The sequence below is a fragment of the Aethalodelphis obliquidens genome, unplaced genomic scaffold (genome assembly GCF_003676395.1).
Source record: "Aethalodelphis obliquidens isolate GAN/ISIS:26980383/991018 unplaced genomic scaffold, ASM367639v1 scaffold12, whole genome shotgun sequence".
In the NCBI taxonomy this organism is placed as follows: domain Eukaryota; kingdom Metazoa; phylum Chordata; class Mammalia; order Artiodactyla; family Delphinidae; genus Aethalodelphis; species Aethalodelphis obliquidens.
In genome coordinates, this window is record NW_020837956.1 from 13,336,870 (window position 1) to 13,408,958 (window position 72,089).

The following is a 72,089-nucleotide window of genomic DNA, read 5'->3' on the forward strand; positions in this document are numbered from 1 at the left end:
CCTCTCCCGTTGCGGAGCACAGGCTCCGGACGCGCAGGCTCAGCGGCCATGGCTTACGGGCCCAGCCGCTCTGCGGCATGTGGGATACTCCCAGACCGGGGCACGAACCCGTGTCCCCTGTATCGGCAGGCAGACTCTCAAACACTGCGCCACCAGGGAAGCCCCCAATGTAATTTTTATCTTTGATCTTCTACAGATCAGGTTTCTTTTTTTCTTAAAAAATTTTTTTCTCTTTGGCTTTCTGTAGTTTGATATAGATTTTTTGGGTATTTATTCTCCTTGGTATTCTCTGAGCTTCTCTGGATCTGTGGTTTGGTCTCTGTCATTAATTTTGAGACTTTTTCAGCCATTACTACTTCAAATATGTCTTCTGCTCCTTTCTCTCTTTCTTCTTCTTCTAGCATTTCCACTTCACATTTGTTCTACCTTTTGTACTTGTTCCACAGTTCCTTGGTATTCTGTTCCATTTAAAAAAATCATTCTTTCTCTTTGCCTTTCTTTTTAGAGATGACATATCTTCAAGCTCACTGATTCCTTTTAGTTTCCATTGCTCTGTTTACATTACCCATCTGTTCTTGCATGTTGTCTCATTTTCCTGAGAGCCCTTAACATATTAATCATAGTTGTTTTAAATTCCCTATCTCATAATTCCAAAAACTATGTTATGCCTGAGTCTCTTATGCTTCTTTTGTCTCTTCAGACTATGTTTTCTAGAATGTCATCTCCTTTTTTTGCTGAAAGCTGGACATGATATATTGGGTAAAGAAACTGAGATAATTAGGCTTTTAGCATGAGCTGTGCTATGTTTAATGTCTTCTGCCACTGTAGGTGCCAGAGGCTCCATTTTCTTCTGGTTTCCTTGTTGTTTTTCCTTCTCGTGTTGTCTTTATGTCTCCCTAAGCACTTCTTAAATAGAATCTGTGTCTTGCAGCTCTTGGTTGTATGCCACTGTAATTGTAGTGGAGCCCTGCTGGTGTAGTGATTGGATGTGGGTGGGGGAAGGTGTTTTATAATTTTATGATTAAATGTCAGGTTTTTAGTGGGCCTGAGTCCCTGGGCTGTGGTCTTCAGAAATGTTCCTTAGCCTTTTCCCTCCCCTTATATGAGACAAGAAGACTAGAGGGGGTTAGAGGTGGCTAATTTCCCTTTTCTTAGGTTGATTTCTTTTTTTTTTAATTAATTTTTTATTTTTATTTATTTTTGGCTGCATTGGGTCTTCATTACTGCGTGTGGGCTTTCTCTAGTTGTGGTGACTGGGGCTACTCTTTGTTGCAGTGCGTGGGCTTCTCATTGCGGTGGCTTCTCTTGTTGCGGAGCAAGGGCTCTAGGCATGTGGGCTTCAGTAGTTGTGGCACATGGGCTCAGTAGTTGCGGCTCACGGGCTCTAGAGTGCAGGCTCAGTAGTTGTGGTGCACGGGCTTAGTTGCTCCACGGCATGTGGGTCTTCACGGACCAGGGCTTGAACCCGTGTCCCCTGCATTGGCAGGCAGATTCTTAACTACTGCGTCATGAGGGAAGCCCTCTTAGGTCAATTTCTGTTAGAGTACAGGTCTTACTTATGGAGAATGCTCTGGACTTACGTCACAAGGGTTACTTTTCCCCTGGTATAATTAAAAATTGTTACTTCCCTCCTCCCTCTGCTGGGAACAGGAGGGAATTGTCCTCCAATCTTCACTGTGAGAACCTGGTAGGAATCTTTGAGGTAAAAACCATGAAAAGGTACCCTAACCTCCTTCCCCCAAAATCTGCCCCCAACCCCCACCAGGCTTTCTAAATCTCAAATTGTCCACACTCAGCCTCCATTAATTCCTCAAAATGACCATTAAAGTGTTCCTACTGGTCACTGCTTCTAGTGGCTTCTGCTTCAGGTAAGCTGATCTCAGCTTTCATTTTCCATATGCACCTGTCTCTCCAGATTTCAAGACGGTAGTTTGTCCTGTGATTTAAATTCTCTGATGTTCCTAAGAAAAGTTGTTGGTTTTCAATTTGCTTAGTTTTTTTTCTTGTTGTGAGTACAGGACTGATGACTTTCAAGCTCTTTAAATGTCAGAGTTTGAACCAGAAGGTCCTCTAGATTTTCACTTGATTCACTTAATGGTCATTTATTGAGCACTACCTGTTGCTAGGACATTATACTTAATCTAGTGTGGGACACAGGCATAGCCAGTCCGAGCCTCTATCCTCAGGGACCATCTGAGGTTATTTTCTTTCTTTTTTTATAAATTTATTTATTTATTATTTTATTTTATTGGCTGCATTGGATCTTCGTTGCCACGCGTGGTCTTTCTCTAGTTGCGGCGAGCGGGAGCTACTCTTCGTTGCGGTGCATGGGCTTCTCATTGCAGTGGCTCCTCTTGTTGCGGAGCACGGGCTCTAGGCACGTGGGCTTCAGTATTTGTGGCTTGTGGGCTCTAGAGCGCAGGCTCAGTAGTTGTGGTGCAGGGGCTTAGCTGCTCCTCGGCACGTGGGATCTTCCCAGACCAGGGGTCGAACCTGCGTCCCCTGCACTGGCAGACAGATTCTTAATCACTGCGCCACCAGAGAAGTCCCTGAGGTTATTTTCATGGTGTATACTTTGTCTCTCAAACTGGGCCAGGGTTCCCCATTCCTGGTCTGTGTGTTTATATTCTGGCTTCCTCAGGCAAGTTTTTCTCAAACAAGTCCATAGATCTACATTCTCAAGAGCTCAACAGTTCTCCAAGAACACTTTAAAATTTCATGTTACCATTTTAATTATAACATAAAATTTAGGATAGTTTAAGGATATTCTAGAACAGGGGTTGGCAAATTATGGCCCATGGACCATGGACCAATCTGGCCCTCTACCTGTTTATTTGTATAACAAGTTTTATTTTTATTTATTTTAAAAAATATTTACTTATTTGGTTGTACCAGGTCTTAGTTGCAACATGTGGGCTCCTTAGTTGCAGCAGGCGGGTTGTGGCATGTGGGTTTCTTAGTTGTGGCATGCGAAATATTAGTTGAGGCACACATGTGGGATCTAGTTTCCTGACCAGGGATCGAACCCAGGCCCCCTGCATTGGGAGCGCAGAGTCTTATCCACTGCGCCACCAGGGAAGTCCCTGTATAGCAAGTTTTATTGAAGCACAGCTATGCTCATTTGTTTATGTAATGTTTATGGCTGTTTTCATGCTACAATGGTGGAGCTGAAAATAGTGGAGAAAGTGTATGGCTCACGATGCCTAAAATATTTACCATCTGGTACTTTACAGAAAGAGTTCACTACCTTTGCTCTAGAAGATCTTTAGTTGATCATGATCACATGATATCAGCATCAGTGCTTGTGTCTATGCTCATGAGGTCAAATGAAGATTTCAAATTAGGTTTTTTTGGAATTTGAAAGTAAAAAATTGAAGAGTGAATTGGATAAGCACATGAGAAATTTGAGAACAAATCATGCAACGTGCAAAAGAACCTGCCCTGAAGTAGACAGAACCGGATTCATGTTGGGGGCCCATGTGTGTGTCTGTGTATGTGCTGACTTGCTGCAGCTCAATAACGACGGCTGTAGTGGTCATGGCAATGACCACATTAAAAACCCTTTTAATTCCATTTCTAATTTCTGTCCCAGAAATAATGAAGTTGATATCCATTTCATGCTGCTTCCAGTAATATCACAATGCTAATTTGTCTTCAATGGAAGACAATCATCTTTACATAATTAGCAGGTAACACCTTATTAAAATCAGCACTGGAGAATTGCCTGCTGACAGAGTTTTCCTTAAGTGTGAGATCTCAGTACCCTAAACCAGCAATACCATGTCCTAATCCAGTTACACCATTTTGTACAATATACTTATGTGTATCCTGGGCAGGAATTCCAGACTCTCCCTCTCAAGGAATTTCAGACTCTCCCTCTACCTTATAGGCCCATGACCCTGGGTGTTATCATTCTGCCTGCTCCTGTCTTGGGGCCGTCAGGGATACCTGGATGGGCTCTACAAGCACCCCTACCCCTACCCTAACCAAGAGCCTGCCCTTGAGGCAGTCTCTGTTCTAGACTCTCCTTCCTTCTTGCTGAGATTCTTTTTGGTGTCCTTTCTTGACTCCTCTCTTAACAGACAACCTCTGTTAAAACCCATTGTGTTACACAGGTCTAATATCATTGATCTTCTCGAGGGAACAGGTGTTAAGTCTTGGTCAGTTTCCTCCTTAGAAGCATCTTGGGTCCATTAACATTTCCCATCTCCTTCCCCCAGAGCTCTGTACCAAGCAGTGTGCTTTGGGAACAGCAGTCCTTGTGACGCCACAAAAATACCCTGTTACATTTTTCACCCAAGACAACAGGGACTCTCAGGAGTCCACTGCGTGTGAAGGATAAACCCTGAGGAAGACTCTGGGTAGTGAAGTCAGAGTAGTGCAGACATTCTTCTCACCCCTTTTACAGGTACAGAAGCCAGGAGAAGTCAGTTGTGCGCTTCTGTCCTTCTGTGGGATGTGAGGGTCCTAATGTACAATTTAGCTAGATGCGATTTGAAGACATTTTTTAAAAAGAGCATAAAGCGCTCTAAGGCAATGTTCATTTCTGGCTTTTTTTGTTACAGCTTTATTGAGATATAACTCACAGACTCGATTAAAGTGTACAATTCGATGGTTTTAGTATATGCACAGAGTTGTGCATCACCACAATCAATTTTTGAGCATTTCATCAACTCAAAACTAAATTCCATATCCGCTAGCTGTCACACTTCAGTTTCTCCATTCCTCTTGCTAAGCTAAGTGTGACACTAAGCTAATTTACTTTTGTCTCTCTATATTTATTTATTCTGGACAATTCATACAAATGGAATATTATAATATGTGTTTTGTTATGTGTGACTTCTCCCTTTCACTTAGCGTATTGTTTTCAAGGTTCGTCTATGTTATAGTATGTATCAGTACTTCATTCTTCTGTATGGCCAAAGAAAATTCCATTGTACGGATATAACTCATTTTGTTTATCCATTCATCACTTGGTGGACATTTGGGTTGTTTCCACCTTTTATTGTAAATAATGCCACTATAAACATTTATGTACAAGTTTTTGTGTAGATACATGGGTTTAATTCTGGATTCTCAATTGTATTTCATTCGTCTATATAGCTGTCCTTCTGCCAGTAACACACTGTATTGATTACTGTTGATCATGAATTTAAAAATCAGGATGTGTAAGTCCTCCAAATTTGTTCTCTTTTAAGTTTGTCTTGGCTGTTCTGGTTTCCTTTGTTTCCATGTGAATTTTTAGCATTCAGCTGGGTTTCTGATAGAGATTGCATTGAATCTGTAGATCATTTTGGGGGCTATTGCTGTCTAAACCATATTAAGTCTTCCAGTCCATAAACATGGATGTTTTCTCATTGATTTAGATCTTATAAATTCTCTCAACGATGTCTTATAGTTTGCAGAATATAAGTTCCCCTGCTGAGAGCTCAACATGCATGAGACACATCAACGGTATAATTCCTCAACCACATGGCCTTTCCTCCCACGTGGTCTAGCGAGTACAGACCATAACTTAATTCCAGTTTTCTTCTCTACTTTGCACAGAGGAAGTGCTCAATATGGATTTGTTGAAAAAATAACTAAGGAACGAATAAATTCCTCACTTTGCTTCCTGTGCCCTGGAAGTAAGAGCAGCAGGATCCTTTTCAGTTCGTGAACAATCACATCGCACAAAGCAGATGCTGGCTCGTAGCAGATGTGCTTCCAATACAGATGTACTGATGTGCTGCTTCTGGAGTCCTTCATTTTGAGTCCTTGTTTATATCCACAGTCTTTCCCTGGGAGGAGCCACCTCTACAAGGGTCTCCAGATAAGGAGGGGAGGTTGCCCCTGAACCCCAGGCTTTTACAATTCCATGCAGTTTTGCGTGCACAGTCCTGTCTGCTGAGCAGGGCTGGGACAGCACAGAGAAGGTCCCAGGATGCTGTGGCATGCAGACCCACAGATGTGCGATCGTCTCAAACCACGAAGCCTCTCAGAAAATGGGTGTGGGGTTTGCAGGCTTGGTCAGATGCACAACCAGAGCTTTTGTCTTCAGTCTCCTACCAAACCTTTGCCTTCCTCTGGCCAGTCCACCCCATCTTTGGCCCCCAGGCAGCCATCCCTGATCTCCGGACCTCAGCCCCCTTTCTAACCCTACCCGAGCTCTCCTCCCTGAGAAAGGGCCCCAGAGAGGGTTTGCTCCACCTCCTTCTAAACGTTCAAAATCAGTTAAACAAATGGAACAGATATTAGTAAATAACTGAGTGTTTTTGTAATAAAGGATAAAGGGAAAAAATGTGTTCTTCCACCCACCCCACAACATGGTTCCTGGTTCCTCAGCACCAAACCAGCAGTCGCTGAGTTGAGCCCTGTGGAGTACTGGGAACTAGATCTTAAAGAAGACAGGGAGAATCTTTGTGGGGACAGTGCAGGAAGCACCCACTCTGGATGCCAACCCCAGCCCAGTGCCTGTGGGACCTTAGGCAAGTTAAGGTGAGTTAATCAAGTCAATTAACTCCCATGCCAACCGTTCCTTATCCTTAGAGGAAGGAACACCTGCCTCACCTAGTCTTCTGTTAGGATTATATGAACTAACATATGGACAGTACTGGCACGTGGTGAACTCAATCACTGTTATTTTCTTTTCCTTTCATGGAGGTACTGAGGATGGCAAAGAGACCGTAACTCAGAGTCAGACACAGGCAGAAACTGGACAAATATTTATGAAATTCCCAGCAAGTACAGGAGCCCAGGGTCTGGTGGAGGATGCAGACGAGCACACAGGCAATTGGAGACAGGGTAATAGTGACCGTACTATGAGAAAGATTGGGTGCTTGTGAGGTCATGGAAGGGGCACCTACTCTTGGTGGTACAGGGAAGGTACCTATAAACCTAGGTCAGAGGATTAACACGAATTACTTGGGCAAAGTGTATGGGACAGTATATTGGACAGAAGAAACCATAAGTGTAAGTAAGTACCTGGAAGTGAGAAATCCTTATGCATTAATGGACTGTTGGTAATAAAAATAACAATAATAGCAACATTTGTTGTGGACCTACTGTGTCCTAAGCATGCTGCAAAATTCTGTATATACACTGTGTTATTAATTCGCACAGCTCTTTGAGCAATGTATTATTAGGTGTACAGATAAAGAAATTGAGATTCAGAATGATGAAGGAATCTCTGTAAGATCGCAGAGCTGACAGGTGGTGGTAGATGCTTTCATCGACTCGTTGGGTACCAGAGCCAGTGCTCTCTCCTAACCTCTGTACAGAGCTGCCTTTAGTAACTGGCTGTGGCTGAGAAAGAGCTTTCTGAGGATGCTGGGGTGGCCATTGCTCCAAGCAAGGCTGTGAAATCAACAGTTAGATGAACAAAACAGATCTCACTCCGCCTTTCACCCGACTTGGCCATTTTGCAGATGCCCCTTAGGTCAGTGCAAATCACTCCCATGTTTGACTAAAGAGCAACTCTCAAGGACATTTCCTGTTAGAGGTGTGTTGGGAAAGGCTGCCTCACAAGGTGGGCACTGCCCAGCTCCAGGGGGCTCCAGGCACATTGTGAATGGCACTCTAGGGCTTTGCAGAGTGTCAGCCTTGTGAAATTCAAGTCACCTGGCATGCTAGGATTTATTGAGAAAGTGAATTATTGGCACGATTTTGGAGTTCATCTGATTTTCAGAGTTTTGTAGAAATACGTGTTTTGCAATAGAGTTTGGCTCAGTTCAGGGCCTAGTAATGAAGTTAGGTGAATTGTGGGGAGCGCTGGGGGAGATAGTTCCCATAACTTAAGTAAAAATATTTTCAGTCTTCAAATGAGAAGTACACTTGACAGACATAGAAAACAATTGATGCTTACAGAGTTTCATCTATCTTGACATCTTACACTATTAAATTTCCTGCCACTATCTTAAAAAATAAAGACTCATTGTGAGCACATGAAAAGATGTTCAACATTACTAGCCATCAGGGGAGGGCAAATCAAAATCACAATGAGGTACTACTTTGTATCCACTAGGACGGCTATGATCAAAAGGACAAATAATAACAAGTGTTGGCAAAAATGTGGAGAGATTGGAACCTTCATATCCTGCTGGTGGGAATGTGAAATGGTGTAGCTGTTTTGAAAGTCTGGCAGCTCCTCAAAATGTTAAATATAGAGTTACCATAGGTTAAACATAGAACTACTCCCAGGTACATATCCAGAAGAAATGAAAATACAGGTCCACAAAAAAACCAAAAAACTTGTACATGTTTTTAATGTTCAATTATGTTCGGAGCAGCATTATTCAAAATAGCTGAAACATGGACACAATCTAAGTGTCCTTCAACTGATGAATGGCTAAACAAAACATGGTATATCTATACAACGGAATATTATCCTTCAATAAAAAGAAATGAACTAATGATGAACCCTGAAAACATGCTAAGTGGAAAAAGCTAGTCGCAAAGGATTCTCTATTATGTGATTCCATTTATATGAAATGTCCAGAATAGGTAAATCTGTGCAGACAGAAATTAGATTGGAGGTTGCCTGAGGCTGCATGTGAGGGGGGGAGAAATGGGGAGTGACTGCTAATGAGAGCAGGGTTTCTTTTGGGGATGATGAAAATGTTTTATTTTTTTAATTTATTTATTTTTTCCTTTAAAAATATTTTCTTTTTTTTAACATCTTTATTGGAGTATAATTGGTTTACAATGTTGTGTTAGTTTCTGCTGTATAACACAGTGAATCAGCTATATGTATACATATATCCCCATATCCCCTGCCTCTTGTATCTCCCTCCCACCCTCCCTATCCCACCCCTCTAGGTGGTCACAAAGCACCGAACTGATATCCCTGTGCTATGCGGCTGCTTCCCACTAGCTATCTATTTTACATTTGGTAGTGTATATATGTCAATGCTACTCTCTCACTTCTTCCCAGTTTACCCTTCCCCCTCCTCGTGTCCTCAAGTCCATTCTCTATGTCTGCGTCTTTATTCCTGTCCTGCCCCTAGGTTCTTCAGAACCGTTTATTTTTTTTAGATTCCAAGGAGGCAAGAATATACAATGGAGAAAAGACAGCCTCTTCAATAAGTGGTGCTGGGAAAACTGGACAGCTACACGTAAAAGAATGAAATTAGAACACTCCCTAACACCATACACAAAAATAAACTCAAAATGGATTAAAGACCTAAATGTAAGGCCAGACACTATAAATCTCTTAGGGGAGAACATAGGCAGAACACTCTATGACATAAATCACAGCAAGATCCTTTTTGACCCACCTCCTAGAGAAATGGAAATAAAACCAAAAATAACAAATGAGACCTAATGAAACTTAAAAGCTTTTGCACAGCAAAGATGAAAATGTTTTAATATTGACTGGTGATAGTTGTAAACCTCTGTGAATATATTAAAACCATTGAGTTGTATTCTTTCAATGGGTGACTTATATAAAGTTATTTTAAGAAACAACCATTAAGGGACTTCCCTGGTGGTCCAGTGGTTGGGACTCTGTGCTTTCACTGCAGGGGGCATGGGTTCGAGCGCTGTGGCCAAAAAAAGAAAATAAAGAAACAACCCTTATGGGCAGTGGTGGGGTGTCATGGGCTTATGGGCAGATTTTCCTCTCTACTCCAAATCCATTCCAGCCCCAATGGGCAGGTGCAATAAGGAATCCATATTTACCAGATGAGAAAGCCAGACACAGTGAGACCATGGAGCTTCTCCGAGCTCACACAGCTTTGCAGAAGGTCTGTTAGGCATCAAGGTCTTCAAGCGACCAGTGCAGGCACATTTGACAGACCTGTGGTTTTCAAGCCATACTCTACAGAGCCTCTTTGGGGGACCCCATTGGTGGGACAGTGGGTTCGGGTGGACATGAGGAGCAGGGTTCTGATCAGGTGAACTCTAGTCTCCTACTTGGTTTGAATCAAAGCACTTCTGGGTTTAAATTGACATACTGGGCTTGCACATATGCCTTCTTTGAAAAAAAAGCAAAGTTTCTCTGCCAAAATCCATTGCCCTTAACTCCGTGGTTCTCAGATTGCAAAGACAGTAAACTGAACACTTTCCTCGACCTCAGCACCCAAAGTGCTGATTTATCTTTAGAAAAATGTCCATAATTCAAACAAAAAGTGATAACTCAGGCTGCCAAGCTCTTGTTGCTCTGGTGTTGTTTCTCTGCTGAGGAATGCACCCAAAAGGTATCTGTTTCAACAATAATTGCCAATGAACGAGTGAGAAATATTGCTCTTGGCCAAAATATAGTCTGTTGCTAGAAAACAATACAGCTAAAGCGTTTATGAAATTATCAAAAAACACTGTCACTTAAGAATAATATTGTACAGGATGTCCTCGTCCCCAGAAACACTCCCATCGTCATCCAAGACTGCCTTTAGAAGCAAACGTTGTTTCCCAACAAAATCTAGGTTTGTTCGCGATTTGTCTTAACAAGGAATGACGTAAGTTTACCAGACAAAAGAGTTCCATTTCTCGTTCCCTATGTTTAATCTGCACGGACAGAAAGCTGTAAATATCATAAGTGGTTGTTACCGGCTGGCTTCGGAGGGGCCCCGTTCGTTAAAGACCATGGTTCGCTGGTTTCTTGTGTGTCTTCCAAGGACCAAGATGCTTGCTCGTCATCACTATGAGGTCTGGCAAACAAAAGCCGGATTCCCAGGAGTCTGTGTGGAAGGATGATGTGACCTTTGACCTCCACTAGCAAGGCCCGGAGGGAAAGAGGCAAAGTCAGGCTCCGGTAACGTTTAATGACAGATCTTGTTAGGGTTAAAAAAACAGCTCTGGCGTCCAGCTGGGACTTCAGCTGGGGAGGTGCTCAGAGGGCCTTCAGAAACAGCCATGGGGCCCCATGAACAGCTGCCCCGGGTGCCCGCTAAGCAGTCTTCCTGAGCCTGCTCCTGCTGAGAACCCCACCCCCAGTCAGTGTGAGTCAGGGGGGAGAACCATTCAGTTTTTTCCCTATTGCCACCAGCAAGTATCACCCCTCTGGATGCTATGGTGAGGTTCTGACAGCAGCAAGGCACAGATCCTGGTTTTTCTCGTATAAAAATAAATATCTAGAAAGCGGGCTGAGATTAGTGCCCTTATAAAAGAGACCCCAGAGAGTTCTCTAGCCTCTTCTACCATGTGAAGCTACAGTGAGAAGACAGCTGTTTATAACCCAGGAAATGGGCTCTCACTGGAACCAAACCATGCTGGCACTGTGATCTTGGAATTCCAGTCTCTAGAACTGTGAGAAATAAATTTCTCTTGTGGATAAGATGGCAAGTCTATGGTATTTTTGTTCTAGCAGCCCGAGCTGACTAAGACAACACCTTACATAAATGTTTTCAGCGGGGTGTGATTAACGTTTAACTTGCAGGTTGAATGGTGTGAGATGAAGGTCTAGGATGTAGCACTACCTTGAAATATTCAAACTTCAGGTTGAGAGAATCATGCCATAAACAGAAGGCCTTCATTATCTTCACTTTTGAATAATTGCTCTCTGCCATCATATGTGTTTTTGGCACTTCTGAATAGATATTAATGACCCCTCTTTTTCATGCAGAAAAGAGAAAGTGGCGTGGCTTGCCCTAGACATCTCCAGATTTGGCACCATGGTCCTCACTAATGCTTGCAGCAATTCGGAATTTTCTGCCAAGATTTGAGCATCCCAAGACCTGGCATCTGCTGCCCCCTGAAGCAGATCCATGGCTCTTGATTCATCCTTGGGTGCAGTGACTCTGGGAAATAAGGACGGCTCTGTGGAAATAAACCTAAAGAGAAGGGTAAAACTCCAGCAAAAGTTGAAAATGTAGTGAGGTGAACTGAAGATGTTCCAGCGGACCTGTGATTCCAGAGGAAGTGTGACATGGGAGCAGGCCTGCAGGTGCACATCCATCTTCTGATATTTGGGGATTCTTGAAGGTTTGGATATGTTATCCTCAGTATCAAGTGTTTGTTACAAAAAAGAGTGTGACATAAGAAATGCTTTTTAAGACAATTATTGATTCACATGCACTTGTAAGAAATAATACTGAGAGATCCCATGTGCCCTTTCCTCAGTTTCTCCCAAAGGTAACATCTTGAAAACTATAATGCAATCCTATTACCAGGACACTGACAGTGACACAGTCAAGATGCAGAACATTTCCATCACCACGAGGATCCCTCATGTTGCCCCTTTATAGCCACACACACTTCCCTCTCACCCTCACCCCCTCCTTAGTCCCAGGCAACCACTAATTTGTTCACCGTTTCTATAATTTTGTAGTTTCAGAATGGTGTATAAATGGAATCACACAGTATGTAACTTTTAGGGATTGGCTTTTTCCACTCAACATGATTCTCTGGAGATTCATCCAGGTTGTTGTGGGTATCAGTAGTGTATTCTGTTTTTATTTCTGAGTAGTATTCCATCATATGGATGTACCACAGTTGTTGTTTTTTAAAGCAGTCATCCATTGAAGGATATCTGAGTTGTTTCCAGTTTGGGGCTATTATGAATAAAGCTCCTATAAACACTTGTATACAGGCCTTTGTGTGAACATAAGCCTTCATTTCTTTGGGATAAACGCCCAAGAGTGCGATTGCTGAGGTTTATGATAGATTAGTTTTTACAAGAAAACTAAGTGTTTAGTTTCTTAGAAACCGTCCAGTTGTCTTCCAGAGTGGCTGTACCATTTTACGTTCCCACGAGCGTGAGTCATCTAGCTTCTCCACGTGCTTGCCAGCGTTTGGTGTCATTGCTGTTTTTTATGTTAGCTATTCTGATAGGCATGTAGTGACACCCCATGTGTGACTTACTTTCAACCTGTCTATAGGATGTTTGAAGTGAGTTTCTTGTAGACAGATTACAGTTGGGTCATGTTTTTTAATCTACTCTGCCAATCTCTTTTAATCGGTGTATTTAAACCATTTACATTTCATGGAATTATTGATGTTTTAGGGCTTAAATGTGCCATTTTGTTTTCTGCTTATTCTCTCTGTTTTTCATGTCTTTGTTTTCATTTTCTTGCATTTTGAGATGCTTGAATATTCTAAAGAATTCTATATTGATTTATATATAGTATTTTTTTTGTTGTTTTTGTTTTTGTTTCTTGTGGTACACGGGCCTCTCACTGTTGTGGCCTCTCCCGTTGCGGAGCACAGGCTCCGGATGCGCAGGCCCAGCGGCCATGGCTCACGGGCCCAGCCGCCCCGCGGCATGTGGGATCCTCCCGGACCGGGGCACGAACCCACGTCCCCTGCATCGGCAGGCGGACCCTCAACCACTGCGCCACCAGGGAAGCCCTATATGTAGTATTTTAAAGTATCTCTCTTTTAAAGTGGCTTGTTCTAGGTGTTCCATTATGTATATATAACGCATCACAGGCTACTAGTGTCATCTTACCAGTTTGAGTGAAGTATTGAAACTTTACTTCCATTTATGTCCCTTTACCTTCTTATAATATAATTGCCTTAAATATTTTCTGTATGTACATCTAGAACTTCATCAGACAGTGTTATAATTTTTCTCCAAATATCAAACAATTTAGAAAACTCAAAAGAAGGAAAATCTATTATATTTACCCACATTTTTACTTACTGAGTTCTTCCTGCCTTCCTGATGTTCCAAGTTTCCTTTTTTTCCCCATCTCCCTTTTGTTAAGAAGACTTCCTTTATCTATCCATTAGTATAGGTCTTTGAGCAACAAATTCTGTTTTCCTTCATCTGAGAGTGTCTTATTTTTCCCTTCATTCCTGAAAGACATCTTCATTGGATATAGGATTCTGTGTTGACAATTCTTTTCTTTCTACACTTGAAATATATTGTAACACTTTCTTTTGGCCTCCATGATTTTTGAAGAGAGAAATGTGTGCTGTCATCCTAATTATTTCCTCCCTATAGATAAAATGTCAGTTTTCTCTGGCTGCTTTTAAGGTTGTTTTTTTTGTCTTTATTTTTCAGAAGTGGGTTTGTGTCTTTTGCCAAATCATATGCATTGTATCCCTTGGGCAGCCAATCAGTGGCCCACTGGAAAAGAAACTTGAGATGGAACCGCTGAGTTGGTGTTTTGTGGACAATCGTCTAGGGCTCTTCTCTCCTTCCTGGGTGGGTTTTGTTGGGGAGGCTTCTTAAACTGAGAAACAGGAACTCTTCCCAAGCATCATTTCTGTAGGATAGTTATGGCTGCTTTCAAACTTCTAGGCAACTGAGAAAACCAATGATTCTTTCTGGGCCACATGCCTGGAGGTCTCTGCCTAATGGGAAACCTGGCCAACCTCTGGCCTCCACCCTCCTGGCTGGAATGTGAGTGAATGGACACTTGGGAACTGGAGAGGTTGACAGTAGTGTTGCGCTAGAAAGCTGGAGGATCCACTTGTGGCCTTTTGGGCACTGGTTGCTCATCACTGGTTCACTCTTTCTGAAATCTATTTTCTCACCATACTTTGGAATCTTCTGCCCTCCCCCTGCCATTACTCTGCTAACATCTCAAGTCCTAACTACTAAATCAAACAGCCTTTTCTCACACTTTTCTCATCCTCCTGGAGCTCTCCGGATCACTGGCCGTTAGCCACTGTTCAGATGCATTAACCCAATGAGGTAATGTCCATTTGTAGCCCCATTTTTACAGACAAGGAAATGGAGGATTTGAACCCAGAAACTCTGACTCCAAAGCCCATGCTCTTAACCACTGTGCTGCATTTTTAAAAAATTTTTATTTTATTAAAAAAATTTTTTTTGGCCGTACCACGTGGCTTGTGGGATCTTAGTTCCCTGACCAGGGATCGAACCTGGGCCCACAGCAGTGAAAGCACCAAGTCCTAACCCCTGGACCGCCAGGGAATTCTCTGTCCTGCATCTGCAGTTGCTGATCAGCTGCCCCTCTTCTCTCTATGAAGCATTCTTCTGGGTTGGCTTAAGTGCATTCATTTCTTTATCCTTTTCTATCTGTTTTCTTCTCTATTTTTCTTTTTCCAACACCTATGGGTAAACATTCCCCAAGATTCTTTCTTTAGTTTTCTCTCTCCTTTCTCTTTATCATTATCTATGACTATTGTAATGAGTGACAAATGCATTTATCTCCAGTAACATCCTGTCAACTCCTAACATAGATCCACATTTCCTCCTTGTTTAATATCTGTATTTCCACAAAAGTTATCATTTCTAATTCTGACTGCATCATCTAACCCCCAAACTTGCTTTTTGTAGGAATACATTTTTTATTAATGTATAACAGAAGTTTATTCACACTCAAGGAATTTTCACAGAGGGAACACACCATTGTAACCAGCACCAAGATCAGGAAACAGAACATTACCAGCACCCCCAGATATGCCCCTCCTGCCCGCTTCTAGTCACTACCCCAAATAAACACCCCCAAATAACGACTATCCTGATTTTTAACACAATAGATTCGTTTTTTCTGTTTTTGAACTTAAATGGAATCATATTTATATATTTTGTGACTGTCTTTTTTCATTCAGCATCATCTTTATAATATCATTCCAAGTTGTTACATGTAGAGATAGTTTATTCATTCTCATTAATAAATAATATTCCATTATGCAAATATACCGTATTTCTTAAAATCCATTCTGTTGTTAAAAGGCATTTGGGTAGTTTCCAGTTTCAGGCTGTTATATGAATAATGCTGCTTTAAACATTCTTGTAAGTTTTTTTGGTGGACATATGCTTTTCTCTTCTGTTCTGCTTAGGAATGGAATTGCTGGGACTCTGGATACGTGTTCATTTTTAGTAGATATTGCTGAACAGTTTTCCAAAGTGGCTATACCAATACCAACTGACCTTTCTACCAGCAATGTATGAAAATCCAATTGGTCCACACTTTTGCCAATATTTGGTATTGGCTGGTTTTTTTTTTAATTTTAGTTATTTCTGGTAGGTGTGCAATGTTATCTCATTAAGGCTTTAATTTATATCTCCCCAGTGACTAATGAAATTAAGCAACTTTTCATATGTTTACTGCCCATTTGCAAAGCATCCTGTGAAGTACCTATTCATGTCTTTCTGTCCATTTTTCTATTGGGTTGTTTGTTTTTTTCATATTGATTTGTACCAGTTCTTTATATATCCTGGAGATGATTCCTTTGTTAGATATTTCAACCACTCTGTGGTTTGCTTTCCATTCTCTTAATGGTGTTTTTTGGATGAACAGAACTGTTAATTTTTTTTTTTTTTTTTCTGTACGCGGGCCTCTCACTGTTGTGGCCTCTCCCGTTGCGGAGCACAGGCTCCGGACGCGCAGGCTCAGTGGCCATGGCTCACGGGCCCAGCCGCTCCGCGGCATGTGGGATCTTCCTGGACCGGGGCACGAACCCGTGTCCCCTGCATCGGCAGGCAGACCCTCAACCGCTGCGCCACCAGGGAAGCCCAGAACTGTTAATTTTAATGTAATCCAAATATTCACTTTCCCCCTTTCTTGTTATCACGCCTTTTATCCTGTTCACATGTCCTTTTATTCTTGACTTCTGTATTTCTAATAATGGTCTTTCCATTTTTCCAGTCCAGCAAGTTTGCCATTTTGGAGTCCCTTTGATTTGTTTCTCTCCTCTAGTCCAATTTAATTAGTCACTATATTAATTTGATGCTACCTTAAAATCAATTCTTACAGACCTGTCATTCTTTCAGCCACCATCTCTGTTCAGGCCCCACTTAGCTCATCACAAAAGCTTCTAAGTCACTCTTCCCACCTCTCAGCTCTCCTTTGGCCATATCGCTGCCATAGTAATCCTGCTTACACACAACACGATATCACTCCTTGGCTCAAGACACACCAAAGTACCCTAATGTATTCAGAATGAAGTCCAAACTCCTTGCCTACTATCCAAGACCTTCCAGGATCTGACCTTCCTTGCTCACACATGCTTTCACACAACCTGTGCTCCACTAATGATGCACTATTTGCTGTTGTTCTCAACGCTCCTGCTTTCTTTCTCTGTGCTATTATATCCAGAGCTTCTTTATCTCCAGCAGCTTTTCCTGGTGAGATGCCACCATCCTTCTAGGCTCAGCTTAAGCACTATTTTCTCTATGAGATTTTTCCACGACCCTCTCTTATAATACCATATTTGCTTCTAGTTATTGCTATCTTGTGCTATAGTTATCTGTGTATGTTTTGTTTCCAATTCTAGATTATAAGATTCTGGAGGATAGGGACTCTGTCTTATTCATCTTTTTATCTCTCTACAGGGCATTCCACTGGGTCTTTCACATAATGAATGAAAAAAGGCAGTCACAAAATACATAAATATGATTCCATTTACGTTCAAAAACAGAAAAAACTAATCTATTGTGTTAACATATATCAACATATATTGATTCATTTATTTATTATTAATAAGAAATTAGTAAGAAAGTAATAATAATGACTACAATTTATTGCATATAATGGTAAGTACTAAACGTGCATTATCTCAAATATGATGGAGTTTAGAGGATTAAATGAGATATTGAAAGTAAAGACCTTGAAACGTAGTAAGAACTCAGTAAGTGGTAGCAGTTATTATTATTCTTATTCCTATTTAATGGGTGAGAAAATTAAGCAGGTAGGTATTAAGTCACTTGCTCAATGTTGCATAGCCAAGTGGAGTTGGGACTTGAGCCCAGGTGTCTGTTTTTGCCTAGTTTCTTTTATTCAGCATAGTGATTTTGAGATCCAGCCATGTTGTTGTATGTATTGCTAATTCATCCCTTTAATTGATGAGTAGTACTCCACTGTATGGATAGACTATAATTTACTAACCCGTTAACCTGTTGATATTTGGATTGTTTCCAATTTTTCGCTTTTACAAATAAACCTGCTAAGAACATTCAGGCATAATCTTTGTGTAAATATATGTTTTTATTTCTTTTGGTTAAATACCTAGGAGTGAAATGGCTTTGTCACATGATAGGTGTATATTCAACTTTTAAGAAGATGCCAAATTGTTTTGGCAGTGCTCATATCATTTTATATTCCTATCATCAGGGTATAAGGGTTTCAATTCCTTAACATATTCACTCATTTCATATTCATTCATTTGGTGATACGTTCAGTCTTTTTAATCTTAGTCAAACTAATGGGTGTGTAGTGGTATCACACTGTGGTTTTAATTTGCATTGTTATACATATGTCACAACTGATGACTAACGATATTGAACATCTTTTCATGTATTTATTGGCTATTTACATCTATTCTTTGGTGAGGAGTCAGTTCATATCATTTTTTTAAAAATAAATTTATTTATTTTTGGCTGTGTTGGGTCTTCGTTGCTGCGAGCAGTCTTTGTCTAGTTGCGGCGAGCGGGGGCTACTCTTCGTTGCGGTGCCCGGGCTTCTCATTGCGGTGGCTTCCCTTGTTGCGGAACACGGGCTCTAGGCGCGCAGGCTCAGTAGTTGTGGCTCACGGGATCTAGAGCTCAGGCTCAGTAGTTGTGGTGCACGGGCTTAGTTGCTCTGTGGCATGTGGGATCTTCCCGGACCAGGGCTTGAACCCTTGTTCCCTGCATTAGAAGGCAGCTTCTCAACCACTGCGCTACCAGGGAAGCCCCAGGCTGGTATACTTTTAATATTTTAAATATCGAGGCAAGATAGTACCCAAAGATTCTTGCCTCCCGAGAGTCTTACCCATAGGTAGTCCCCTCCCACATCGAATTGGGCTGACCTGTGTAATCACTAGGATATTGTGGATATGATGGTACATGACTTCTGAGGCTACAACATGGAAGTTCCATCTTTCTCTCTCTTGGATTATTGCTCTGGGGGAAGCTAGCTGCCATGTCCTGAAGACACTCACTCAGCTCTACGGAGAGGCTGAGCGGCAAGGAACTGTGGCCTCTGTAATACAGCAGGCACTAATTTGCCAGACATGTGAGTGAGCCAGCTTGAAAATGAATCCTCCAGCCCCAGACAAGCCTCCACATGATATCACAGCCCTGGTCGTCATCTTGACTGCAACCTCATGAGGCTGCCCACAGAGACTATGTGGGATAATAAAAGTTAACTGTTGTTTGAGCCACTGTGCTTTGTGATAATTTGTTATGAGGCAATTGATAACTAGTACAACTAGTTAGGAAAGCTTGAGAAAGTTTTTCCTAAATGTTATTATAAAAACCCTTGTACAGGGCTTCCCTGGTGGCGCAGTGGTTGAGAGTCCGCCTGCCGATGCAGGGGACACGAGTTCGTGCCCCGGTCCGGGAGGATCCCACATGCCGCAGAGCGGCTGGGCCCGTGAGCCATGGCTGCTAAGCCCGCGTGTCCGGAGCCTGTGCTCCGCAATGGGAGAGGCCACAACAGTGAGAGGCCCGCGTACAGCAAAAAAAAAAAAAACCCAAAACAAAAAAAAACCCTTGTATAATCTTATTTAACGCAGTGATAAGTTCTTTTTATGAGATGATGTGACTATTTTTGCAAGACATGAGTGATTCTTATCATTTTAAATGAGGTGGCAAATGAGCAGGTATTACTTCTGGTTTTGCTGGAGAAAGAGTTGAGATGAACAGTCTGAGATGCGTCCTCATCCTCACCTCTATTAGGAGATAGGGGCAGGGCATCCATAAAAGTGGTCTCTTTTCAAAGTCCCAGGCACTAAATGAAGACCCAGAGAACTTCAGGGTTTCTTCTGTGAAATGTCTCTGTCTCAGAAAATGTTGGACAAAGCAAACAAAAATCTGATTCCATTTCTCCATTGTGCCATGGAAGCGTTCTGATGTGGCAAAAAAATCCTTCCTTTGTGCCACATATCAGCATTGAGGATGATTAAGATGTAGACCCTTGTGGGACTTTCATTTAATTACACATGAAGCTCCACAGACTCTCACCCACAGAACAGTGGGGCTGTTTTGTCGAGTGTTCAAGACCTAAATTTGCCGTTGGCTCACCCCCAGCGCAGTCATGCGATTAGTCACGCAAGGAGTCACAAAACCCCTTGGCCATAAAGAAATCCTAGCTGACGGCCCCACCAGTGCTCTTTTCCCAAAACATGTCTCTGGAAACTAAACTCAAACATGCGTGTCAATTTGGACTTATTTTTCGTGTTTGTTTCCCCCAAAGCGTGGACCATGTCGGAGAAGATGGAGACACCTTCACGGCCTGTTAGTCACATCTCACCAAAGCTTCTCAATGGGCTGTCAGACAAGAAAGGAGCCTCATGTAGCCACCTTAATCAGCATCCCCCATCTGTGAGGTCACTGGGATATTTCAAACAATTTTCGGCTCTCATTAGTTGAGCGTGTTCCACAGGCAAGTCCTTATCTTTTGTAACTTTTGCTGCCACATCCTGAGAAAGCCTCTCTGCTGAATGACACGTTCCCCCTGGGTCAACCCCCAGTAATGAGTCACCAGTTGATGTGCCCTTTGCACTCACTAGCAGTATATGTTGATATTAACCTTTTGTGTTGTGAGATGTCGCTTTTACCTTTGGCTTCTGCCATGTAAGTCTCATTATTTCTAATAGGCTGTGGCAATTAGGGTCTTGGGGCTGTTGATCGCAGCCATTCGGAGCAGGGAAGGGGCGCTAGGGGAGAACAGTTGCTTTTTCTTTACGGGAACAATGTGATCATAGCTCAGCCCAAATCTGCACACAGCGAGGCAGTGGTGGACCTGCGACCATGGATGGGAAACTCCTCGTCGAGTCCCTTCACATGTTCTCTCCTCGAACTAGCTTCTGGCTATTTTCAAACCCCTTTTGTGCAGGATGACACGCGTGGCAGAAATTTCAGCGCATTGGATTTGGCCTAATAGGGAATTCATTAAACAGAATTATTTGGGAAAGAAATGGGTGCGTTCAAAGAGGCCTTTTTTTTTTTTTTCCTTTCTTTCAAAGATAGTTGGCTGGAAAAGGAAAAGGGTGACACTGACAACCAGCCATCTTGGGTGGTTCATGGGGGCCTCTGAGGAGGCAGCATGGAGCCCAAGTTACCCAGGAAGGCCCCTCGGACTTGTGATTGGGAAATCTTGACTCCTGATGGAATTCCATGGTAGTGAGAATCTGGTGGGCCTCTCATGGCTGTAGGTAGGTTAAGAAGCTGCTCCTTCAAGGTCAGAATGATACCCAGGGGGTAAGGGGATGAATGGGGAAAAAGTCCACCGTAGAGTAGGGACAGAAGGAAAACAAAAATAACTAAAAGCATAATATAGAGTCAGCATTCACATTCTCTCCAGTTCTTTGACCTGAAGTGCTTTCTACATTTTAAGGAAAACAAAACAAAATTAAGCCTGCATTTTATGCTTCAGACAAGATGAGACTGAAGTCTCAGGGGCAACAACTCAGAAGAAAGATTTTAGCTTCTTTGTAGGCAGTGGAGCTTGAATGTTTTACATCAGGATAAGATTTTTCCAAATGAATGCAAGAAAAAGCCCCTATATTAATCTGACTGTTTACGAAAATAACACTTGGGAAAGCCCCTCCAATAAATTAAGGACATGCAATGTCAGAGACCCTAGGGCCTGCTGCTGAAATAATCACTCTTGGTGATGCAGCAGTACGGTCTGTTTCTGAGAGCCCCTTGCTGATTTATTCTTTGCTCTGAAAAATGACACATTTAAAATGTAAGTTTGTTTCAGTTGGATTGGTCCACAGTATAAACGTATGGCAGTTGTGAGGTGAAGAGTTCAAAATGTATGACCAATAATAACTGAAACTTAATCCTTCCTTGAATAAGTATAATAAGTCGTCTCCAGAAGAAAGCTAGAAGAAGTTCTCTTCCTCTTTTTTTCCTTTCTTCCTTCTTTCCTTCCACAAACATTTAACCTGCTTGTTCTATGAGTAGGTGTTGGGCTGGGAGCTGTTGACAATCACTAGTGAATGAAGCCTAGCCTTATTCCCAGAGGACTTCAAATGGCAAAAATGGACTGAGGGTGCCAACTTCAGGCAACACAGAAAGAATGATACAAAGAATGGACAGGACAATAAGATACCAGAAGAGAGGTAAGAGTACGAGTTAGTGCCAGGCTCTGAGGTCCTATACCTTATTATCATACTCTTTTTTGCGATATGCGGGCCTCTCCCTGTTGCGGCCTCTCCCGTTGCGGAGCACAGGCTCCGGACGCGCAGGCTCAGCGGCCATGACTCACGGGCCCAGCCGCTCCGCGGCATGTGGGATCCTCCTGGACCGGGGCATGAACCCGCGTCCCCTGCATCGGCAGGCGGACTCTCAACCACTTGGCCACCAGGGAAGCCCTATGCCTTCTTATTTGCATTCATAAAGTGCTTTTTCCAGACTACTTTCTCTGTTCCCCATCCCCCCATCACAACTCCATTGTTGGGAAATTGGCGTGTGACCCACATCCAGGGACAGGATACAATTGAGATTTTAGGGGAGTTTAAAGGCGCTTATATATTTATGTTGTTGACTCTTTGGTCTTTCTTTCTTGCATCGTTTTCCTCCCACTTGGAGTCCTACTCCCCAGGCCTCTGGAGCAGTACAAAGGGCACGGAGCTGCCTCACATAGGGGAGCATCTTGTTCTGGGAAGGCCAGGCAGGAATAGGATAGGGCATAGGGAATGATGATTTGGAGCAGCTGCTGTCAGCCTCAGGGAGAAGAGCTCTCTTTCCTCTCGTTTCCTGGGTTCATCGTTCCTTCCTTTTCCAAGTTGTTAAGACCATAGCGCGCTGCCCCACCCCCGCCAAGGTGAGAGTGTGAACCATAGGGAAGAGGCCAAGTTGGCTACTATGCTGCTGTTGATCTGGGCTGTTCAAGCCTTCTGGGCAACAGCAGTCCTCCCTGTTTACATGTCTGGCCCACATCAGCACGGCTAGGGCTCAGGCCCTAGGTCCAGTTGGCAGCAAGGAATTTACATCATTTTGGAGCCATCTGTCTTCATAATTCCCCCACGCGCCTTTGGAAGCAGTTGATGGATTAAAAAAAATGTGGATTTGGAGTTCTCCTCTGACTCTCTAGCTCTTTACATTTTGAAAATGCAACCCAAGTCTTTGTAATTTATCGCACATCCACACAGAGACTATTGACTCTGTCAGAACAGCATTACAAGAAGGGATGCTCCTTACTTGGGTTTGCTCACTTTGAACACCAGAGTCTTAATTACGATTGTTCTATCTGGTCCAGATTATCTATCTATCTATCTATCTATGTATCTACCTACTTACCTATCTATCTGTCATCTATCATCATCATCAATCTATCCTAGTTTGCTAGGGCTGCCATAGCAAATTACCATAGACCAAGTGGCCTAAACAACAGAAACTTATTTTCTCACAGTTCTGTAGGCCAGAAGTCTGAGATCAAGGTTGATTTCTTCTCAGGACTCTCCTTGGCTTGTAAGTGGCCGCCTTCTCTCTGTGTGTATCTGTGTCTCAACCTCTTATTCTTATAAGGACACTAGTCATTTTAGATTAGGGCTCGCCCGAAGGACCTCATTGTAAGCTAATTACCTCTTTAAAGATCCTATCTCCAAATGCAGTCATATTCTAAGGTACTGGGGTTAAGACTCCAACATATGAATTTTGAGGGGACACAATTCAGCTCATAATGCTTTCTATCCCTCCATCTACCTTCCCATCTCTTCCACCCATTATCTATCTATCTATCTATACAGTCATCTCTCTCTCTATCACAATAGCTGAAGGGGACTTGAGAAGATAACAAAAATGATTGCAAATGACTGAACCTATGAACAATTAACAGATGAGAAAACTGAAGCTCAAAGAAGGCAAGTGACTTTCCCAGGGTAACACACCCAGTATCTGGTGGAAGCTGCACTCAATCCTATATTTTTAGTCTTTAAATCCAGCATTTGTTCCCTACAATGTTGTAAGTCTTGGAATAGCTATTGAAATTTTCCCCTCTTATATCTCCCATTAGGATCACATAAGTGACACTTATTAAGAAAAAATTTCTAAGTTCAAGAAGAGAGGACATGTGGGAGTGGGTGAATTACGGAGCTGGAGCTGGAAAGAATTCAGTGGCGTGACTGTGCTACTCATACTGTTGTCAGCTGTAATTCAACAAGAGCTCTTATAGAGAAATTTCTTAATTTATGACACAGAGAATTTAAAGTTACCCCCCAGGTACTATGTCCATAAATGGCCAAATTATATGGGACCTTTTTCTTTGGTATGTTTATAGTTAGCTTGGGGCAATATACAAGGTTGAAGTATTTTTTCAGAAAATAAAATTATGTATGTTATGGTAAACTACTATTTGGAAATAAACTCGGTGGTGAACGAGCTCTTCACAGCCACACGGGGACGATGGATGGCAGCAAAGAGGTGATCAGCCCTCTGACCTTGGAAGAACTCTAAGGAAGAATGCTGGCACCTTACAGGAGGACATCATTTTCTCTGTAGCTCTTCCCACAATTAACATCTGTTCTTTAGAGACCATAAGACGTTTTTCAGTTTAATTTCAAACTACTTCTGACAACTGAGAGAATTTCACAGTTTTACAACCTGATCAGCAGTCTAGGCTTTCAATTATTTGATGACTTGAGTATTTCATGAAGAAGTATTTTATTTTATTTTATTTTTTTTAAACCTACCCACTTAAAAATTATTTATTTATTTGGCTGCATTGGGTCTTTGTTGCTGCGCATGGCTTTTCTCTAGTTGCGGTGAGCGGGGGCTACTCTTCGTTGCGGTGAGCAGGCTTCTCATTGCGGTGGCTTCTCTTGTTACAGAGCACGGGCTCTAAGTGCCCAGGCTTCAGTAGTTGTGGCACACGGGCTCAGTAGTTGTGGCTCGCGGGCTCTAGAGCACAGGCTCAGTAGTTGTGGCGCATGGGCTTAGATGCTCCGTGGCATGTGGGATCTTCCCGGATGAGGGCTCAAACCCCTGTTTCCTATACTGGCAGGCGGATTCTTAACCACTGCACCACCAGGGAAGCCCTGAAGAAGTATTTTAGATAGAACGTTCACATTCACTTGTATTTCAACCAGATGGTTGCACGGGCAAAATTCAGTGGTGCAGCATCTCGCAGTGAACAGATTCAACCTGACAGTGGGTAAACATTTGATCCCTGGGTTTCAAGTTTTAAAGTTTCAAAGTGAAAAATAAGTCTTGTATTGAAATGACTGATTGTGGAATCTAAAGGGCCTGTGAGCATGCAAAGGTGAGAGAAAGTAGGGTGTTTGGGGCAAGGAGGGAGGTTGTTTGGGGGTAAAGAAGATAACTTCTAAGGGACGGGCAGAGGAATGCAGGACACTAAGGCGTCTGGGCTAGATTTCATTCTGAGTCAGCACTTGTTGGCTTCATCTGAGTCCTGGGGCCGAGGTGCAGCTCACAGAACTGAATTTGTGGTTATGCAAAATCTCTGAGACTTTGGGAGGACCTAAGCCCTGCTTAGGATTATTGATTCAGAGAATGATCTAGGTGTTTGTGTGTGTGTAGAAGGTGTATGCTCTCTGTCTGCAGAGGTAGGTCAGTGACATATGGTTTGGGTTCCCTGTGACTCCAGGCAGCCAACAGCAGGAAACAAGTACTGGAGTGAGGGTGGCAGTAGTGGGGACCCCAAAGAAAGCATATTCTTCTGACTCTCCTCACTTGATTGTGTGGGACAATCCAAATGTTTCCCCAGTTGTTTCTGGGAGTCCCAAAGAGGTATCTCCTGAGTCTTCTCAAATTATCTCAGTCCTACCTGGACCCACCTTCTGCCCTTTCCTCTACCTCTGAATCCATTTGGTAATGTTGTCCAAGAAGCCACATGATGACTGCATTCCAGTGGGTGGTGGCTGAGAGGACTTGTGTAAGAACACACCTAAGTTCCAGGGGAGACTCCCAGGGGGACTGGGGCAGGCTTTAGGGTCAGAGCCAGCAGAGAAGCATGCTGTGCATCTATTTGTGTAACACAGGCAATCTGTCACTTATTTCACATATCGTCACTTATTCTATATATCATTCAAGGCCCTGGAAGGATAAATCGGAAAACGACACTAACAACAAAACTAAAATAAAGAGACAAACAAAACAAAAACTTTGATTTTGTAATAACCTATAAGGGAAAAGAATCTGAAAAAGAATATATATATATATATATATATATATACACACACACACGTATATATGACTGAATCACTGTGCTGTACATCTGAAGCTAACATGACATTGTAAATCAACTATATTTCAATAAAATAAAACAAACAAACAAACCAGAGACTTCCCTCATGGTGCAGTGGTTAAGAATCTGCCTGCCAATGCAGGGGACACGGCTTTGAGCCCTGGTCCAGGAAGATCCCACATGCTGTGGAGCAACTAAGCCCGTGCACCACAACTACTGAGCCTGCGCTCTAGAGCCCGTGTGCCACGACTACTGAGCCCGAGTGCCACAACTACTGAGCCCGAGTGCCACAACTACTGAAGCCTGCGCACCTAGAGCCTGTGTCCTGCAACAAGAGAAGCCACCGCAATGAGAAGCCCGTGCACCACAACAAAGAGTAACCCCCGCTCGCCGCAACTAGAGAAAGCCCACGCACAGCAACAAAGATCCAATGCAGCCAAAAACAATAAATAAATAAATTTAAAAAGCGAAACAAAACAAAAACCAACAACTTTGAAACATGGCTCCTGTTCTCCAGGAGCACACAATCCCAATGGGGGCACACACACACACACACACACACACACACCAGGGCAACATGAGTATGTGTGCAAATAATGGTGCTAGAGTCTCTCTGACATTACGTCCTGTGGGGCCATGTCAGGAACGACTCCATAGAGGTGAGATTTTTGTGATGGGAACCATACTTTGAAGGATGAGTAAAATGTGGACAAGTTCAATTGCGAGGAGGAGAAGCTCCCTAGCAGAGAAATGGATGTGACAGAGACATGCATGAGGAAAAGTGAAAGCCAAGTTTGGGGGCAGTAGAAAGATCAGTTTGCCAGGAGTGGACGGTCAGTGTAGACAGTCCACAAAGCTAAGGCTGGCAGGTAGATGAGAGTCACGTCATGGAGGGTTTAAAGGAAGATAGAAGGATTGGGGATTTTATTCTGCAGGCGCTGGGGAGCCACCAAATGTTTCCAAAAAGGCAAGAGATATATCCACTGGAGATTGTAATAAAGTTAATCTAATAGAGGAGTTTAATATGCTCCTATGTGGGAAGAAGTTGGGCGGGTGATGAGTTAGAAGCCTTTAGCAATAGTCCAGGTGTGGGCTAATAAAGATATGCTAAGGTGATGGTGGAATATAAGGGAACATATTTAGGAAGAATTGTCAAAGTAAGACCATTCAGCAAATATTTTCTGAACATCTGTTACATGCTAAGCATAGACTAAAAACTAGAGAGTCCTAGGAGCAAGGCGGATAAACCCTGCTGTTGAGGAGCCTACACCCCAACGTGTGGAACACAGAAACACACAAAGAAATGAAATAGATAATATCCCATAACTATAGATACCAAGGAATCACTTAGGATGATTTCAAGTTACAAAATATCCAACTACAAGTGGCCTAAAGGATAATCACTCACACACACACACACACACACACACGTTCCCAAACAAGAAACAACCCAGAGAGGGCCATTCCAGAGATGGTTAATCCATAGACCCAACAGTGTAACTGAAGACCTAGCTCTTCCATCCACTGCACGGCCACCCTTAGGATGTTGGCTTCCTCCTTGGGGTTATCTCTCATGAACCAGTTTGGTTCCTGTAGCTCCAAGTACCACCTCTTCACATAGTTATGTCCAAAACAGGAATGGTTGCTTCTCCTCATTGCATCTCTTATGACCATTGCTATGGATTGAATTATGCCCTCACCAAATTCGTATGTTGATGCCCTAACCCTAATGGGGGTGGTATTTGGAGACGGGAACTTTGGGAGGTACTTAGGGTTAGATGAGGTCATGAGGCTGCGGCCCTCAGGATGGGATTAGTGCCCTTATAAGAATAAACACCAGAGAGCTTGCTTTCTCTCTGTCTCCCTTCATGTGTACAGAGAAGAGGTCAAGTGAGCACACAGTGAGATGGTGGTTGAGAAGCCTCACTGGGAACCAAACCAGCTGGCACCTTGATCTTGGAATTCTCAGCTGTTAGAATCTTGAGAAAATAAATTTCTATTATGTAAGCCACCTGATCCATGGTATTTTGTTATGGCAGCCCCAGCAGACTAAGACAATCAGAGGCCTCACCACAGACTTCCTCTTACTGCTTGTCCAGGGGTTTATTTTACGCCCATGTTGAAATCAATCATGGGTCAGAGGAGTGAAATGACTATACTGGATTTAGACTAGTCATTCTTCTGCCCCCAGGTCAGGGTTGGGTTCATTTTCTCTAAACACACAGGATGGATAAACACCCCAAACAAGCAGGAGTCTCTATGAAGAAGAAAGAGATGGAAGACGGGAACAGCTGTGAAGAAACCACGAGTGGTTAAGGGCTGTGGAGAAGATAATGTGGGTGGTAGAATGATGGTGTATTAGTTTCCTAGGGCTGCTGTAATAAATTTTCACAAGCTTGGTGGCTTGAAACAATAGGATGTTCTCTCATATTTCAGGAGGCCAGAAGTCTGAAATCAAGATGTCGACAGGGCCACACTCTATCAAAAAGCTCTAGGAGAGACTCTCTCCTTGCCCCTTCTAGCTCCTGGTGGCTCCTGGTGTTCCTTGGTCTGTGGCAGCATCACTCCAGTCTCTGCCTCCATCTTTACATGACCTTCTCTCTGTGTCTCTGTGTGTACTTTTCTGTCTCCTACAAGGATGCACTCATTGGATTTAAGGCTCATCTTAGTATGATCTTATCTCAATAGTTACCTTAATTACATCTGTTCCAAACAAGGTCACATTCTGAGATTCTGGTTAGACATGAATTCTGGGGGGACACTTTCAACCTACTACAGATGCTGCGTGACTGGGGCTGAGCACAGAACTGCTTTTTTTAAAATTTATTTATTTATTTATTTATTTTGGGCTGTGTTGGGTCTTCGTTTCTGTGCGATGGCTTTCTCTAGTTGTGGCAAGCGGGGGCCACTCTTCATCGTGGTGTGCAGGCCTCTCACTATCGCGGCCTCTCTTGTTGCGGAGCAAAGGCTCAGACACGCAGGCTCAGTAGTTGTGGCTCATGGGCCCAGCTGTTCCGCGGCATGTGGGATCTTCCCAGACCCGGGCTCGAACCCGTGTTCCCTGCATTGGCAGGCAGATTCTCAACCACTGCACCACCAGGGAAGACCCAGAACTGCTTTAATTGAGGCAACAAGAGAAGGCTTATTGGAGAAAGAGTATTAGAGTTGAGACCCAAAGATGAGGAGGAAGCTATCTGAAGCTCTGGGATAAACAAGCAGAAGGGACAGCAAGAGCGAAGACCCTAAGATGAGAATACGTGCAGTGTTTAGAAAGAATGGCAGCTTCTGTCTCTCTGTGATGTGAATTTCCTCACTAGAAATGGTGGTAAAGCAATTTCCTTTCATTTATGCCTAAAGAAACCAAAGAGGAGATAACTGTGTAACTGAATCCACTTAATTTGCCTGATGTGTTTGCTAAGGTCAAGGCTGTACTGTTGATTAGCAAGAATTCAGCTGAAATTATTTGAATCTTACTGAAGCCCCATGTAATAGACCAAATGATTTCACAATTCTCTTCCTTTGGTAAAATGTGTTCTTCAGAGATTAGAAGTCCAGTATTCAAACTCTCTTTGGTTCCTTTATCGGAATTCTCTGACAGACGAGACACACATTTGGAGCAGCAGGAGGGCAGTGGGATTTATTTAGTGGAAAGAGTCAAGAAATTTGGATTCTAAATTCCAGCTTTAACAGTGTCCAGCTATGTCCTTTGGGTAAGTCTCTTGACCTCTCTAGGCTTCAGTTTACTCATCTGTAAGGGGAGGTTGGACCAGGTTATCCCAGGGGTGGGAGAGGGTGGGGCTCTTCCAACTCAAGCTATCTGTGCTTCATACAAGGCCCCAGGAGCTGTCCTCTGGCCCTCTTGGGAGCTGCTCAGAGTTAATTAACACACTCAGCTCTTGGGCAGGCCAAGGCTCTGAGTGCAGTGTTGTTTGTAAGACCAATATTCATGAGAGTACAGTGGAATATACCTTCACTTAAACTCTTGACCACTGACATGGGGCCCAATTTCAGAGTATGGACTTACAAAGGCTTTACTCTCTACACCTTTCCCCCCTTGAGAATCTGCTCTGTCCCACTGGTTTTTCACACCTACCTTCTATAGGGCCCTCTGAGATTGGGAAGGAAAACCAGGCTCTGCAGCCCAAAGACCAGGGCTTTTTGAATAAGAAGATTGTTCACAGCTGTGTGTTTACCAGCTTAACCAGCTCAGCTTCTTCCAGTTTTTCATGTAATTATTTTGGCTGTATGTGCTGAGGAATACTGCAGCCTGACTCTTAAATTCACATGAATATTGCCTTACATGGAAATCCTAAACATGTTTTTATTCCATCCTTTAAGATTCTACTGAGCAGAGTTCGAAGCATCTTTTTCTCACTCTGTACAGAAGTGATAAGGTCCTTTGCCCAGGCGATGGGAAGACCAACTCATCCTGGTTGGCCCCGGACTATCCTGGTTTGAAAACGGAAAGTCCTGCCTCCTGGAAACCCTCTCAGTCTTCAGCAAACCGGGCAGTTGGCACCGTATAGTGGTGCAGTGGGGCTGCTTGGAGTCAAAGAAAGAACTTGGAGGAGTAAAGAAGCAAATTGGAGATGAAGCGTTAATTCTGATAAAAAGAAACGAAGTTCTGGGAAGGAACCAGGTGGCCAGGCGCTGCCATCAAGGAAGCTGTGAGCCCCACGGCTCTCCTCTCCTGAGGACAAAGCTGTGTAACCTTGTCCTGAGGAGCCAGTGTCTCTGGGGGCCTCTGCCTCACTGCCCGGCTGGGAAACGACCTACCTTTAGGCTTTCTGGGAATATTCACTCTATTTTTCTAGAACAAGGAATAGCAACATAACACATTGTATCAGGAAAATCAGTATGAATTCCTACCCTAAAAAACATCTTCTTTGCCTCTGTCACAGAACAGGCCCCAAGCAGCAATGGCCAAGGGCCTAGCACTTCTCCCCTCTACAACGCACCAGCGAGAAGCTTGGATTGTCATTTCTAATACTATTCTTTTATGAATGCTCAAAGCAATCAGAATTTCTTGGAAGTTAGTTGATTCCAGTTTTGGGACAGGAAAAACAGTCAGGCTTGAAACATCTCATTGCTGTGCTCTAAAAACAAGGATCTTTCAAGACTATCAGAGCAATGCTTGAGGAATTTCTATTAGCCTAGATGTGCAGATGTGAACATCAACTAATAAAACCAGTTATGGCAAATTGGTACAGGGTGAGTGTGTGAAAGGCTATGAGTTCATAATAATACTCCAAAATAATACATGCATAAAAATATAGTTATAAAAGAAAGGTGAATAGAAGAGTATATTACAATATGTAGGTATTATTTTTAAAAATATTAAATACATGTCTGTTTTAAAGTATTGACTTGTATTTGTTCCTCTCTGCCCAAGCAGGAGAGAATAAACACAGGGACCTGGGGGTCAGCAAGGTGTCCCTGAAAAAGTAGAACCTGTTCCAAGAACAGAAAGGACTCCTCAGCCTCTGTGATCACGTTTAATGATGAGGTAGGAAGGGGTTAGTGAACAGGAGGGCTCCAGGATGTGTTCCACACTGATGAATTATCCAATATCCTAGAGAGGGGAGGTAATCTTTCATTTTTTCAGAGATGGAATGTCAAGATGCGCCCACCAATGAGAATAAACTACTAATAAAGAAGACAGTCATTTTTAATAAAGCTAACAGACAAGGGAGATATATCAAAGTCATAGAGGGACCCACTAATATATCCAGTCGTGTAAATTTAATGACCACCTTATTCCTGAGAAAAAAGTCACACAAAAATGAAAATCTATCTGAAAGTGAGGGACATAGCAGTGCCCTGCTGTGATAAGAGGAGTATGTTAGTTATCTACAGGCACACCTCATTTTATTGCACTTTGCAAATGATGCATTTTTTAATGAATAGAAAGTTTCTGGCAACCGGCGTTGAGCAAGTCTATGGGCGCCATTTTTCCAACAGCATTTGCTCACTTTGTGTCTCTGTGTCACATTTTGGTAATTCTTGTAATATGTCAAACCCTTCACCAGCAAAAGGATTATGACTCATTGAAGGCTCAGACAGTGGTCATCATTTTTTAGCAATAAATTAAGGCATGTACAATGTTGTTTTAGACATCATGCTATTGCATACTTAATAGACTACAGTATAAAGTAAACGTAACTTTTCTATGCACTGGGAAACCAAAAACCCCGTGAGATTCATTTGATTGTGACTGTCTGGAACCAAACCCACAATATCTCTGAGGTATGCTTCCATTGCTGCGTAACAAACTTCCCCAAAGCTTAGTGGAAAGGGAAGAACGAGAGGAGCCAGAGGGAGAAAACCACATGTCTGGTGTGGCAGCAGAAATATTACCTACCAAGAAATAAGGAGGTCCAACGCTTCAGATATTTAAAGGTGGGACAGGAGAGTGGCTCCCAGACACAAGTAATTTTAAAGCTCCCCAGGTGATTGCATTGTGCACCAGGGCTTGAGAAGCACTGTTGTAGAGTGTGACTTGCCAATCTGAATCTACTTTAGTCACAGTAAATGTGGTTAGTGGTGGCGGGGGAGTGTTATTAACATTTATTGAGCCCCAGTTATGAATCAGTTTCCAAGTGAGGAATTTCACATGTAATTTCTCTTACTCCTCACAACAGCTCCAGGAAGCAGACAGTGAGTCAGTATTATCACTATTTCACAGAGGAGAAAATAAAAGAAGATTCGGTAAATCAGACTGTCATAAACAAGGCTTGACTCGTATACCGTATCAAGCAGTATTAACAAAGGCCCCGAAGAGAAAAGGATCTTAACAATAAAGCAGATAAAAGATAAAAGAAGAGCTGGTTTGGTAGATTTAAATCTAAGCTTGAAGTGGATTGAAACAGATGAAGCACTACTCTTGATATTTCTAACTGTGTAGAGTCTGTGTCGTGAAATTTGGCCAAGAGGAGAAATGGCACGTGCTGGACTACAGCGAGCCGGCCAGCAAGGGTTGGTGCGAGGCAGGGGAGGGGGGAAGGTCTGGTTCCCAAGGCTGGGGATGTAAACGTGGAGCCCCTTCCCCTTCTTTGCCGCGTAGTGGCAGTGCAGAGGGGCCCATACGCACAAAGAGAACATGGCGGGAACAGCCACTATTGGGCGTTGAGTAACTTTGCATGACAGGAGCAGAGAGTCTGGGAAGACGAAGCTGGGAAGGAAGGCTCAGGACATGCAGATTTCAGAGACCGGGGAGGCCAGGCCAGTGAGGACAGAAATGAGCCTACGGAACACCTCAGCCCCTGCTCCAGGAGGCAAACAGGCCATTTCCAAGTGGGCAGAAACAGGGGGTCTGGTTTTCTGGGATTGCTGTTGTCAGCAGTTAACAGAAAATATTTTAATTTAATATTAATAATTTATTTTAATTTTAAAATAATTTAATATTAATAATTTAAATATTTAATATTTTAAAGCAAATAAACTTATGGTTAACAAAGGGGAAGGTGGGGGAGGGATAAATTAGGAGTTTGGAATTAGCAGATACCAACTACTATATATAAAATAGATAAACAACAAGGTCCTACTGTACAGCACAGGGAGCTACATTAAATATCCTGTAATAAACCATAATGGAAAAGAATACTATATATTATTTTAGATACTCAATATATGTGTATATATCTATATATCTGAATCACTTTGCTGTACACCAGAAACTAACACAGCATTGCAAATCAACTACACTTCAATAAAAAAAAAATTAAGCAAATATGCATGTGCCCACACATCCATGCACACACGTTCATTCCTAAATACACACTGAACTTCTTTCCTGCAAAAGTGAACTTCATTCACTCAGAGAGTAACATGGTAGCATTCCCTTCTTGCAACAGCTGCATGTTCACCTTGGAATACAAAGCAGTTGATCATGCTAGACCCATGCTAGCTTTCCCTCTTCTGAACATATGGCCTCATTCACACCTCATTTACAGGGAATCATGTGGCTGTGTCTCTCCTCATGGGGCTTCAAGATCATGTCCCTTGGGGCCATTTCTTCTTTCTGCTAATTCACAAGGCAGTTTGAGCCATACTGGGAAACGACATGAGAAAGACTTCAGAAACCACTGGTGCCCAAAGAATTGGTTGGAGTCAGGAGCCAAGACAAACATGGAATGATGGCTGTGGTGCCAGGTACCAGATGAAAACAAATGAAAGCAAACCAACCATAAAATCAACCTCCCATTCTTGAATGGTGCCTCAGAGGCCACGGAATAGTGGCTCTGGCTTCCCGAAAAAGAAACCCTTCAGCAAGTAAGAACTGCCCGTGTCAGAAGCTGCAAGATGCTCTCCCCCACGTGGGGTCATTATCAGGAGTCTAAGCCTGGGACCAGAGCACCTCTTACCTCTATGATGCTGGGCTTGGGAACCAAACGTAATACATAAATACATACATATTAATGTGTTTTGAATCTAAGATACTTGTGGTCAAATGTTTCTCAGAAGCATGTACCAGTGGTTGCTAAAGACGTCCTTAGGCAATGGTGTAGGAAAAACAACAACTGGGTAGTTTAGAGTCATTTTTAAGTAATTACCAAAGGTATACCAAGCCTTGCCACACCACTCATCATTGATGTCAGAGTGACAAGAGGCTTCATATTGTAGGGTCACCAATCAACAAGCCAGCCCACAAATGAAGTGAGGGGAAAAGGCCCCAGCACACAGCCGCCTCAGACTTTACTTGGCTTTAGAGAATGCTGCCTAAAATGTATCTCAGGGGAAAGACTTGGCTGCATTTGCCTAGAGTTTGAGCCTAATGACTCTGATTACTTTTCTTTCCCTTTAACATATTTGTTAAACCCCTGCTCCCTTTTCTCAATACTGTGGTGAGTGTGGAGATTCTGATTTCTGTATAATATATTTTTGAAACTTTGAGCAAACCACTTAGTCATTGTATCTAACACAAAAGCTATAAACTTGATATGGAGAAAAAGAGAGAGATTTAGACAACCAATGTGTCATAGACATTTTTGGTTGGTCCTGTATCTTCTATCATTTTCTTCTTTATAGCCCTCATTTCAGTTTGGGGATCCATTTGGCTCTATGAAATCTGATTCCAGGGGTGAAGCATGTGACCCAGATCAGCATAGTTGACTCCCTGGTCATTGTGATTGGTTCTGGGTGGACAGGTGAGTAAGCAGATCTGATCGGAGTAAGTCTCAAGACTTTTCCTTGGAATTCCAGAACAAATATCTGCTCTCCTTCCTGCTGGATATGAATGAGTAAGCCCACAGCCCAGGGACCTGTTCACACTCATCGTGGAGCCACCCAGGATGTTGAGCAGAGACTAGACAAAAAGAAACTAGGTACTTAGTGACATTGTTGAGTTGCTGAACCAAGTGTCACATGAAGCTTCTGGACTTTAAAGCTATATGAGCCTATAGATTTCTTTGTTTGTGCAAGTCAAATTGGGTTGGGTTTTCTATCACTTGCAACGGAAAGATTTCTAGCTTTTGCACAGGACAATTGAACGATCACAGGGCAGAAAGAACCAAGAGACCAAAGAGTCGGTATTAGTGTGTACTTCATGCCAACTGGCTGTGAAACCTTCAACGAGCCTTTATGCTCTCCACTCTGGGCCTCAGTTTTGTCTCTGAAATATCGGTACATAGAGGAAGTAGAAAGTTGGGCTTGGTGTCTCCTTTAAGATATGTCCCAGCTTTAAGATTCTTTGAGTTCAACCCTCTTCTTAATTCATTGCCAACTGGCTCCTACTCCTGGTTTGCTGTTTCTATCAATGATTGCATCACACTCCCAGCTCTCTGGATAGAAACCTTGATGTCATCCCTGTATCCCATCCACCTCTCTTCTTTTTTATTTTTTAAAAAATATTTACTTATTTATTTGGTTGCACTGGGTCTTAGTTGCGGCAGGAGGGTTCCTTAGTTGCGGCTCGAGGGCTCCTTAGTTGTGACATGCGAACTCTTAGTTGTGGCATGCATGTGGGATCTAGTTCCCTGGCCAGGGATCGAACCTGGGCCCCCTGCATTGGGAGTGCAAAGTCTTAACCACTGAGCCACCAGGGAAGTCCTTCCACCTCTCTTCGTTATGCTCTATATCTGCTCAGTTATCAGGGCTTCTCAGTTCTTCTTCCTAAGCATCCCTTCTGCCTTGATCTGCTCCCTACATCTCCCCAGAGCGTCTACTCCCTTGAATCCATCTTCCTACTCTTGCTGGATTAATAGCCTCAAACAGACTTTTAGAACTTTACTGGATGCCCCATTAATGGAAATATGAAGCCTATATCGCTCAGCATGGCGTTCCATGTGGTCCATTCACTGCAGCCATTTTAGCTCTTTAACTTGGATTACCTACAGGTTCAACTGAAACATAAGAACAGAAAGTCTTTTTGAGGGTGAAAAGTTTATGCATGAACTGTGTTGATAGTCCCTTCCAAGGACTTTTGCAAGAAGTGTTGGCATCTGAGAGTAAATCTGTGGCTGGACCCAAGCTGTGGGGCATATATGCTGGTGAATACCAGACCTATCACCCTTAGAGCTAACAACTCTAGGCCTTCATAAACTCGCTCAGAACTGTGCGTCCTAGGAAAATGTGAATCTCTTTCAGAAGTTAAATGTATTTATTAAGGCAATATGTATCTTGCATGTGGTCCACTCTGAAATGGTGGCTTTTTAAAACATGTGTGACTTTAGCATAACCAAAACAGATATTAGTTAATGTCTAACTGCTCTACTCCTTAAAACATATATTAATATATTAATATACTAAGTATATACTTTGTTGAGACACTCTGTAGTAGGAAGCCATGGGAATAGTGACTGTTGACTTATTGTAACCTTGGAATTACTGCTGGATTGAGAGGAGAGAGTCTCTATTTGACTTTTTTTTTTTTTTAATAACAGAAACCCTGGCCCATGAAGGCCTGGGAATGTGCTGAGGCGGCCTTGTTTTTCTCCTACTTCCCGTGACAGGGCACTCCTCCCCACAAGTCCTTGCCAAGCCCTTATGAATGTTGAGTCAAAACATTTTGAATATGAGCTCATCACATATGAAAAGGGTTTAAACAACAGCTCAACATGTAAATGTACTATGGGCTTTTTTAGTCCATGTTTCAGTTCAAATTTCCTGAAGCTTGGAAAACTGCATGTAGTTTGTACAATATCTCAGCATTCCCCCTCTGAACTGAAGTAAGGCAGTTGGCTTTCTGCTATAGACTAAACAAATGGATAAAGGTTCATTTGAAGGAGTCATGTAGATAGTGTTCTATAGCTCTAGGCATTGTCTGTTTAACTGACTGACTTTGGGTGGATTTATATATACAGTGGCCTGTTGTGCTGAATTGGTGGTCAAAATAAGAATTAACATTTCCTTAAAACCACCTCATCTGGCCAGTTTTCATTTCAGCTGGAAATCAAGTCAGTGTGACATCTTAAAGAAGAACTAGATACAGTTATTGTCTCGTCCTTTATTTTCATGGAGGGAAGCAGGATCTGGAAGTGAATTAGGCTTCTTTTAGGACTTAGGGTCAGGGGAAACCAGGTGAGGGTGTACGAAGAAGACAAGAATGGCTTGGGAAGGGAGGATGGGGAGCTGAATTGTGAGTGGCTGCTTTGTCATGTCATAGACTGGATATCAGCACCTACTTGGTATTCTCTCTTATTGTTTTCTCTGAGGGGTGTTTAGTCCAGAACCTAATGACCATCCCAGTCAGAAGGTCATCTTGCTATCATGTACTTGGTACTCAAATAACTGAATTTGATTTTCTTTTGAGCTGCCCTAACTGCAATCCCTGAGATATTGATGGTGGGATTGTGAAGTATCCCTGGAGGTGACACTTACTTCCCAGAGTAGTGGAAAGGAAAGGAAGAGGACTGTTGAAGATTGGAGCAAGTGATTCACTGACCAAGGACGTATAAACCATATTAAATTTTCTCAACTAAACTCAATTTAATTTGGTGACTATCCTACATGTATTCTGTGATACAGCATGTAAATCACTTAGTACATTTACTGGTACATAGTACATATGTAGGAAATATTTGTTATCATTAGTTTCCTAGCACAGAAAACTAAGAGAGAGACAGGAATGAGAGGTCCGGAGGAGAGAGATTTAGAGAGAAGGAAAAAAAATTCTGGCCTTAGAAACACTTAAAAAATAAGTGTTAAACACTTAAAAAATAAGGGAAAAAGAGAGCCATATGTACTAAAACAAAACTTACTGTATGATCTAGTATTAAAGAAGGCGTTATAGTAATTAGTGATACTAAGAAAGAGAAAAAGGGGAGAGGCTTGTGGGCAAGAATTTGTGGGAAGGATTCACGAAGGAATTGAACGTGTAGTGGGACCTTAAATGAGAAACAGGGTGGAAATTCCAGGCAAAGAAATCGGCATGAACAGAGGCACAGGGATAGGAATGAACATAATATAATCTAGTAGGTTCTCATAACCTCTCCACTCTCCACTCTCCAAGAACAGGCTGACACACTCAACACAGCCTGCAGCCTGTTTATTAAACCACATTACTTTTAATAGTAGAAAATACACAGAGGCCAATTTCCTCCTCTGAATCAGGCACGTGTATCAGTTTTATGTAGATATTAATTGCCTTTGCCATATCTAAAATTTTATGCTTTTATGGGACTTCTCTTAAAAATGTCTCTCAGTCAGGGCTTCCCTGGTGGCGCAGTGGTTGCGAGTCCGCCTGCCGATGCAGGGCACACGGGTTCGTGCCCCAGTCTGGGAAGATCCCACATGCCACAGAGCGGCTGGGCCCGTGAGCCATGGCCGCTGAGCCTGTGCGTCCGGAGCCTGTGCTCCGCAACTGGAGAGGCCACAACAGTGAGAGGCCCGCGTACCGCAAAAAAAAAAAAAAAAAAAAAAAAGTCTCTCAGTCAAAGTTGAACAAGTTACTGAGTTGAATTTGGGATATAAAGTGATAAGCCTTTCAGAAGGCAGACGTGACCTCAGTGGAATGTAGGGTCACACATGAAGAGGCTCTAAAAATGTGCGACCCCTGGGATATACTATATGTCTTTCTTTTTATCTTTGCCTTCTCTTTCAGTTGTCCAGTTTGCAAAGCAGGAAAAAAAAAAAAAGCAGATCTTTCTTTAGATGACTCTGAAACAATGCTTACCACCAAGAGTAGAGACAAGAGGTCTACCTCTCCTTGATAACTTGGGGTTCTCCCCAAAACCCTAAAGTGTAGGGCTCTTTGGGAGCCTGGTGTGGCTGGTGCCTTTCCAAATACATGTTGGTGGGGATTAAACAAGGAGAAAGAAATACCCAATATTAGATAAACATACTTCTTCCTGCCCTGTTATACAGTTTTGTAAATGATAGTAAAACCTCGCTTATTCAGACTTACAATGATTGAAGGGCAGACCAGGTTAGCGAGTGACCTGAAATATTGAAAATTACAAAAAGGATGCATTATTATAACTAATATGTATATGTAATGACATGAATTAGTGGCTAAGAAAGTGTCCTCAGCATTCCCAGGTTAAGGTCTTTGCTGATTTGCTTTAATGCACTGAGAAAGCCCATTTGCATTTAGCGTGTTTCTTACTGGTATCAAATATTTCCTGCTGAACTATTTGAAAATAGCTTATTCTCCTGAGTAGTTTAGAATTCCTCTTTTTTACATTGTTGCTGACATTAAAGAACATGTTATAAAATCTTCTGATGGTATAAACTTTAGACCACTTTTTATCCAACTAATGGTTAGCACATTATTGAGGACTGGGTTAATTAGGCTTTAGCGTGGATATTGTTTGGGGAAGTTGCTAAGCCTCTGCTGAGGAATGATTAAGAGAAGGAGCAAAGCGGAGGCAAGGCATTCAACAAATGTTTGTTGAGTCTTTCTCTTTCCTGCCCAAACGGGACTTATGTGGTAAATTGGGCTAATATGGGTACAGTAGTTAAAAACAAAAATAAACAACACCCACACGTTCTACAAACCGCAATTTAGCCACAAGCACCTCTTCACCCCTCATATCTCTTAGCCAAAAGGCCAATGGATAAAATATAGTGATTTGAATTTCACTTCCTCTCCCTTATTCAGCCCAAACGCTGGGAATCAGGAATACACAGTAGGAGGTAGTAAGAAGAGAAACAAAATCTGAATAACCACAAAAGCAAATGGCTTGTGGGTGAATTCTAAAGTAGACCACAGGGAAGGGAAATCATTAAAATATTTTGTTGTATCTGTGTGTGAGTGTGTGTGTACCTTTATTTAAGTCCCACGTCTTTTTCAAATAACATCTAGTCTCTTTTTGCAGGTATTTTCCCTGCTCATCACTCCTCCACATCTTGAATGGGCCCTATGTTCATCTTTGAACATTGTTTTCATTTGAAGTTCAATGTTTTTTCCTCAACTTAGCTAAAATAGCAACTACTTGTGAATTTCTTTACATTCTCTACCCCAGCTTCAATTTTTTTGCCAGCTTTTGAGAAGTTGGTCATAATAAAAATTCTGAACTCCATTTTCCCTATCTCCCCAATTTCTCTTTCTCATAGTTCAAATTTTGGTCTACTGCTCTGACCCATTCTGTATACACAGAGGCTTTATTTTTTATTTTTCCTCTTTAATAAGTCCTCTGACCCAAAGGCTACACTACGCTCATCTGAAACCAACGAAGAGAGCCAGCAGAGAGCAAAGCACCATTCAACATGGTGACATTTTGGGTGAGGACAAGAGATCCTGACTCATCCACAGAACATCAACACTGTACCTGTGGATGAAAAATTGTCACATGCCATCTTGCCTCTATAAGGATGAACTCACTAGGCACCGCAGTCATTGATCTTCAACACACTCTGAAAGGACTTCAGGGTGGAGATCAGGAATGAGGCACTCTGTGCTCTGGGAAAAACTGGCAGAATGGGGCTATAGATGGTTATTCTCAGGAGAAGATTTTATGAGCCCAAATTCTTGCATCTTCTCATACCTAGAAAAGCACTAAAATCGTTAACAGAGACCTCTGCCCCTTATGACTAGCAGTAATCTTCTGCCAAAAATGTATGCGTGACTTAATGTATCCGCCTTCATCCAAATCATATATATACTGACCTCCCCCCTTATCTCTTCGGAATAGTTCCTCAGAATTATCTGAGAAGCTGTCTCTCGGGCTATAGTGCTCATTTTGCCCCAAATAAAACTTAACTCGCTACTCTCACATTGTGCACTTTTTTCAGTCGACATACCAAGCCCAAATTCAGAGAATCCAGCTGGCATAAATAGTTTTCGGCATAAAGGACTCATGGATAGGGAAAGTCAGGGAGGTAAGACCTTCTGGTCATGCCTTCCTAGACCTCCTCATTGCTCCCCTTCTCCCGCTTTTCAGGGTCTCTGAGGATGCTGAGGGGCACACCTGTCATTTCTGTTGTTGAGAATGCAACACGAGCAGCAGATTCCCTTGTTAACTTTGGTATCAGGATCAAGAATATTGCCCCAATGGCCCCTATCTTCCTAGGAACTACCTCTTTGAAGCTGGGAGGTTGTGCTGATACTAACGGCTGACTTGGCGGGTGGGTGGTAGGGCCCCAGTCTTTAACAGCTTTTAAAAAACTACTCACAGCAAGCATGTAGCAAAGCATGTGGTCAAAATCATCATATGAACAAACACATAAAATAATTGGCTAAGCATGTGACTAAGATGCATTCCACTGTAATTTGTAGAAGGAAGACACTAAGAAAGTGCTGTACTTTGTTGCTGGAAACATTGATTGTTTAAAAGGGGGAAATATCCTAGATTTTGATCCCATCAAGTGCATTTAAGAAACCCTCTAGGTGGATTTGTAGCTGGTGGTGTTGGCTGGCAAGTGGGCCAGCTAGTGATCACATCCACCAGGTAAGTTCAGCTGTACCTTGATTCTCTCAGCAGTTGCCTACACCTCCCCCACACCAGTCTCATTGCCTCCCCAAGTGTCCGCCAAAAAAGTAATGCAGGAGGCTGAAAGGAAGAAAATAATTTATTTGGGGTCCTAAGAATTGCAATTTGGGAGACACAGATTCGGGTAATCCCGAAAGGGTGTTCCAGGGAAGAGAAAGAGTCAGGGGCTTATTAAGGCAAAAGGCCACAGGTTTTTAAAAGTTGCCTGGTAAGAATTGCGAACAACTCTGATGCAAGTCAGAAAATATTTGTCCTTAAGGAATCATGAGTTTTTTTTTAGGATAAGGTCCAATTAGATAAACTGTCATGAGTTATTTTAGGGTAAGAGTCCGATAAGTAGATAGGCTGTCATGAGTTTCTGGCAGATGTTCTGGATAACTTCATCGGGTCCAAAGGTCAGATTCCATCCAGGCTGAGATGTGCATAAGTCACATTTCCTTAACGGCCCCCGGCTCCATGTTAGAGTGCTCTTAGCAATATCGACTCCATTTTGCTTTTCCTGTCACACAAGCTTCAACAATGCTAGAGCTTCCACTGGCTGCCTGTGAGGAGCACAGGTGTGTGGACCAGGACTGTGGAACACTTAAGGCAGAGAAGGACTCTGATGGGCAGAGTCTGAGAACTTGGGAGTCAGCTTTCATTTCTACTCCTGCTGCTGCTACTGACTGACATTTGTTCGATATTTCCTGTGTGCCAGGAACTTCATCTGTAGTCCTTACAACAACCTTGAATGGGAGGGGTTTTCTTCCCTCTCCATTTTCTTGAGCTAAACCCATGGAACAGACAAGTTAAAACACATTGAACGTTGCACAGCTAGTAAGAGACAAAGATCCCACAAAGATGTCTGACCATAAACCTGACCCTTTTACCTTGTACCCATGTCTCTCCAAGGATCATAGATTGACCTGCAGTATATAGAAACCCCCGCAATTGTGAGATGGCTTATGAAAAAATTTAGCCTGATTTTATGCACAATTCCATCTGATTATTCAGAGATAAACTCTCATTTCCCTTTGCAGGCACAATAGGCCCTCTGTGCAGCCCAAAACAACATTGTAAGCTCCTATCCAATTTCCTGTCCACATATCTTTTGGAGTAATTACGGCTTATTTCTCTAGGTTTTCCATTGATATCTATGTTTTGTTGATTCTTCTCCAGATGCATTGGAGGCACACATCCAAATTAAATATCATTTATTTCCTGCCTCTTATTTTTAAGTTTCCTTTATCCTTCACTCTCTATGGGTTTTATGTTATATTCCAATTAGTATCTTACAAATCTGGGCTGCAGGTTATTAACTACACATTCATATTACTAGACAATAAACTGAAAGGATTCAATTCTATCCGTTATTTAATCTTGGACCCCTCACGATTAGACCCTGACCGAAGGCAATGCTTGGAAGACCACATCTGACCTTTAACTTGAACACCCAGTTCACACCTCTCATCCTCCTCAGCCCCCCAGGCCACTAGGCAGGGCATAATTATCTATAGCTCATAAATAAAAGTCAAGGCCAGCAGAATTGTAAGGCTTGCCCAGGATCATGTGACGATACAACCAGGAGCAGGACTGAAAACTCTTGTGTCATGACTATAAAAGGTCAAAACCATTCATGCTTCACATGCGTTTTCTATAAGAGTGATTGACAATTATTTATTAAATTGCACTTTGTTGGCATAAAGAACAGCTTTCAGGTTTTGATTTTAAGTGAGTTATGCTCACCTTGGAGTGACTCTAGGCAAAGTTCCAACATCAGTGAAGCATGTTTTCAACCTCTGCAGCTTCCACTTTTAGTTCCTATCTCATGTTCAGTTCCTACTACCTCACTTCTCTGGTGGGTTATCCTCCGCCTGCCAACTCCACCTTCTAGGTCCCAACTTTGAAGCTCTGGCCTCTTGATGCTCTTCAAATCTCAATCTGATCATGAGGGTCCTTTGCCCCTCAAGTCAGAGGTCCAGCTTTTGGTGGATCCTCCGTCTGTGACATTTAAGCTCAAAGTTCCTTTAACAGAGAACAAAGCTTTTCATTCCTAAAGCCTAGATGAGATGCAGGCACGGGCGAGAGGTGATACTTTGATTTACAGCCACATGAAGAAGTGACTGACTCATGTCATATCTGCTCTTATGCCGGTTTTAATGAGCACAGAGAAGGGAGGGCAAGGTCATGAATATCTGAGGGGGGCGGTGCCAAAGGGATGCCGCTGAGAGAATGGATGAGGGACATAGCAGGGAGCCTGGGAATGTTCGTTTCAGAACGAGTGGCAATGGGTGGGTTTAAAAATGTTGCTGACCTCACCTTGGCACTGAGGGTGGGCCACCACTTCTCACAGTGATCATTCTTCCCAAGAATTCTTGGTTGTGACCAAAAAAAAAAAAAATAATCAAGTTTATTATTCATCACTGGAGAGGGTGTGGGAAAATAGATGGTAGAAATTAGTGCATCCTTTAGAAAAAAATTGTACTTTTGGCCAAGAGTCATAAAAATGTTCATGCCCTTTAATTAGTAATTCCTTTTCTGGGAATATAGCCTAAGGAAAGGGTCCCATATGTAACCTGCAAGTCTGCTCCACACTGTGGAGTTCCTAGTTGTTGCGTGAACTTCTGATGCTCTATTAGCAGGAAGTTAAGTGTTGATTTTTTGAGGGTCCTCCTACCCCTCATCTTTATTGGTCAAGAATACTGGGTGCTTATTCAGTCCCAAGAGGAACAGACAAGAAGAAAATTGGACTGGTCCACAGCAGCTCCTCCAGCGTCAGTCACTGTTGGTTCTGTCACTACCATCTACTTCAATATTGGAGACAGACTAGGGCATCCATGTCCAGTGTTGTACTGGAGTCCCTGTTAGCTCCGGCACAGACCACAGGGGTTCTTTGAAGCATGACAATCTCATGTCTCAGGGCTGAGCTTATTAATAGTCTCCATAGTTTGGCTCCCCAGGTTCCAGCTTGGAGGCCTTCGTTGCCAAGTTCAGTCATCTTTCCCAGAACAAGACACTGCAACAGGGCGGCTGGGTCCAGAGGAGTTTCTAGCCTCAGCTGAACGCTGAGTCCAAGCATCCGCCATGTTACATCTTCAGTGATCAGCTTTGTGCTCTGACAGCTCTCAGAGAGTAACTGTTTTAAAAGAGTTCTATGATACCTGAACACCGGAATAATGGGTATGTTCCCCATTATTGCACAACTAAGGCAACCACTCAGTGATCTTTTATTGAACAAAAAATGTCAGCTTTTCTATTTTAAAAATAAAAATAGAATACCTATATGTGCGTGCAGATATTCATTGCACACTTGTTTATAGAAGTCAAATGTGAAAAGAATCTGAAGATGCAACATCAGGCAGCTTGTAAAGTAAATTAGGATGCTTCTACTCCATAAGACAAGGTACAGCTATAAATGGTAATTAAGGAGGTTATGAGAAAATATGGGTGTTTTCCCTCCGATTTTCCAAACTTTCTTCTAATTCGTCAAGTTAAAAAGAATAAAAGACTCTTCTAATTAACTACTGACATGCAGCTGTTGCCAACAGGACTCGACAATGATTCATTTGTTAAAGACAGGGACACAGGACTTAAAGATGACTTCTAAAAGCTTGCCTTCAACGATAGGGTGAATATTGGGGCAGTTTATTGAGATGGGGGAGGCAAAGTGGGGGACTGGGAAACCAAGAGCTTTGTTTGTCTATACTAAATTTGAGATGCCTCTTAGATGTCCATGTGGTGATACAGAGCAGGTGGTACAGTGGCCTGTAGGGACTTGAGTTCAGGGGAGAGGTCAGCAATATCAAGACTAGAAATTTAAAATCCGAGAGTCATCAGTATGTAGATGGTATTTAAAACATGAGATTAGGTATAGGGTATAGATGGATCATAGTATAAGAAGATCTAAGACAGAGCCTCCAGTCATTGCAACATTTAGAAACCAGACAGAGAAGGGGAAACCAGCAAAAAAAAGCCCTGAGGCAATGCAGCCAGTTAGGCAGGAGGAAAAGGGAAGAACATAGCATCCTGGAGGCTGGGAGAGAAGAGGATTTTAAGAAGGAAGGAGTGGTCAACTGTGTCAAGTTCTACTGGGAAGTTGAGTAAGATGAAGACAATGAAGGGACCTTTGGATTGGCAAAGGAGGTTGTTCATGGCCTTGAAACGAGCAGATTCACTAGCATAGAGAGGAGGAAGGCCTGGCTGGAGTCTGCTGAGCTAAGACTAGGAGATGAGGAAGTGGGCACTGACTACAGACAACTTTTCAGGAAGTTGTGCTATAAAAGAGCTAAGAAATGGGATTGTACCTGGAGGGCGATATGAGATCAAGGGATTTTTATTTTTTAAAGGAAGCACTAGAACACGTCTGACTGCTCGTGGAAATGATTCAGGAGGGAGAGAGAAATGAATCGTGAAGGGGAGAGAGGTTAATTGCAGGAGGAAAGTTCTTGGGAAGGATGAGGATATGGAATCCTGAGCAGAAGTGGAGAGATTGGCCTTTAATGAAGTAGGCACACACACAGAGTCCTTGGCATAGTACCTGGCACATGTACCAAGAGCTCAGTAGATACTTGCCAATGTTATTACAAGTGTCTCCTTGAATAATGAAGGGAAATAACAGTTGGCTGGTCCAACTTATAGCTCAAAAGTCAGGCAGCGAATAATTGCATCAGCAGTCTATATAGTCTGGCCAAAGAGGAAAAGGATGAAAAGATGGAGTGGCCCATCCTTCTCTTCTAGAGCCCTGCTCAGACAGGGTAGACTCCCACAAGAGGGGTGTTCACGTACGCTTGCAAAATGGACAGATCCTAGTAATTGATGAATTGAATAACTGATATGACTGTCTTTTAATTTAGTCTGTCATTTTCTTTTTCACTGGATGCTGTTTGCCGAGTAATGATGTTCTTGAGTTCCTGAGAGCGATAACCAGGGCAATGGGAAATGTGGGAAAAACCACAGCCTCAAAACCTCTGTTCTTGTGCAATCAAGATGTAAACTACCCTAACTGTTGAGACACATACCCAGAAGCGGTCGTTTCGTTGGCTCCTGCAGAGAAAACCTAACCAACCTGTGTAGCAACCCAAGAGACCCCAAGTTATAGCTGTTATTCCAGAAAGTACTGTATTTAAGCCAGGAATTCAGAGCTTTATCTGCACAGAATGTTGTTTTTGATCATGTGGGCTCACTGTTGAAACAGAGTGAGTTGATGTTCCTTGCCAAATAGCTGATGAAGAAAATGTCCGTATCTTCCAAAGCATTGTTAAAAAGGAAGAATTTCTACAAAAGAACACAACTCTCTGGTTACTTTCTCACTCGATAAAAATTTAGAATTAAAACAAAAGGGTATTAGGCAGCACTCATTGGAAACTAGCTAACACATTTAAGCAGAAAAATAACTTATTAAAAGAGTAGTGGAGGGCTTCCCTGGTGGCGCAGTGGTTGAGAGTCCACCTGCCGATGCAGGGGACATGGGTTCATGCCCCGGTCCGGGAAGATCCCACATACCGCGGAGCAGCTAGGCCCATGAGCCATGGCTGCTGAGTCTGTGCGTCTGGAGCCTGTGCTCCACAATGGGAGAGGCAAAAACAGTAAGAGACCCGTGTACCGCAAAAAAAAAAAAAAAAAAAAAAGAGTAGTGTAAATTACCCTGATGTCCATTTAAATAGAATGGATAAATGAATAGTGATATAGTCGTACAATGAAATATACAATGAAAAAAGAACAGGCCATCAATACACAGAACAGTATGACTGTATCTCACAGACATAACATTGAGAAAAAGAAGCCAGAGATTATGTACTGAGTATGTACCATCTATTTTCATTTATATAAAGTCCAAAAACAGGCAAAATAAATCTATGGTGTTAGTGTCATGACAGTGGTTAATCTTTTGTTGTGGTGTAACTGAACAGGACCCTATGAGACCTTCTTGGGAGAGACTCCCCCCTTGTCCTCTGTGTGCCTCTTGTTTGTAGAAAATCTTTAGCCTCCTAGACCTTCCCTGGGTTCCAAAGAACAAATTTAATTAGAAAAGTGAGAATGCAGAAACAAAGGAAAACACTTAAGCAAGACAAAAATAATAGTTTAAGCATTAAACAAAAGTCAAGAACTTTAGTTCCTCCTCAGGGGCTATAGATAATATCCTGAGCCATATCCTTGAGCTGTTTTGCAGATACTGAAACCCCCACCATGGGAAGAAGTCAACTGCTTGTTGACCACAAGCACATAGCCCCTAGACCAATTAGTAGAACCAGAAAGTTGATGATGCTGACTTCGGATGACCTCACCACCAACCAATCAGAAGAATGTCCACGAGCTGATCACGCATCCTGCAATCCTCTCCCTCACCCTGTCTTCAAAAACCTTCCCCTGAAAGCCACCGGGAAGTTCGGGTCTTTTAAGCATTAGCCACCTGTACTCCTTGCTTGGCGCCCTGCAATAAATGCTGCACTTTCCTTCACAATAGCTGCATGTCAGTAGACTGGCTTTACTACGTGCTGGTAGAGCTGGGGGAGCAGAGCCAAGTTTGGTTCAGTAACAGCAGAGAGGCTGAACAGGGACATGAGGAGGGATTCAGTGTGCTGGCTACACAGGTATGCACAGTTTGGAAAATTCATTGAGCTGTATACTTTTGATATGTACTCTTTTCTCTATGTATGTTTTCATGAAAGTTGCATAGGAGGAAATCAAAAGAAGGGCTATTAGCAGGTTAAAATGTCACTAGTAAATGTTGGAGACACAGGTCTGGGCCTGTAGGTCCAAGCATACTTCCTAAATCTGGCACAGAACTTGAAGGAGCACATCTCTGCTGCTGCAGCTGAACACTAGACTCTGCTGTTTGCTCTGAGGACCCTCTCTGTAGGACACTGTAGCACTGCCTGACATTTGATTATACATGCATTTATTTTCTGTCTCCCCAACTAGAATGTGAGCTGATTGCTGCCACATAGTAGGTACTCAGCAAATATTTATTTAATGCAGTTCTCTTGTTGATAACTGAGCAGAGCTCCCCTTCTCATGGATGCATGTTTTTTCTTTAGATATATTAATCTCACCAATCAAGGTCCAGTTAAGTCTTACTGTTCGAAGGACACATTTGCTCTTTAAAGTGGTTTCCCATATTTCTTCTCTGATTCATCAGCATTGAGTTGAAAGATTTAGTCTCATCAGGCGATCTTATTTCCCGTAGTTCCAAGTTCGTAGCAGGTGAGTCATGTCACTGTGACCCCTACTTACCCCCAGCAGAAACATGCAATATCCTTCTGAACATGCAATTTGACCCAAAAATTGCTGAGGCAAGTTGTGAGGAAGATGGTAAACTAGGAGATGCGAAGCTGTCCATCAGCAGGAGAGTGATGAGGTGACTCCCTTCACTCATGTGGGACTGCACAAACTCCTATGTTTACTGTTTCACTTTCACCCCACTGACACCAAGTCATTCATTTGTTGGGCCTTCTGGGGAATTCAACAGTGGAATTTTGCCCTTCCACTACACTTTCTATGTTTAGGATGCTTTAGGAAAGAACTGAGTCTTTAGATGGAGAATCTCAGGGGATGCAGGGCATATCCTACCAGCTTTAAGCCTCATCTTGCCTCCCAAAACAAGGCACATGTGCTGCCTGACCTGTGTTAGCCCCTCCGAGCCTGCCCTGTGCAGCAATGCACAGTGGCTCCCTGGGACACTGACCAGGACTTCAGGTCTGAAGATGGATGCCCTTGTCTTATCCTGCTGGAAAACAAATTAAAGAGAGAATGGATTGCCCCTTATACTCTTATTTAGAATCCTCCCACTTCTACTAAGCTGCCTCTATTCTTCCCCCAAAATGGAAGGCCAACGAATTATTCCATATTTTGTCCTACATTTCTCCATTTCATTCCTGAATGGGGGTGGTGGTGGACGGGTAGATAGTTTGGGAGGGAATGGCTGACAAAATTCAAAAGGCATCTCTATTCTCAGCTGAGAGAGTAGAATAAAACAAAACCAAGAGCAAAACCCTGGGATGATTTCCGTCCACCACCCTCCTTTACCTGTTGACCTCTCCACTGCTTCCTCATGGCGTCTCAATTTCTCTTTCTAGCTCCATCTTCTCCCTTTAGCTACCAAACTATGTTTTCAACTGCCCCATAGGCATTTTCACTGGCATTTACTAATGGCATCTCAAATTCAACATAGCTAAAAGCAAATTAGTCATCTTTTATCCCATGGCAGGTTTTTCTTCTGGTTTCTTTATTTAGGTCAGTGATGGTATTGCCCTTCCCTTCACCCAGACTCAGTATCAAGCACTTCTGAAGGCTATTGTTTACTAAGTCTTGCCAATCCTGCTTCTCAAGAGTTTGATCCCTCCTTTTGGTTACTATCACCACCTTCTTAATTCAGGTCCTCCTTACCTCCCATCCATTCTAGCCTCCGTAAGAAATAGTCACACATAGTGATTAAGAGTAGGTAAGAATACTGCCTCTACTGCTTAGTAACTACATGGCTCAGGCAAGTTGCTTAAACACTCTAAGCCTCAATTTCTGCATCTATAAAATGGGATAGGGCTTCCCTGGTGGCGCAGTGGTTGATCCGCCTGCCGATGCAGGGGACACGGGTTCGTGCCCCGGTCCGGGAAGATCCCACATGCCGCCGAGCAGCTGGGCCCGTGAGCCATAGTCGCTGAGCCTGCGCGTCTGGAGCCTGTGCTCTGCAACGGGAGAGGCCACAACAGTGAGAGGCCCGCGTACCACAAAAAAAAAAAAAAAAAAAAAGGATAATAATACCTCTTGCTATGAGTACTCAATTGGAGTATATATGTATATAAAGTGGTACCAGCAAAGTACTCAGTAACAGTAGTGATTGTCACTATCTGTTCTCTCAGTACTCCAATTCATTTTACTCACCACTGTTAGATTTACCCTCAACAAGGCAGCGCTGCTCATTTTTAAAAAACTCTCAGTGCCCACATTCATTATCTCCCTAATACCTAACATTCCCATCCTGACATTCCAGAATTTTCCATAAAGTATTTGTTCCATCTTCTGACCTTAGTCTCTTCTATTTTCCCTGTGTTCCAGTCAAATGGACCTTCTTGCCCTTCCCCACACCATCTCTATACTACAGCCTGTGTGTATTTGCTTGTGCTATATCTTCTATTTTATTCCTTCCTTATCCTTCAAGGTTTAACACAAATTAGTTTCTTTCTTATGTTTGAATGTCTTTTTCTCTCCTTTTAAAGTCTCAGCATATAATCACACCTTTCTACAGGATGGTTCACTTTCTTCCTGGTCCTGTAGTTGCCTGTGTGTTCATCTTAACCTCTCCAGCTGGAGGAACCTCCATTCCCCCGACCTCAAGTCTCTACATGTCAGGGTGAAAACTTGAACATTCAAGCACTCATTTCCCCCTTCTGCCAACAAGATGCAAAATAACCAATTTGAACAAATTCTCCACCACATCAGTTGGCTAGATAAATGATGAAAAAGGTCTTGCTCAAATAAGAGCCAAGGCTGGGAAAATAATTGAGACTATGAGGAAGGGAAATGATCCGATTGTTCTAGCTTAAGCAAAGTTCTGTTCACCCCATTTCATCCCCTGCTTCTAAGCTCTCTGCTTTAGTGATTAGGAATGCAAGATTCCATGCAGGATGGGGTAGGTCAATTCCTATTTCTTGAATGTTTTTCACATGAAACTTGTGCTTTTAGCAACAATGGATATAAATGCCAGTTCTCTTTAAACTCTTTTAGGACTCTCAGAAAATATTTGTTTTTCCAGTGACTGCTTCTTTCAGAATCCACGCTAGTTTCTTTAAAACCCTTAAATTTACAATAAAATCCTTAAAATTATGAGTAGCAGTACTTTCTTCCAGACACTGACCACAGATGGGAGGGTGTGGGAGGAAAAGTATGAATCCTGCCAGAAAGCAATGCTTTAAAAATATGAGGTTAAATTTCATTTTGAAAAGTTTTAACACAAATTCCCTTCCCCCCAGAGCCCTACCTCACTTCATATTATTTTTTGCTCAATTCAAGAGTGTTTTAAAAAAATCTGTTAAAAAAATTTAAACAAAGAAATCAAGAAGATATTTTCAGTTTTAAGAGGAATATAAATGTAGGAAATATTTTATGAATGAGGCTAGGCCATTCAGGCTTAAAAGAATTATAAAAGCTTAACATGTTTGTGTGTATGATCCTGCTTTTATAATTTTAATTTTTTGCATTGAAATATACCACACTGCTCTGTTGACCCACGGTTCCACGAATGGCACTCAGACATGTCAGGTTTGCTTGATGGACTTATCAGTCTACAAAATACTTGAAAAAAAAAATTTTATTTATTTATTTTTGGCTGCATTGGGTCTTCGTTGCTGTGCGTGGGCTTTCTCTAGTTGCGGCAAGAAGGGGCTACTCTTTGTTGTGGTGTGCGGGCTTCTCATTGCGGTGGCTTTTCTTGTTTCAGAGCATGGGCTCTAGGCACGCGGGCTTCAGTAATTGTGGTATGTGGGCTCAGTAGTTGTGGCTCGTGGGCTCTAGAGTGCAGGCTCAGTAGCTGTGACGCATGGGCTTAGTTGCTCCGTGACATGTGGGATCTTCCTGGACAAGGGATCGAATCTGTGTCCCCTGCATTGGCAGGTGGATTCTTAACCACTGTGCCACCAGGAAAGTCCCCATACTTCCTTTATTATTGTTTTGAAATTCATTTCTCTGATTTATTTTTACCTTTGCTTATGATGTTCTGAGTATATTTGTATTTGCTTTCCTCTTTCTCTTTTTTAAAAATAATTTTCTTAGGAGAAATTTCAAGCATACATAAAAGTAGAGAAAACAGAATAATGAACTTCAAATAGCAATCACTCATATTCTAGAATTATCAGTATTTCCTCACTTTTCCTTCATCTATACCTTTATCTTTCTTCTCCCTTTCTTTTGGCTGAAGTATTTTAAAGCAAATCCCCAAATCATGTCATTTCACCCCTATGTATTTATATGTGTGTTGCAAAAATATCGGTGGTTTCTTACATACCACCATACTATTATCACACCTATCAAAACCAACAAGAGTTTATTGGTATCGTCTAGCACACAGTCTGAAATCAAATTTCCCTTATTGTTCTTAATGTGTTGCATTACACTTGGTTTGCTCATATCAGGATCTAAGCAAGGTCCATGCATTTTATTGAGTTGTTCGGGGCTGGAGAAGAGTTTTAGGGTTTGGTAAGGGAGGGCAGGTGAAGAAGGTGAAGGGTGGGAGAGTACTGTGAACTGGGGGAAAGGCTTTTGAATCATGATCTTCAAGAGGCACAAGTAAAGGTTGAAACTATTCAGCTGCTAGACAGTAGTTACATTACTTTAAATGTAACTCCCTGCAGAGACTGAAATTTGAGGGAATCCAGGATTTGTTCTGTTCATGGACATGACTTCCAGAAGAACTAGTCTACCTCCTCCATCCCGTCTTATTCCAGTTAATATCATAGAATTCCCTTCCCAGACAGAAAAAATATTTAGAGCCTTCCAGAGTAGGCATTGCTAGCCATCCATTACAAAATTAGTTCTTCCTGTTTCTGAGACAGATTATGTGGAATCTCAATCTCTTTACCTACTACTTACTCCATTCTCGGTAAAATAGACGTTGTGTTTGATAAGTCTGAATGTGCTCTGTGTTGATTTTAATGGCTTCTGGGTCTGCTAACCTTAGCAGGATATATGTCAGCACCTCTAGCGTTAACAGTTTAGCCTATAAAAATCAATTCTAATGCAATCTGGGAGTATTGTGCAACCCACCTGTTCGTTAATATTTCACCAGCTGTGGATCCTAGTGCAAAATAGGTCTAATTTAAAGGGTTCACTTCAAACATATTTTCTTTGGCTCTGGAGACAAAAGTAATTGGCAATCAACAGTGGTAGGGGCAGCTGCTGTCAATGCACAGTGGCAGTCAGGGAAGAACTCTCAACTCCTACAGCTCTTCCCAGCAGACTTCAAACACATATTTTTCATCCAACAGGGAGCCCTCCAGCCTCCTAATCACCAACCCAGTGGGATCCCAAGTTGCTGGGAATTTCATAAAGCAAAATTCCCCAGGGAGTTTCAACAGAGGTGCTCAGGAAGCCAAAACCCCATTAGCTCTTTGGCCCAACTCAAAAGCCCAGCTGCAGAATAGCCTCCCACACTCTAGGCCCCAGTCACTCTCGTACAGCAGCTGCATTGTTCTCCTCAGTGTCAACTGCTGCCCATAGCAGGGTAACTCCTGAAAGTGAGAGTGGTCTAGATGGGGCAGGGTTGGGGAGAAAACACCATCATACCCACTGTCATTATCATGCCGTATGTTTCTATAGTACTCTATGGTTGCAAATTATGTTCATGAACATGGCACTCTTGATCCTCACAGTGACCCTGTAAGGTAGAGAAGGTAAGGGCATCTTTAACTTGGTTTTATACGTAAGCCAACTGAGGCACACTGAGGTTAAGGGCAGTGTCCACGTCCTACACGTGGCAGAGCTAGAACCAAAGTATTGGTCTTTGGCCTTCATTCCAGTGCCTTGTCCTCCTCCCCATGTGGGCTCAGTCTAGGCTTGGCCCAGTCTTTGACTGAGTTTCCTAACTGGTGGACCCAGCTCACTTGTGCGCAAGAGAGGTCTTCCTCAGTCTTTGGGAACTTGAGTGGACCTGGGGTGACACAGGTCGGTAACCTCTGCCTCAAATGACCTAATCTTTTTACCTTAGTACCGTAAAATTGTTGTCATTGTCTGGGTGCACAATGACATGGAAAATGTTGTAAATCATTATCTTAAAGGAAAATTTAAATGTTGCCTCTTTCCACTGAATTTTATATCTGACAGCCAGTTTGTATGCCTAGCCCTAAAAAGTCAGGTCCATCAATCAGAACTAGAAAATAAAATTTAATTGACTACTTGCCAGTGAATTTTTAAAATCTACAATATTTTCCCCAGTGAGCCTCTTGGAACATACATTGTGGGTTGAAGTGCTATTTGAATGTTTCTTTTTGAACACTTTATGGTCAGTTGCCATGGAAAAACTTTTTGTTTCTTTTCTCTCTCTCCTCCAATGGAGTAATTAGTCTCCATCTCCCCCACCTCTGTATATTTAGGCCAGGTTCCCTATCTACCCTCTACTTCCTGGTTTTTAGTTCTGACACAAAATGAGTCAGTCCCATTGCGTGGAGTAATTTCTTTGTTTATACAAATTGGATTAGCTCATGTCATTACTTTCACTTGGGCTATTGTGAAAATTTTTCTTTTCTCCGTGGGTTTTGTTTTTATTAGGTTTTTCAGTTCTGCTCTTGATTTGGGTGGAAAGGCCAATTAATGGAAACATGGCCTCAGGCAAAATTAAGCTGTTCATTTTATTAATTAAAATTTTTTCTTAATTTTAAAATTTATTTTATGTCCAATTTTGAAAGGTTACTTTCCATTTACAGTTATTACAAAATGTTGGCTATATTTCCCATCCTTGAGCCTATCTTACCCCCCATAGTTTGTACCTTCCACTCCCCTGTCCTTATACGGCGCCTCCCTGCCCCGTAACCACTAGTTTGTTCTCTATATCTGTGAGTCTGCCTCTTTTTTGTTATATTCAGTAGTCTGTTGTAATTTTTAGATTCCACGTATAAGTGGTATCATACAGTATATTTGTCTTTCTCTGTCTGACTTATTTCACTTAGCATAATGCCGTCCAGGTCCATCCATGTTGCTGCAGAGGCAAAATTTCATTCTTTTTTTACGGATGAGCAGTATTCCATCTTCTTTATCCATTCATCTGTAGATGGACACTTAGGTTGCTTCCATGTCTTGGCAATTGTAAATAATGCTGCTAGGAACATTGGGGTGCATGTATCTTTTTGAATTAGTGTTTTGGGTTTTTTGATATATACCCAGAAGTAGAATTGCTGGGTTATACGGTAGTTCTAATTTTAGTTTTTTGAGAAACTTCCATACTGTTTTCCAGAGTGGCTGCGCCAATTTACATTCCCATCAGCAGTGTACAAGGGTTCCCTTTTCTCCACATCCTTGCCAACATTTGTTAGTTGTGTCCTTTTTGATCATAGCCCTTCTGACAGGTGTGAGGTGGTATCTCACTGTGATTTTGATTTGCATTTCCCTGATGATTAGTGATGTTCAGCATCTTTTCATGTGCCTGTTGGCCAAGATGTTCATTTTCAATACATATCAATTCCTCTATCTTCACCTATTCCGGCCTCTTCCCTTAATCATTCTAGTATACCTCAGGACCCTGTACCCAGAGCCTTACATATTTTCTATCCTCCCGCCGTTAACTCTCATATTGAGAAAGTCAATTCACACTGAGGTATATGAATATTACCTCTTAATGGTGCTCATTTTACTATTTACAAAACTGTTTCTCACAGGCTTCTGGGTGTAGGGGTGATTTCTAGTGAAGAAGTGTTGTTGTGTTGATCTGTCCCAGAAGAGCATCTGGGCTATCTTTTGCACGAGGAACCAACCAATGACCCATGGGAAGACTGCTGTACTGGTTGTGAACCTTTTCATTCAAGTGACAGAAATTCAACTCAACTATAATGTATTTTCTCATGTAACTGAAAAGTCCATGGGTATGTTTCAGTTATGCCTGGATCCACAGTTTCAGACAATATCATAAGGGCCCAGTCTCTTTCCAACTCTTGGTTCTGCTTTATCCTCTGTGGACTCTCTTTTCACATAGACTCTCCCTTCCTGATGGACCAGTGGCCGTCAGCAACTTCACAATTACATCCTTGTGGCTACAAGTCCAGAAGTAAAGAGTTGGAATCTTATCCAGTTCTTTAAAGACGAGTCTAGAATTAATTCTGATTGGCTCTGTTTGGTTCCTGTCTACATCTTTGAGCCAGTCCTTTGGCCCAGGAGAGGGAATGTTCTGAGTGGCAAAGTCTGGGTAACATGTCCACCCCTGGAGTCACAGATTGATTGAGTATGAACTAAAAGTGGAGTAAGAATGGTCCCCTAAAGCACAATCAGGGTGACAGGAAGGCACAAAACAATTGTCCACTTCAACTGGTAATGAAAACATTTAGATGGCCATTCTAAGAACAGTGTGGACAGACAAGTAAACTCACCTTGAGGTGGGAGAGAATCCAGGTGTGTGGCAGACCTATCATTTTTTAATGTTCTTGGTACCAAAAAAAAAAAAAAATTCTTCTGACCAAACCTCTAGAGAATTTGTTGTAAGTTTGTGGTTGGAGAAACAAGTTCAGAGAAGCGGAGAGGGGGAGCAAAGGGGGCACCTGTAAGAGATCTGGAAGCTTAGCTTCTACATATACAGAATACCAGGGCGCCATAAAAAGACTAGAGCACAAAGACACCATGTCAGGAACCTGGTTAGAGAACCATGAGATTGGTTGGCAAAGACCTCTCTTATCTCAGAGAGAGCTGAACCAAGGCTATAAGAGTGATAAGGTCAACAGATATGAGGATAGAATTAATGAAAGCACAGAAAAATAGTAAGACCAGGTTCCAGTGTCACAGCAAGGTCAGCCAGTGTAGCAGCAGCGCCAATGCATAAAGCACAGCAGCTAATGGCAAGTAGTTCTGGACCCAGACACACCTTGACTCATATCCTCACACTTCCTGACTGTGTAAACCTGGGCATACTTCCTCCTCTAAGTGGGAACAATGATAGTGTCCCTCCCTCTTTGGGTTGTGTGAGGACTGAATAATATCTCAGAGGTAAAAGAGCTTAGCACAACACTCAGTAAATAGTAGCTGGTGGGAACTAGATGTTAAAATTTTTGAAGTTGTCATTCTAAGTTCTCAGAGGCCATTTTGGGTGAATAATGTCTGGAATTCTGGGAAGAATTACGTGGGTGGTCCCTTTGGGGTCTGCAGTTTTAAGGCAATTATCTACCTCTTGGAGGAATTTTTGATTTGGGGTTTAGATGCTGTCATCATATATCGTCAGGCTGTGCTGTTTCCTCTCTAACCCCATATCTATTTGCTAACATAAGTTTAAAGAAGAAGGGATCCTTCGTAGGAAGAAGGATTTGCGGTTCAAATTTATTAAACTATCTGATGATCAGAGCTGGACCTAAGGGAGGGCACACAGCAGGGAAGGACTACTGATCAAGACGGGAGGGTACTGTGGACTAATGACTCCCAACTCACACTGGGGTCCACCAGCCCAATGCAAATGATGTGTCTTAGACAAGTGTGTGTGTGTGTGTGTGTGTGTGTGTGTGTGTGTGCGTGCGCGCGCGTGCACGCACGCGCACGCACACACGCACATGCATATACTGAAGGAATTTAACACTTGGAGTCAGAGCACTCCAGACGTCCACAGTTTTACTCTGAACGCCTGGGACCTAGCCTGGCACAGAAAGAACGACCTTCCCTTCCAGCAAGATTGGGCTGGAGCTGTTGGAAGTGGGGTTACAGGCAGTCCCCGCTTTGACATGACTGTGAAACACGTCAAAGCAGCAGCAGCTCTGTCTGGAATTTCATCTTTCCCTTCTGCATGCAGCAGCTGAGGTTAGATTTAACATTTCTTTAAAAAGGGGGGCACATCTGACCTTCTAACCCACCCAAAGGCAAATTTGGGGGTCATTACCCAATGACACTGAATAGGACAAATGTCTTTTATGAGCCTTTAACTGCAGTGACGACATATTAACAACCCTTATCAGTTATGAAATCGGACTCGAGGACCAATGACAGTCATTAACATTCCTGGAGCTGTGGTGGCCTGTTACTGGTAAATAATTTCAACCACTGATATGTCTGCTAATTAGAAGAGAATGGCTGCCAACTTTCCATTGCTTCTTTGACCCCACATGCCACATAAATGAAATGTCGGAAAAGAATAAAAGTTGAAATGCCTAACCTGGAATAATATTTAGAAACCTCAGGGAAGGTCAAGATTCAAAAAAAAAAAAAAAAAAAGAGCTTGATGCTGGTCCAAGAATCTTCCTCTTGGAAATATATATAGAGGTTTCTCCATTGCCCTTTAACTACTCCCAGAGTGCTGGTTAAGTGATGGCCAGGAATTAAGTGGCAAAGAGGAACAGGTTGAATCTTGCCCTTTATCCCTTAATTAGTCTCACCCTAAACCCCACCCCACAAGCTCTTTTGAACGAGGAGGTTAGAGGAGAAATAAAAGTCAAGAGCAGAGAATTATGGGAGAAGACAGGCAAATATTCTGAATCACTGATTCTTAAAGCTGGTTGCACATTGGAGTCACCTGGGGAGCCTTAGAAATACTGATGCCTGAATCCTGTCCCCAAAGATTCTGCTTTCAATGGTATAGGGTATGACCTAGGCATCAGGATTTTATAAAGTTCCCCAGGGGGATGCAGCCAAGGTTGCAAACCACTGTTTTAATGTAACTCAGAAGAGAGAATCAGGAAATGAATTTGTGATCACCTCGTACCTGGCAAGACTCCTTAATGGTAGTGTTTCTTAACCCTGGCTGAATATCAGAATCATCTAGGCAGCTTTTAAAACATCCAATGCCAGGATCCCACTGCAGTCAAATTAATTCAGGGTCTCTAGAGTTGGATATGAGCAGTAGCGTTATAAAGTATTGATTCTCCTTTGAGCCATGATCAAGAACTACTAAGACATGGTTCTCAAACTTTCAGCATACATAGAAATCACCCAGTGAGACTATTAAAAATATATATTCTTGCATTCTATCCCCAGAGGGTGGGCCTATAACAGACCCCGCAGGTGATTTTGAGGAAGGTGATCATTAAGGCCACTCTTGTCCATCGTTCTTATTGCTTTCTCATGCTGACCAAGATGTGCTTTGCTCAACAAAAATGCACCTCTGCCATCTGGTCTTTGGTGGTTCGCGATTGAAGAGGTGGGGAGGGGAAGCAGTACCACCTTCCTGGGGGCATTTGGAAGTATCTAGGCTTATCTTCTAACGATCATGGTTGAAGCTGCAGCAGATATTTAGTGAATGAAGGCCATGGATGCCAAACAGCCTGTCTTACAAAAAGAATTGTCCTGGCCAAATATCAATAGTGCTTCCAGTGAGAGACACTAGAAAGTGAAATGGTTTGGATTGTGTGTGACCTGAAGTATCAAGGTAGAGATTTTAGCACCAGGTAGGCATCAAGGTCAGTGGTCATTAGATTTGAGGAAAGGTCTCAAAGTTCAGGAAGCCAAGATATGTGAAAAAGCATCTTTCCCAGATATCTACATTTCTCTCTTCTCCTTGTCTCTCCAAGGAGGCAATTCTAACTCCTTCACCCTAACCCTGGCCCCAGTCTCTATTAGGGACTCAGATATGGACCCCAAAGTCCTCTGCTCATTTTTGGTGAAGTCACAACCCAGGTGGTACTTCCACTCGCCCCCAGACTGTCTTCCTAGCCAGCTGGCCTTGGGCGAGGCACATAATCAGGCAGGGCTTGTGTTCTCCATCTGCAAAATCAGTGGGTTGAGCTGTGTGGTTTCTACAGCCCCGTTTATTTCCAGCATTTAATGGTTCTATTCCAGGTTAGGAAGTCTTGGTCTCAGTAGAGAACTGTCTCAAGATATCATTCCTATCTGTTCAGCTGATACCCGAAATACCATTACTGGAGCCAAATTTTGAATCCACAATGAGAGATCAGGCTTAAACTAAATTGTCCTGAAAGAAGGATTACATTAACTTGAATTCCATCTCAGGACCTAGTAACTATCACATGGACCTTATCTGAGAGCAGAGTTTGATTCAGTGACATATATTCACTTTTTTTTCCCCCATTAAACGTTAATTATGTACTCTTTATCTTAGGTCCGGGTTTCTATTGACATTTTGGGGTCTGGTAACGTTTTGTTGTGGGAGGGCTATCCCGTGCATTGGAGGATGTTTATCAGTATCCCTGGCCTCTATTCACTGGGAGTTAGTAGGAGGCCCTCCAGTCATGTAAACCAAAAATGTCTACAGACATTGACACATGTCTACAGACATGGACATTGCCAAATATCCCCTGGGGAAAAAAGCCACTCCCAGTTGGGAAGCACTGTCCTAGATGTTGGGGATGTGATGACTAAGATCCATTCCCTGCTCTCAAGTATCTCATGGTCTAGAAGTGAGGAGAGACCCATTGAACAGGTATGATACCTCAAGGGGGTGTTGTGATGAAGTATGCAGGGTATTTAGGGAGCAGAAAGGGCGCTAGCTCAAGGAACAGTCTCCTGGGCTGAGTTTTCATGGATTGGTAGGAGTTGGCCAAGTAGAGGCCAAGGTGAGGTGGTGGAGCACAGGTGACAGCAGGAACACAGACAGAGGAATAGCTTGGGGTGGGTGATGGATGTCTTGCTCAACCGTAAGCCAGAGGGCAGGCAGAGGTGACACTGAAGAGGCAGGCAAGGCTTTGTAAGCCTTCTCAGATGTTTTCTTCTAGGAAACAGGAGGCAGGGGACAAACATGCTCAGCTTTACATTGTAAATAGCTCCCCTACACCTCTCTGAAAAGTCTGGATTGTAGCAGACACATTCCAAGGATGTTGAAACAGGAAATCCATGCAAGAGAAGGTGAAGACCTGAGCCCAGGCAAGGGGTGAGGTGCTGGAGAGGAGACAGGAGTAGGGCGCTGAGGAAGCAGTATCCCAGGGGCAGCAAGGGAGGCCCCTTTGCACCCAGGGCCAGGGCCCACATTCCAGGGAAGGTACACAAAGCATCAGTATCGAACAAAACCTTCATCTATCTATCACCTATCTATCTATCTTTGTAACTAACCCATTGGCCAGCCAAGCTTTTGACTAGTTTTAAATATGTCGGGAAAGACAAGCCTTCCCTCGTTTGCAGCTCTGCAGCCAGTGGGTGGTGTTTTGCTGACAGCCAACTGTGCTCGGTAAGAGAGCTTGCCTTTGCATTTCCACATGCTGCTCAGCAGATCCAAACCAGAGTGGGCCACCCTGGGGGAATTTCTGGAGTCAGGAGGGCTTCAACCATTACCAGCTGCTAATGCTGCTGCCATAATTTCGGCCAAACGGACCCTGAGAGCTAGGTTGACGAAGATTGCAGGGAAGAAGCAAGGGGCACATACTGGGCTGACAGGCAGTTTGGCACGGGTGTGATGGCTAGCTGGGGAGCTGTGTGTTTTCCCAGAGCCCCTGAAAGCTTTCCTTGGTGGTAACTAAATTGTGCCACGAGTTACATTCGAGTTCCTTTAAGTCAGAGATCAAGCTGGACAAACAGCAGGGATGTAATAAGTACGTGTGAAATCGAACCAACAAGAGAGCAAAAACTTTTCCTCAGCTTCAATAAGGCTCCCAAGAGGGAAGCAGGAGTGACAACTGAAATCTTGGAGTCCAGGTGGAGACAGGACAAGCGTTTGTAACCTGGAGGACGGGGGTTATTTTGACATGCAGAGCTGACCTGAGGCAAACCCAAGAATTAGACAAACTCTATTTTTCTACCTTTGTTTTCATGCCATCCCTGGCTTCCCAGGGCTCCTCACTTAGGCTGTTAGGTAGGACTGTGCCAGATGGCACTCTGGTTCTAGATTTTTCCTTCAGTCCTCCACCCCGTGCAAACTCATCTCCTCTGTGACCTATGCTGACATGCTCTGCTCTCTGATCTTGGGGGATGTCGTTCATGAATGTTAAATAACAGCAGAGGTCCTCCATATCCCGTAAGTGAAAGGTTTTCTTCTGCTTGGCTCTGTAAGGGTATAGATTTCCAGTTGCAAAATTTGGGTAGGTGAGGAGAGCCTTGATGGGCTTTGAACTGATGACACAATGATGGGCAAGAAGAGACAGGAAGTCTCTTCCTCAGAAATATCTACCTTCTTGGTAGACCATTTAGAGATTTATTGGCATTGAGCTCTGTGTTTAAAATGAATTGCTTTACATTGGAACATAATATCCTCCGCTGATTGAGATAAAATTCTGGGAATAGAAATTTTGCCTGGGCTTGAGAGGAGAAAGGAGGAATGTTGTGTTTTGCAGTAGATTTAAGGGACTAAATCCCTCAGTGAGGCGGGGAGTCTTCTGAAAGCAAGGCAGGGGAGAGCTGGGAAGGGGTTCCAAAACGGAGGTAGCAGTCAACAAGGGAAAGTGTGCCTTACATTGCAATGCCAATTAGTTTGTCTAGAGCTTTGTGGTTGAATTCCAAATGTCACACAAACCCTTTTTTCTGGAATGCTGAATCAAGGAGAGGCTGTCTCTATAGATCAGCACCTTTGCCATCCTCGCCCCCAATCTAGGGCAAGGTGGAGAAAGCGGAAAGGAAACTAACAATAAGCAGAGAAAAAATATTTCCTGAAATTCCTTCATGATGTACTTAGAATTCTAGGAAGTTAAAGCTGTGAGGGACCCGAGCGATCCCCTCATTTAATGCTTCTTTTTCACAGCTGAGGCCCAGAAAGAGTAAGAGTCAACTCTAGGACCCAGGCATGGTAGTTCAAAGAGTAGGGTCTGCCTAGCATCCAGTGGGATGGTGCTTAGCATGGGAGAAAAATGGTTTTTCTCATGAAACACGAATACCTGAGTTGGGCCTTCCCTGGTGGCGCAGTGGTTGAGAATCTGCCTGCCAATGCAGGGGACACGGGTTCGATCCCTGGTCCAGGAAGATCCCATGGAGCAACTAAGCCCATGCACCACAACTACTGAGCCTGAGCTCTAGAGCCTGCGAGCCACAACTACTGAGCCCAAGCGCCACAACTACTGAAGTCCGCATGCCTAGAGCCCAAGCTCTGCAACAAGAGAAGCCACCACAATAAGAAGCCCGCGCACCGCAACGAAGAGTAGCTCCCGCTCGCCGCAACTAGAGAAAAGCCTGCGCACAGCAACGAAGCCCCAGTGCAGCCAAAAATAAATAAATAAATAAATTTATTAAAAAAACAAAACAAGAATACCTGAGCAGAAAGGCTATTCCGCAGTGGCTGCACGGCTTTGGTTAAACCTCTTGCAATTACCCATCCCATAGCTGAGATCCGGAATTTCTGCTTCTTGATGGTGCTTGCCATCAGGCTTATTAAGGAGTCTGTCTCCTGTCAAGCTGACGGTGACCTCACGGTCAAGGGAGGCGGAAGCGGCTCAAGCTGCCTGAAGAAAGCAGCCTCAGAAGAGCAGCTTTGCCAAACATGAGGACATCGCCAGGTGAAGCTGTGTGTTCACAGCATATCTGCATTGGCTTCCTTATATAAACGTGCACCGGGTTTATCCCGTAGCTTTGCGTTCCCTCTGGCTGCAAAACTCCCAGGGTGGCTGCATCTCACTTTAAGCTGTGAGGCCTTAGACTAAGTACAAGTATGTTCCTCTCCAAGTATCAACCCAGATTCTCAGAGAAACTAAGACAGAATTGTTTTATGAACTACCTCACCTTCCCTTCAGAGCTGAAGATGGGCTGCAATGGTCTTTTTTTAAAATTTTTATAAATTTATTTATTTATTTTACTTACTGTTGGCTGTGTTGGGTCTTCGTTGCTGCGCGCGAGCTTTCTCTAGTTGCGGTGAGCAGGGGCTACTCTTCGTTGCGGTGTGCGGGCTTCTCATTGCTGTGGCTTCTCTTGTTGCAGAGCACGGGCTCTAGGCACGCGGGCTTCAGTAGTTGTGGCATGCGGGCTCAGTAGTTGTGGCTCGTGGGCTCTAGAGCGCAGGCTCAGTTGTTGTGGCGCACGGGCTTAGTTGCTCCGCAGCATGTGGGATCTTCCCGGACCAGGGCTTGAACCCGTGCCCCTGCGTTGGCAGGCAGATTCTTAACCACTGTGCCACCGGGGAAGTCCTGCAATGTTCTTGCCTAGAATTTTTAAAGAATAGACTTCAGTGGATTGTGAGGTATGGTATACCAAACCATAAAGATTATAACCAAATACCTCAGGCATGAAAGACTGTGACCTACAAGTACAAGGACAGGAAGTGTGAAAAATATACTCAGTTTTCTGTATCCTGAATGCCATGAGTGAAAACTAAAATGACTTAAATCCTGTTTCAAAGCAAAAGTTTAGGAGGATAGCTCAGAGGTGTGTCTCCTAGAATCACTGAGAAGAGAGAGTCTCAAGCTTGGGCAGGGCAGAGAGAGCGACAGAAACATGCCCAGGAACGAGCATTACACAATGCTGTGCTTTACCAACAAGTCCTCTAACCCTTACTCCCAACCGCACGGGGTCTTTCTCTACAGCATCTTCCTAATATGAGCAGCCTCCTGGCATTTCCAGCTTACATAGCTGTATGTATAATTCAGTGGCTCATGGGGAAGTTGAAAATAGGCAATTCACATTAAATCGTCATACGAAACTTTCAACAGAAATCCACCCAATTGTATTTCTCCTATTGGGCACAGATGAGAAATTATCCCCCAATGTAAGAGTCATTCTCTACCTTGGTTTTTCAATTTATCAACTTTATCAATGGAGGGACATTTCAGCCCACATCCATAACTTCCATGTCCCTCCTCTAAGTATCACTCAAGACCACCTCAACTGTCCCAGGATGAGCCCCCAGAAGCCCTGTTGGCTATCTCATCAAATGTGGGTTCAGATAGTTTGTTCTGGCACATGTGGTCTACTTTAAAAATCTGTGCTTGGATTTAAAACAAAGGGAAATTATTCAATGAATGCTTTCAACTCCATCATACCCGCTTTGTGTCCACAAGAGAATACTTCGGGTTCAAAACCAGGGACCAATGGGGGACCGAATTTACCTTACACCTTATCCCCAAGGCCAATTCAGTTTTAGTATAAATAGCTTAGAGGTGATGGCCTAGTCCAGGTCAGGTTTAGGGAGTGAGATCTCTTCTGCCCAGAGATCGTCTCCCCAAAAACCCATGCATTAAATTCCACACTTTCTCCTCTAGTCTGTTTCATTTTCTGCTGCACTCTGAATGCTTAGGACTCAGCCCCCTCATGAGCTGTGAGACCACCTGCCTTGGCCAAAGTCACAGCTAGAGTTTCTATCTTACAGTGTTCTTCAGAGACAGACCACTTAGCAAAACACAGGATGTTTTCTCAACAAGGGTCACTTCTAAGAAAGGGCTAGTCTTCACAGCTGGTATTTGACTTGCTTCACTGCCAATAAAATGGGGTTGGAGTGAGCCGCATCTGGCAGTCTCTTCTTAGCCCTATTAGCTTATTTTAAAAGGCCTTCATTTTCGGCCTTACTGAATCTTTATTCGTTTGGCTTCCCCCCCAACCCCAGTGATTTTTCTGGTCTGCCCACCATCCTCTGAGAAGAGGGACCAAAAGCAAAGTTGGAGTGACCCCCCCGCCCCCCAATGCCAGTTCCTGTTCTCGGCCTCTGCTCCACACACTAGGCCCCCCTGGGGTTTGATCTGCCCTTCAAACAATGAATCTCCAATATCGTGATAGGCACGTTTGTGTTGGGGTTTCTAACCCCTCACCGGAGTTAATACGATATAAAGCATCTCTGGATTTATAGCTTGCACTTGGCTTGGTCAGTGCAATCGTTATCTGCCAAGGGAAATACCAGCAGGGGACAGAGACTAGTGAGAGAATCAAACAAACATAATTTACTCCTTACTAAACCAGAAAGCAAACCTGCCATCTGTGTCCACATATCCTTTTGCAGGAGGCTTGGAAGCAAATTCTCTTGACTTCAAAGTGGCAATTCCGTACACTCGGCAGAGGTTCCTGTAGCTTCCTTTGAGTAAGACGCTCTCTGAAACCTTTCAGAACTGGAAGTTAACCCTCTGAATAACCTATGCATTCTCTCCAACTCTCAGTGTTTCAGGAGGAGTTCATTACAATGAATTCCCCACTCCCTCTTTTATTTTCCTGCAGAAGTTCACTGTGTGATTGGCTCAGCTTCACTCACTAACATCCTCTTCATCTCAGGTTCTTCTGCCTGAAGTTGTTATTATCAGGCGCTGGTCCCTGGGCCAGCTGCAGTCACTGAAGCTATTATGTCAACTTTTCTCCCCCTCCTGAACTTTGCTTCACTTGGCTTCATTTTCTGAATACATTTTTGTCTGAGATGGAAGGAGAGGACTGGGAGGGGAAAAGCTGTTGTCTCAAAACTGTGCCCACTCCTGAAAAATTGACCAGTTAGCTGAGTCCTTTAGGCCTAAAAGCAGTTTTATCCCCAAATAATGAAAAACTGAGCAAAATATATGACTCCAAGGCGTCTGTCTCCAGTTGCCTTTTTCTTCAAAGAAAGTTTCCTCCAATGGGTTCTCTATCCAAATGAACTCTTTTATGCACAACTTTTGTTCAGAATGTGAGGGGAGGCCAAGGGGAGGCCGGAGGCATCCCCGCAGTGAAACCCAGGAGGTTTCAGGAAGACACTGTGATTTTCTGCCTGATAAAGGCCCTATAACATTTTGCCACATAAACCAAAAGATTCCACCAATCCTCTGTCCATCAAGCTTCTGTCATTTCTCTAAACGAGAGAAGCTTCCTTCCCCAGGAAATGGCAAAAGCCTATGTAGGTGGGTCGTGGTCTATGGAAAGGTGACACAGCTTTCCCCCTTTGGCAAGTCCCTGACCTGTGTTTGGATCTCTGAGCGGCCAGATTCCTGTGAATCTTCTTTAGTCTGTTGTTGGTGTCCATGGCTTCCTTCTGGTAGAACTTCTTGGAGGTCTCCATGTTAAAAACTCTGCTGCACTCTTGGGAGCATCACCAACCAGAAGCTGAGGGACACGGTTTCATTTATCTTCTCTTTACTGTCACTCACAACAATGTATGCTCCCTCCCAGCACTGGGAGTCAGCCTTCTTCTTTGATGGACAGATGCATCCATTCATGCTTGTAGCTTTGGTACACAGCTCATAGGTCCTTAGTAGGTCCTCAGTAAGTGGCTCTATGGAATTTAGTAAATGGTCCCTTTTTGTCCCTGAAGGGCCAACACAAAAAGAAACAGACATAGCATGATGTATTCTCATTCCTCATCAACTCCATTATAGTTCTCTCCCCAGTTCTTTGCAAGGACCCAGCATTCCCAAATAGTTTCCTTAGGCTCTAGAATTTTCTCTCCTTTCTCACTCCACAATTCATCACCAGAGAGGTGCTTCCCTCAGAGCTGATACGTCAATAGCTGGCGATGGTTTAATTCTACTAGAGCAGGTGCATTTTATCTGATGCCTGCATATAGAGACAAAACTAACAGGGAAAGTTTAGGTACCACTAGGAGCCACTGAGGAAGTTCCTTTTGACCAACAGTAGTCATGACCAAAAATATCAGTATCATGTCTTGGAAGCTTAGCTCCTCAGCTTGTATACAACTGGATGACTCAATACTCTCTGATATTTGAGGACACGTATTCCAGGAACTCTGTCTACATAGATCAAACCTGCCCAAACAGTTGCTCCCATCAACAAAAACCAGTCAAAGCAGGAAGCTGAGGAAACCGAACAGAAGTTAGCAGCTCTGAGGTAAACTTCGTAGTCAATAATGAACCAGTCAGGATCGGACCAAGATCAGATGTCCAGGACTTGCCAGAAGCAGCGGACAGAGCATCACCCCCTTTTCCTGGGAATGCCGTCTTCAGTCAGCTTCAGGGACCATACTTATCAATCTTCTTTTGCTTTCCTTCTTCTCTCATGTGTCTGTGAAAAGTGCTCTTATCTGAAGAGTCTATGCTAGCCTCCTAGGGCTGCCATGACAAATTACCACAACCCAGTGGCTTAAGTCAGCAAAAATTTATTTTCTTACAGTTCTGGAGGCCAGAAGTTCAAAATCCAGGTGCCAGCAGGGTTGGCTCCTTTCAGAGGCTCTGAGGAAGAATCCGTTTCATACCTCTCTCCTAGCTGCTGGAGGTTGTTGGCAGTTCTTGGTGTTCCTTAGCTTAGAGCTGCATTAATTCCGATCTGCACTTTTTGTGGTTATAGGGTATGTGCCTTTTGCCTTTTCATTGTCAGAACATGTTCTCTTTAAAAGTTAGCATGAGTCTGGGCTGCAGAGACCATGACATCCTCCTCTGGTCCCAGGTGCTTCCAGCAAGGTGCTTGAGCTGCCCCCAATAAAGAATGTGGGTCGAGGGCTTCCCCGGTGGCGCAGTGGTTAGGAATCCGCCTGCCAACGCAGAGGACACGGGTTCGAGCCCTGGTCCGGGAAGATCCCACATGCCGCAGAGCAACAAAGCCCGTGTGCCACAACTACTGAGCCTGAGCTCTAGAGTCCGTGTGCCACAACTACTGAGCCCGCATGCCACAACTACTGAGCCCGCATGCCACAACTACTGAAGCCCGCATGCCTAGAGCACACGAGCCACAAGTACTGAGCCTGCGTGCCACAAGTACTGAAACCCGCGCGCCTAGAGTCCGTGCTCCACAACAAGAGAAGCCACTGCAATGAGAAGCCCGTGCACCGCAACGAAGAGTAGCCCCCGCTCGCCCCAACTAGAGAAAGCCTGCATGCGGCAATAAAGGCCCAACGCAGCCAAAAATAAATAAATTAAATAAATAAATTTTAAAAATATTCTGCATTCGGTGGCATCACATTAATAGCTTGAAATCAGTTATGAGTATTTTCAATATGGAGATTAGCAAACTCTACAAAGCAGGGCTCCCCCCCTCCCCCCAACGCCTCCAGAGAGCCAGCACATCACTGTTACGTTGCTAAATTCAACGGTCAGTTCTCAGTCCTTATCCTACCTGACGTCTGGACATGACAACACAGTTGATCACTCTCTTTGTGAGAGCACTGTCTTCACTCAGCTTCCAGGAGACCCTACTTCTCAATCTGCTTTGCTCATTCCTTCTCTTTTCTCTGATCTCTTAACATTGAGTGACCCAGGGATTTCAGTCCTGAACCTCTTCTCTTCCCTTCCCTACCTTCACTCATTCTTTGGTGGTCTCGTTCAGTTTCATGTCTCTAAACTCCATCTGTGTGCTGAGGACTTCAAAATGTATATTATTACCAGTTTGGCCTTCTCTGATACAGTCCTGCATACCAAGTTGCCTACACTGTAGCTCTACTTGGATATTTAATAGACATCTCAATTCAATTGAAGCCCTGAGATTCCCTCCAAAACCTGCTCCATCTACAGCTTTTTTCCATCTCGGTTAATGGCAGCTTCATCCTTGCAGCTGCTCAGGCCAAAACCCTTGAAGTCATGTTTGACTGCATTATGTCTTTCACAACCTCACATCTAATCCACCAGCAAATCCTAATGGCTCTGCTTTCAGAATCTGTATATCCGGAATCTGACCACTTCTCATAACTGACCGTAACCACCCTCCAGGTCTAGATTTCTGCAATATTCTTCTAATTGCTCTCCTGTTTCCACCTTGCCTGCTTACAGTCTCTCAGGGAGAGTGAAAGTTCCATTCATTACAATGGGCTACTGGGCCTTACTGAGCTGACCTTTCCAGCCTCTCTGACCTGACCTCATCTCCTACTGACTCACTGCAGGTGCATGGGCCCCTCCTGGTTTCTACCACACGTCAGGAATGCCTCCACTGTAGGCCTGTGCACTGCTATTCTTTCTGCCCTCCCCGTGAAGTTGCTAAGCTTGCTCCCTCACCTCTTTCATGAACATTCTCAAGCATCATTTGATTCTTAGTTAGGACTATATTGATCACTGCATTTTGGAAAAAAACCCCCAGAAAAACAACAGTAACGACAAAAAGCTGGGTCTACCCAGGATACTCTCCATCTCCCATTCCCTGCTTTGTTTTTTCCATTGTGCTTATCATCTTCTAACATTACTGTATCAGTGCCTTATTTATTTCGCTTATGTTTTCTTCTCACTTCTAGAATGTAAACTCCATGAGGGCAGGACTTTTTGTCCATTTTGTTCACTATTGCATCTCCAGGGCTTACAACAGTCCTGGTACAGTGGATACTCATTATTCATGATAGCTATGCTCTATAAAGCTGCCACAAATACTGAATTAGCAAATCCTAAATGACTGTGTCTAAAAGAAATACAAGCTTAGGTTCCTGTGAACCTCTGGTCACAACATTTTTGCCAACTGATCAAAATATAACCTTGTCTTAGTCTGTTAAAAGACACCTTACTTAACATGTATCACTGATTCATTAGCATTGCACTCACACCAACAGCACTGTAACTCATGCCCAAACAAAGCTTAAGTAACACAGGTATTTTCTCTGTAAGAGACATCATCGACTTATTGTTCTTAGGAGCACCAGACAGCGCTTCAGCGCTACACTTGGGGGCCATTTTAAAGAGTGAAATCATCAACAAAAAGTACAAAAATGTGAAAATATGCTCTAAATGGACCTGAAAGGACACTTGTTTACAGTATTAGAGGATGCAAAAAGTGAGGAAGGCAAAGCATTGCCTTGTTCGACCTCAGCTGTCAATGTGCAAATCAAGTGACTGAAATTTTTCGCTGCTCTGTGCATGTCTATAAATGACTGTGAAAGCAATGTGAATATTGATTTGGGGGTTACAAATAAATTTTAGTGAGTAGGCAAATTTGCAAATGTAGAATTCATGAATTATGAGGTTTGGCTGTATATGCTCAGCATGTATGTTTTTGAGAGTATAAACTTGACCTTCTGACATCATCAGACATGTGGCCTCTAGAAATCTTGGTTAAAGATCTATAGGGCCTCTACCTGGTGTATTTTGGGTAGCTCCCTGGAGCTGCATGTCTTAACGTCTTTTCCTATTTTTCTTTAGCCTGGTGTGAAAAGTCCACCAGAGGATTCACTCCCTGGGGATTCAAATCATCCTTGTTATATTGATCATATGCTGTCAGGAAGGCCGGGAGAGCTAAGGAAGAGAGAAGAGCAAACAGCACTTCCTCATTTGAACAATAGCATGTGATGGGTAGCAGACTGCATTTCCCAAAGATGGCCAGTGCCTCCCATCCCACATATCCTCCCACAGTGTGACCTTGCCCCTTTCTCATCAAGACAGAGAGTCTATTTTCTTCTCCCTTGAATCCGAATGGGTTGGTGATGATTTAAACAGTAAAGTAGGTGAAAATGACACTGTTTGACTTCTGGATGATAAAAAGTGATGCACTTTCCTCTTTATTTGTCAGAATATTAGCTCTTGGAGCCCTGAGTCTGACTACCCTGAGGTCACCATATTGTGAGCAAGCCACCCCATGTGGAGAGGCCATGGAAAAGGGCTTGGCTATCAGTCCTAGTCGTTGAGTTATTTTAGCTTAGGAACAAGACATGTGAGGGAGGGAGCCAAGAGATGATTTTAACTCTCAGCCATTGAGTAATTGCCAGTCTTTAAATCTTTCCAGTTGAAGTTCAAGACATTGTAGAGCAGAGACAGACATTGCTACTGTGTCCTGGTTGAATATACCTAACTCACAGGATCCCTGAGCATGATAAAATGGTTGTTTTAAGCCGCTATATGTTTGGGGGGGGTAGTTTGTTTTACAGTAAGTGACCAGAACAGATGGTTATTAAATTCATTGGTATTGCTAAGCCAGACTTTGAGAGACGGGA

At 43.1% G+C, this 72,089-nt stretch overlaps 2 long non-coding RNA genes across 2 annotated transcripts in view; one reads left to right on the forward strand and one right to left on the reverse strand.

The window, feature by feature from the left end:
* Positions 1-26, reverse strand: part of LOC113623832 (uncharacterized) — a 2,012-nt gene extending 1,986 nt beyond the window's left edge. Inside the window, exon 1 of the long non-coding RNA XR_003434091.1 lies at positions 1-26. This exon is cut by the window's left edge and continues 1,046 nt beyond it. This is a non-coding gene — a long non-coding RNA (uncharacterized LOC113623832).
* Positions 27-29,035: 29,009 nt separating this feature from the next.
* On the forward strand, positions 29,036-55,443 carry LOC113623831 (uncharacterized). Its single transcript, XR_003434090.1, has 5 exons — positions 29,036-31,982; positions 40,402-40,404; positions 46,084-46,089; positions 50,989-51,000; positions 55,434-55,443. It is a non-coding gene; the product is annotated as an uncharacterized LOC113623831 (long non-coding RNA).
* Positions 55,444-72,089: the final 16,646 nt, after the last annotated feature.